Consider the following 72,089-nt stretch of genomic DNA (forward strand, 5'->3'; position numbering starts at 1 on the left):
TTTGGTGATCTTTGGAAGTTTCTGTTTGATGGTTGTTCCCCAGAGATCCATCCCCTCCTCTGATGATTTCCCCGGTAAAGTTGCTTCTACAGAGGAGTTTATCTGTGCGATGATCCTGTCCCCAGTTGGAATGGCTGATATGCTTTCCCCTGCAGAGATCTTTGTTTCCTGGTATCTCTTGCCCCTCATCAGATTGGATATTTTTCCACTGGGCCTGGCTTTCTCTCTTGAGATGTAGTACCGAATGTTTGTTCATCGTTCGTTGAACCTGGTTGTGTTAGAAATGTTTGTTCATCAGCATTCATCATACATAAACCACGCATATATGCATAATTTTAACATTCAGATATTCATGTTGCATCCTTTGCCATATATCTTTGTTTGTTATCCCCTGCTGGTTGGTAATGTTTCCCCAAAGCAGATGTTTGTGTCTGATCTCCCCATATAGAGTCAGCCCCATAAGCAGAAAGTGTTTATCCTTTCTTCCATATTCCCCACCGAGTTATATCCTCGTGGATGATGGTTGTTTCTGTTTCCCCCAACACATATATTGGGATGGAATTCCCCATTGAGTTGTATCCTCATAGGGACAAGTCTTGTTTCATCGTGCCTCTCTAGTTTGATCCTAGATCGACTTCTCGTGTCTTTTCCTGCGATTCCCTGTAGTTTAGATGAATGATTGCTCAGTAACCAGTAATTATCCATCTTTTCCACGACGGAGTCTGTGGTTTTCTACCTTTATAGAGGTAGTTGTAAACCCTATTTTTATCCCCTTTGCAGAGTTAACCTTTTTGTTTATCCTAACCGATGACGGTTACTCTTCCGTGGTTTTCTACCCAATATCTGGTAGATGTAATCCCCTCCTTGACAGTTATCTTTATCCAATATTCGGTATTGATAGTCCTTCACCCTTTTTGAGTATATCTCCCGGATCATTGCCTTTGTCAATGTATCCCCATCGAGTCATCTTTCATTCGCCTTTGTCGGTAATGATTGTTTCTCCCTCGGATTTGGTCATCTTTATATACCTGGTAGTTGGTATCTCGATGCCCTTTCCTTTCGGTCGATTTATCCTTTATTAACCCAGTAATCGGTTGCGGATAATCTTCCATGCGAGTATATTATCTACGTTCGGACGGTAATAGATAATATATCTCATGCACTCTTTGGTCGAAGTCTTTTTATTCTTCCCCAGTCGAGTAAGGTTCGTATTCTTTTTGTGGAATCGAATGCCCATCCTGTAATCGAGTTTGCTTTTCAGCCTTCTTTTGGATGATGAGTGTCTTGGAAATATTCCCCAATTCACGCCTTGGTTGGTCACCTATTATATGCCCAGTAACCGGTATCCCTGGTGTTCCTTCCCTTTCTGCTCCCTATTATGACTTTTGTCCCCTGTGGAGTCAGATTTCCTGAGTTGAAATATACCTTTTTAGGTCTTCCTCAGATGTTTTTGGATGTTTGATATCTCTCACCCTTATACCGGTCTTAGATATTCATTCTCCCTGAGCATGTTATTCTTTCACCCTCATACCGGTGTTCGGATCACATGTCTCTTTGAGCTTATTACCCAGTAACCGGTAATACCTCATCCTGGTGTTTCCTCAGAGGAGTCATGTTTGGATGTTCCCCAGCGAGATCCCTTAGTGGATTCTCCCCATCTGAGTCCGGATTTTTCATCCGAAGTATCCTTTGTGGATAATTCCGCTGTATTGGCATATTCCCCAATACATGCGCCTTTGAGTCAGCTCGGGTCCTTCCATTGATTTATTCATTTGGAATTCTGCTCGTGTCTTTCACCATGTTCTAAGTCGTGACCTGCTCACGCAATTTATCTCCTTTTCTATCCCCATTAGAGTCCCAGAGTTTATATCCCAGGGAGTGAATTACTCATATGAATTGTCGGTTTCTCTGGATTTCTTTTCTTCTTTGTGGACACATATCCTCATAGAGTATTACCTTTTGCATACGTACATTTGAATCATGAGGTCTCTTAGGGACCAAAATTCATCTCTGTTATTATTTAAGCCCATTCTACCTCGTCGAGACGAAGATTTTAACCTTTACTTCTCCGTCTAGAATGACCTTAAATAGGGGCATCTGTAAGACCCCAATTTTGACCCTAAGATCCCTCATGGCATCATAACATGGCATTTGCATAGCCTCAAGGATCATAAGCACCTTGGCTCCTTACCTTTGGGTGGGATCTCTCTTGTGAGTGGTTTGAGATCACCAAGCATGCTTGAATTGTATATCATTGCTTTTCTCATTTTATTTACTAACCAAAAGCACAAAAATATGTCACTAACATTTTTTGTTTGTAGCTTGAGCAGTCACAAGGTCAAAAGCTTCTAGGAGATCCTTTGTGCAATGATATGGTCAAGAGAAGATGAAAGCAAACATGGTAATGGTTCCCAAAGCTCTCATCCATAAAATATGCCTCCTAAGTATCTCAATTCATCATTTTGATCAAAGCAATTCAAGGGGTTTGAGTTTTGTTTCCCAAGGAAACCCTAATTCATCTGATCATCAATAATGCCTTGCTCATGAAGCAACCTCAACCCATAGTCAAATACAATCAAGGGAAGTCATTTAATTCATCATTTCATGCATATTTGAACTTATTTGAGTGTCCTCAATCATCAATTCATCAAGATATGAGTTGTTGACTTGAGAAGTTGATTAGTCAATTCATCTGACTATTTTGAAATGCACTGAGACCTAACTTTTTATGATGTTTATCAAATGGAGATGACCCCAAGAGAACAAATGTTCTTAAGGGAAATATTAACAACTTTCATGTTCATCAAAATTTCATTTTAAGCTTTGAAGGTCATCATCCATTCCAAGACATTATAGGTCATTTTGATTGAAACCCTAATTTTTGGTCAACTTCCCAAGAACATAACTCATTCATTTTTCATGGTTTTGAGGTGAGACTTAATGCATTGGAAAGCTTATTGTGTCTACTTCAAATGTTATGTTGATCAAAATTGCAAAATCTCAAAAGAAATACATGTGATAATGCAAAACATTATAGGTCACTTTGGGTTAAATGCATTGAAATGTAAAAAAGTCCAATTTCAAGTGCCCATAACTTCTTCATTAAGACTATAAATGATGTAAAATTTAAGTCGAAATTGTTCCCTTGAAAATATCTACAACTTTCATGTTGAATATTTTGTCATTTGGAGCTTGCATCATTGAGACAAAAGGGCTTGAACATTGGCCAAATTTGGAAACTTCACAAATGCATGTTTTGCACCCTACACTTCAAGCTCAAATTTCATCAATTTCCAAGGCCCAATTGGAGTTTTAATCAACATAGCATTTGTTCCTTATGCAACAAGCTTTCTAACCATTACTCATAAGGTTGCATTTGGAGTCTAGAAGCATCATTTTCGAAGACATGAAGAAATAAGTGCATTTTGTGAAATTCATTTCAAACACATTGCATGAGTTGTCAACATTTAATCTGCACGTCCATTTATCATTTGGTGATGTATAGCAATCCATTCCAATCAGAATTGGGCCCTCCATGCGCTTGTACAGGCCCATGCATTTGTCGCAACCTGCGAAAAACAACCGGCGAGAAAAGAAATGACAAAAGAGTCGCCACCGTGCGTTATTTATCCCAAAAGAGGTAAATGAGATGCTCTTTCAATGCTTCTACTTGAGAAACTTGTGAAATGAAATGAAAACCAGCCTTGCCAACTTGCCTTTGCTTGCCTTGCTCTGAAGTTTTGCAGCCACCACCCTTCAAGTTAGGGCTTTAGTGCTTATATATGTTGGATCTATCATTCTTAATGGGCTGAAATGTTTGTTTTGGTTTATGAGCAAAATGCAATGCAAAAAGTGAGGTGTATTAGAAGATCTCTTGTTTTGGCAAAGGTTAAGTGAGTGAAACAAAAGTACATGGCCAAATGAGGTAAAGAAAGAGGGTTGGTCGATTTTTGCAGCTTTATTGGTTGTCTTGGTCTGGCAAGGAAACAATCCAACAGGGTGACTTTGAGACTTTGTATCTTGATGAGCACATGACCAAATGGCAAGGCAATGCAAACAGTAGGAAGAGTTCATGGAGCTTAACATTTTTCATGTTGGACACAAGTTGAAATGAAGAGTGGAAAGAGGTGAAAAGTGGCCTTAAAGTTCAGGTTTCATCATCTGCAAAATGGTTGGGCCAGTTTGGCCTAAATGCTGCCTAGAAATTCAGTTCATGAGGCCAACTTTAGATGAGTGTATCTTTCAAACCAATGACCCAAATGAGATAGTTCCAAAAGGATGTGAAAGAGGACATGGCATGGTGCAATTGTTATGAAGAAAGTATTTTCAAAAGATGCCTTAAGTGCAAGAAATGTGGCCAAGAAGACTTGACAAATTTTGCAAATTTTGGACTTAGAAAATTTTCTAAGTGTTCTAAAATAATGTCCCACTTTGACTAGGCATAACTTTATCAATATTGATCCAAATGGAGCAAAATTTATATCTCTAGAAATCTTGGAACAAGAGGAACAACTTTCATGTTGGAGAAATTTTCAAATGGAGCTTGCATCTTGATGGAAAATGGGCTTAAAGTGGGTGCAGCAATCATGAAAACTTGCCCTAAATGGAAAGTCAACCATTTCCAAATTAGGTAACTTCTTCAATTCCTGATTAAATGATGAATACATGATCCAAACTTGATCAAATTTCACATGTAGGCTCCCTTAGGCATGGATTTTGAGATTCCACTCTCAAAATGTCAGGAGTTGACTTTTCTGTTCCCATAGTTGACTTTTCCCAAACTGTCTGATTCCTGATTCCATTTATCAATTGAAGCACCTCTGGCTCAAATAAAGAGCTTATTTTTTTTTATGTAGACCCTTGTGGACATATGGAGGGCCATGGAAAAGAGTTTCACCCAAGGAATCAGAAATAAACTGATTTTATACCAAATCCTAGTTTTAGGGAAAAATGATCAAGAACTGATTGCACTGATTGCACTGATTGCCAATGGATCTTCCTAAGATAATTGTGAATCTTCCTAGGCCAAGATGCCTCTCTAATCATGATATAGATGAGCCCCTTATACCTCCAACCAAACATTGCATGTTGCAGGTAGTCATGAAACCCTAATTTCTGATTAAATGCAGATGCACACTCTGAGAGCTCTAAATCTTCCACTGATGAACTGTAGACCACCATAAGATACCTGGACCACCTTGAGACTTGTATATTTGGAGAATGAAGTTCAATTCTCAGTCTTGCCTTGTATGGGCTCCTTCTGTTAAGGAGTGATCAATCAAACCCTGATTTCCCAAGTCACTGATGCAGTATGCAATGAGTATGACCTAGTATGATGCTAATGAAATGTATGACACAATCCCATGCTTCCAAGAAAAATGAAGGATAAATTTTGGGGTATTACAGCTGCCCCTATTCAATCAACTGGAGACCCGAAAGGAAGATAGCAACGGCTTTCGCACTTTCGAGGTATCAAGGGATTGAATATAATAAAAACTCGGAAATTTCCATTGAAGTAAAAAAATGAAGTAATAATGCCTGCCAGAATCGGCAAAGAGGTGGTCTTGAAAAAGAATCTGTCTGGTACGGTGAGAATCGGTCTGAACACCAAAAAAGAATGTTAGCCTGAATACCAAAATAAATGGTAACACAGAAATAAACATGGCCTGAACGCCGCTCATCAGTCTGAATACTGGAAGTAACTTTGATCTGAGCATCGGAAGATACTAAATTATTAAATATCGGTTTGAACACCGGGAAACTGGCCTGAACGCCACTTCGGTCTGAATACCGGAAAACTGGCTTGGATGCCACAAGTTGCATCGACCTGAACGTCGGAAACTTCTTCGATCTGAACATCAGAAAATTGGCATGAATGCCACTTCGGTCTGAATACCGGAAACTTGGCCTGAATGCCACAAGTTGCGTCGACCTGAACGTCGGAAACTTCTTCGATCTGACCATCAGAAAACTGGCCTGAATGCCACTTCGGTCTGAATACTAGAAACCTGGCCCGAATGCCACAAGTTGCGTCGACCTGAACGTCGGAAACTTCTTCGGTCTGAATACCGGAAAACTGGCTTGAATGCCACTTCGGTCTGAATACCGGAAATTTTCATGCCTGTCAGCATCGGCAGAAATAGGGAAAATGATAGTTGAGGTGGCACGTGGGCCAGCGACCCCTGCTGGGAATAATAGAAGATAAGTCATGAACGACCTTCAGTCTGAATACTGGAAACAACTTCTGGATTATCACTTGGGATACCGAGAATGTCTTATGCTTTACATGCATATGTTTGAATTTTTCAATGGCGTAATGCTCCATGAAAATAGAAATGCTACGCGATTTGGGAGGATGCAATGCAATATAATTCTACATGCAGGGATGCGCAATGCTGGGGAGAATGCCAAGCCGAGGCAAGGAAATCTGTTGGGGAAATGATCATAATCTTCTGGACCCAGGCAATGTTGTTGGAGATACATAACACTCTGAACTCTGTGGGGAAATGACCCGCCACACAGTGTTCTGGCAATAACAAAATACCGAGACTCTGATTGGGAGAGAATGGTATTGAAAGCTTGTTGCTGAGGAAAGCGACAGTGGTTCTGGCAACCACAGTCTGCGAGAGAGACGACACAGTAGGGGAGGAAAACACCGATACGGTACCGAGATTCTGCTTCAAGGAAATAAACCTTGGATCTGGCATCAAGATCATCGATCTAGCATCGAACTCTGAGGAGTAGCCGCTTCTGCTGGGAAGATACAGTCTGGCACTGTCAACTCCGCTGGGGATATACAGTCTGGCACTGTCAACTCTACTAGGGAGTGAATAGTCTGAAACACACGCTTGGGGGAGTACAGTAGTGAGAAACTGCTGGGGATTGAGGAATCCAATGCTTGGATCAGCTCTGCAGGGATAAGATACCAAATTCCAACTGTTGAAACAAATCATCCACGATCATCTGCTGGGGAACCTTAAGAAAATTCCCCGAGTGTACCTGTTCTGAATAGACGATCCAAAGCACTTAAAATTTGCAGCAATTTTAAATGTTTATTAAGCATGTACTTGTAGAGCTCTTATGTTTCATGATGCAATGTTTATCAAAATTTCGGACGTTATTTTTGCAAACAAAACAGTAAAATGAAAATGAAAACAGAAATATACTGAATAACATGATTTCATTGATTGAATGGCCTCTGAATAGGCATTTACATCAGGAAGCAATCCCTGGAAAGAGGTAATCGCGGAAATTAATCTAATGGCAATGTGAAATGGATTTCTATCGGGTTCCAATTTTGCTATGACTCGCTCGTCTTCAAGATCCTCCAGATGATCAGCTTTCTGAAAAATGTGATTGGACTGTTTCCTATCCTTCGAAAGTTTCCAGTTATCGACATGGGATGAGATTCAGAACTACGAACGCAATCATTCGCTTAATCCCTAACTTTTGCCTGGATCGCCCTTTCGGGTTTTCAATCCACCGGGATACCCATTTTTTCCTAAGTTGCCTTTTCAGATTTTCAACTTATCGGGTGTACAATCTTTTCATTTTTATCCCTAACTTTTGCCCAAACCTTTTTCATTTTCTTGGTTCGCCGAGATGCCCATTTTTTGCCTGGACTATTCCTTTTACTGTTCAACGGGTCTATTTTATGCGAAGGATTTTTTAACTGCGTCTGAGTTCACAGGGGAAGTGAAGTCTTCACCATCCATAGTTGCAAGCATTAAGGCTCCGCCATTAAAAATCTTGGTGATAATATATGGTCCATCGTAGTTAGGAGTCCACTTGCCCCTGTGATCTGTTTGAGGAGGAAGGATCCTTTTCAACACCAAATCTTCGACTTGGAAACACCGAGGACGCACTTTCTGATCAAAGGCTCTCTTCATCCGACTCTGATACAACTGCCCATGACAAATGGCTGCCATTCGCTTCTCTTTGATAAGACTCAACTCATTGAACCTTGTTCGAACCCATTCAGCTTCGTCTAGCTTGACATCCAACAGGACTCATAGAGAAGGAATCTCCACTTCAACAGGTAGGACTGCTTCCATACCATACACAAGGGAGTAAGGGGTTGCCCCGGTCGATGTACGTACTGAAGTACGGTACCCATGCAAGGCGAAGGGTAGCATCGCATGCCAATCTCTGTACGTAACGACCATCTTCTGCACAATCTTCTTTATGTTCTTGTTTGCTGCCTCAACAACGTCGTTCATCTTAGGACGATAAGGGGAAGAATTATGATGTTGAATGTTGAAGTTCTTGCACAACTCCTTCATCATTTTGTTGTTGAGATTAGAACCATTATCAGTAATGATTCTTTCGGGAATCCCATAACGACAAATGATTTCTTTCTTAATGAATCGGGCAACCACATGTCTGGTGACCTTCGCAAATGACGCTGCTTCAACCCACTTGGTGAAATAGTCGATGGCAACAAGGATGAAGCGATGCCCATTGGAAGCAGCCGACTCAATCTTTCCAATCATATCAATGCCCCACATAGAAAACGGCCACGACGAAGATATCACATTCAGAGGATTTGGCGGCACATGCACGTTATCAGCATAAATCTGGCATTTATGACACTTCCTAGCATATTTGAAACAATCAGATTCCATGGTCATCCAGTAATAACCCGCTCTCAACAATTTCTTAGCCATTGCATGTCCGCCGACGTGAGTAGCGAAGGAGCCTTCATGAACTTCCTGCATCAACATGTCCGCTTCGTGTCTGTCCACGCATCTGAGCAAGACCATGTCGAAGTTCCTATTATACAGCACGTCGTCTTTGTTCAAGAAGAAACTTCCTGCCAATCTTCTCAAAGTCTTTCTATCATTGTTGGATGCCCCTGCAGGGTACTCTTGATTCTTCAGAAAGCACTTGATGTCGTGATACCAGGGCTTGTCATTGACTACCAGTTCAGCAGCAAACACATACGCGGCCTTATCAAGGCGCATAACATCGATCCTGGAAGCATAATTCCACTGAGTCACCTTGATCATGGAGGATAGAGTACCAAGATGCAGGCTTCATACTCAGCTTCATTATTGGTGCACTCAAAAGTCTGACGAGCGGTGAAAGGCATGTGGGCACCTTTCGGAGTGGTAAGGACAACACCAATTCCACTTCCTTTGGCATTGACGGCCCCATCAAACATTAAAGTCCACTTTTCATCTAGATCAGGTCCCTCCTTAACAACTGGCTCTTCACGGTCTTTCATCTTGAGGAACATGATGTCTTCGTCTGGGAAATCAAACTTCATCGGCTCATAATCATCAATCGGCTGTTAGCAAGATAGTCTGACAGAATACTCCGCTTGATGGCTTTCTGGGATGTATACTGGATGTCGTACTCTGTCAGTACCATTTGCCAACGAGCAACCCTTCCGGTGAGAGCTGGCTTCTCAAATATATACTTGACCGGATCCATCTTGGAGATCAATAAGGTTGTGTGAGTCAGCATGTATTGTCTCAATCGCTTAGCAGCCCATGCAAGTGCGCAACACGTCTTCTCAAGCATTGAATATCTCGACTCGCAATCTGTGAAATTTTTACTCAGGTCGTAGATGGCATGCTCTTTCCTACCTGTCTCGTCGTGTTGACCGAGAACACAACCCATGGAATTATCGAGTACTGTCAAGTACATAATCAGCGGTCTCCCTGGGACTAGAGGCATAAGGATAGGAGGATTCTGCAGATACTCTTTGATCTTCTCGAAAGCCCTCTGACAATCATCGTTCCACCTGATAGCCTGATATTTTCTCAACAACTTGAAAATTGGCTCACATGTGGCTGTTAGGTGAGAGATAAACCTTGCAATGTAGTTCAACCTCCCTAAGAAAGCACGGACTTGTTTTTCTGTTCTTGGCTCAGGCATTTCTTGTATCACTTTCACTTTGCCAGGATCCACCTCAATCCCTTTTTCGCTAACAATAAAACCCAACAGCTTCCAGATCTCACCCCGAAAGTACACTTGTTCGGATTAAGCCTCAGCTTGAATTTCCTCAAACGCTCAAATAGTTTCCGCAGATTCACCAAATGTTCTTCTTTTGTCTAAGATTTGGCAATCATATCATCCACATAAACCTCGATTTCATGATGAATCATATCATGGAAAAAGTTACCATAGCTCGTTGATATGTCGCCCCAGCATTTTTCAGACCAAACGGCATCACCTTGTAGAAGAAGGTGCCCCATGGGGTTATGAAAGTTGTCTTCTCCATGTCTTCTAGTACCATCTTAATTTGATTATAGCCAGAAAAGCCATCCATGAAGGAGAATACCGAGAACTGAGCCGTGTTATCCACCAAAACGTCAATGTGAGGTAATAGGAAGTCATCTTTGGGACTAGCTCTGTTCAGATCCCGGTAGTCGACACACATCCGTACCTTTCCATCCTTCTTAGGTACGGGAACGATGTTTGCAACCCATGGCGGATAATTGGTGACTGCTAGAAATCCTGCATCCAACTTTTTTGCACCTCCTCCTTTATCTTGACAGCCATCTCTGGTCTTGTTCTTCTGAGCTTCTGCTTGACCGGAGGACAATCCTCTTTGAGAGGCAAACGGTGCACCACAATGTATGTGTCAAGCCCTGGCATGTCCTGATAAGACCAAGCGAAGACGTCAACATACTCTTGCAGCAATTCAATCAACCCCTTCTTCACATCATCTTCCAAAGCAACCCCTATCTTGATTTCTCTCTTAACGTCCTCGGTACCGAGATTAATCACTTCAATAGACTCTAGATGTGGTTGAATGACCCTTTCCTCCTGTTTTAACAGCCTGGCAAGTTCTTCAGGGAGTTCACAGTCTTCATCACCCTCTTCTTCAGCTTGAAAGATCGGATTTTCAAAATCGAAGCGAGCCATAGCAGAATCGTTATCAATAGGATCCGGTGACGTGCATCTGCATGAGTGATGGTATGTGCTTATGAGTGTGAAAAAGTGAAAACTAAACAAAATATTGCCAAAATGTATTTATTTTTTTGATTTTTGAAAACTGTAAAAATAGAAAGACAGTGAACAAAATATTTGAATGCAAAAAGACGTCCTTCATTTATGATAAACAATGCAGGTATTCACATAGATGAGCCCTACAATGAGTCATTACGCCCTGGGTGGAACGTAAGACTTGGACATGCATGAACAAACAAAGAAAATTACTCCTCCAGAAGAGTGACTTGGACAATCTCCTCAGAAGACCAATTGTTGATGACTTCACCCGGGACCCTCGGACGCACCCAGTTGTCGATGTCGCAATCACTATCTCTGTCTTCTTCGTTGATTGCAGAGATTTGGCCATACTGAATGATGCCAGCACTGGAGAAAGTAATCGGTCCCTGACGAGTCTGAGGCGTTGAAGTTGTAGAAGTCAGAGTTGGCTGATACCTAATCCCGAACTTGTCTTCTTTCATCGGTAACTCCAACAGACGTCCCCAACCGGGGGCAACACCTGAATTCACCACGGCTTGTGCCTGCTTGAAGGATGAGATAGAGGCACCTGCTTTAACCTCTTCCATCGGAGTTGCATCCTTGATCTGAACCGCCTCAAAGGCTTGACACAGGGTCTCATGAATTTCACCTTCTACCTCTACGTACTTGAATGTAGACAGGTTACTGACCAGAATGTCCTCCTCACCACAGACAGTGATAATTCTTCCATTGACTGGGAATTTGATCTTCTGATGTAAAGTTGAGGAGCCTGCCCCAGCACTGTGGATCCAAGGACGACCCAGCAGGCAGTTGTACGAGGGACTGATATCCATCACATAGAAGATGGTGTTGAAGGTTTGCGATCCAATCTAAATTGGAAATTCTACCTCTCCGAACACCGACCTCTTAGAACCATCGAAGGCTCTCACCACGAGATCAGAAGGCTTCAAGACCAAACCTTCTACTTCTAACCTTGAAAGGGCTCTCTTGGGTAGCACATTGAGAGAGGAGCCTGTATCCACCAGAACATGTGATAACACAGTGTCTTTGCATTCTATCGAAATATGCAAAGCCTTGTTATGATTGCGTCCAGCTGGTGTCAAGTCAGAATCAGTAAAGCCCAACCCGTTGCTTGCATGAACATTTGCAACAATCCCTTCTAGTTGGTTCACTGAGATCTCCTGAGGCACATATGCAGCATTTAGGACTTTCAGCAGTGCCTCCCTGTGTGCCTCCGAACACAGCAGGAGTGAGAGAATAGATATCTTGGACAGCATCTTAATCAACTGATCGACTACCTTGTAGTCGCTTTTCTTTATGATTCTCAGAAGCTAGTCCACATCCTTCGTGAAAGTAGGCTCTGAGTCAGCCTAGGGTGCAGAGGTACCCTCATTCACAGCTTGTTTGCCCTTGGCCTTCGCTGCGGCATCAGCATTATCAGCTTGGGTAACTGGTGGTGAGAACAGTCTACCACTCCTGGTGAATCGCCCGATTCCACCAACGTTGTCCACTGCGGGATCTTTTATCTCAACTTCGGATTCAGACTTCTCCTCTATTTTCAGTGGCTGCTCCACTACATGATCGTGCGTGTACACACTTCCCCCATAATGCCAAGGAATGGCCCTTTCCCTGGTGAAAGGTAAAGGACCAGGGGTCGTGATGGTCATAGTGGATGGTCGCACTGGTGGCACCGGTTGCGCTTCTGGCACATTGATTTGAGCAGTTTAGTAGAAAATCGTGATAGTGGCAACATCACAGTCATACTCAGAAATCTCATTCATTGAAAAGAAAACATCTGAAACATCGGAATCAAGTTCAATTACATCAGAATCAGCCACATTGTTTGGGATATCAGCAACAACATTGGAAAAGTTAAATACATCATCAGGAATTACACAATCAAACGGATCAACATTTGTGAATTCATCAGCAGCATCTTCAAACACCTCTTCAGCAACCCCTTCAACAAACTCTTGGACAGACAAGTCTTCAGCCTGGAGGATACCATTGTCAAGCAAGGCCTGGATACCCTGCTGCAGCTTCAAACAACCTCCACTCTTTGTAGCACAATCCAAGCAACCCTTCCCACAACCGGGGAAAACATCGGCCTTCAGCAAGTAGTCCTTAATCTCCATCAGCGGAGTCTTCAACTTCAACACATCCTTGACGGATTTGGCTTCTCCTTCCACCATATTAACATTTGCACCGCCATGCTGCGGCATGGGATTGTTGACGACATTAGGAGCCAGCGCAAAGTTGATGGCCTTTGAATCTATGAGGTCCTGAACTACGTGCTTAAAAGCTTTGCAGTTCTCAATATTATGGCCAGGTGCCCCAGAGTGGAAATTACACCTATCATTGGCATCATATCCCACTGGAAGCCTGCCAATGGGAGGAGCCAGAGTGCGTAACTGCACAAGTTGTAATTGTTGAAGGCTAGGAAGCAACTGACCGTATGACATTGGAAGAGTGTCGAAACGCCTGTCCATCGCCTTTTGCCTCTGTTGATAAGCGGGTCTGTTACCCAGTTGTTACTGTTGGTACTGAGTTTGTTAACGTTGTGGTTGTTGTTGTTGCACTAGTGCTGCAGCCGGAATGGTCACGGCTGTAACATAAGGCTGCTGATGGTAGTTTTGGAAGTTGTTCCTTCTGATACCCCTGCTCTGATATGAAGACAAAGAATTCGCATCCCCCTCTCTCCGTTTCTGCCCTACAATGAACGGCTTCTTCACCCCTAATGATGATCCACCTCCATTCTAAATCTTACATGTCTTCAAATAGTTCTCCACCCTCTCATCGGTAGAGACTACATCAGCAAAGTTGGAGGCGTTGCAACCCACCAGACGCTCCAAGTAAGATCCGGGCAGAGTGTTCATGAACATGTTGGCCATTTCCTTCTCCAACATTGGAGGTTGAACACGGGAAGCTGTCTCTCTCCAGCGTTGAGCATATTCTCTGAAGCACTCATTGCTCTTGAGAGACAGATTCTGGAGTTGAGTTCTGTCAGGCGCCATGTCTGCGTTGTACTGATACTGCTTTACAAAGACCTCAGCCAAGTCTCTCCAGCAACGGATGTGAGCTCTGTCTAGCCTCATATACCATTCCAAGGATGCCCCAGCTAGGCTGTCCTGGAAAAAATACATGAGCAGCTTCTCATCGTCGGAGTATGCAACCATCTTGCGAAAGTAGGCTTGCACATGAGTCTTTGGGCAAGAGTTGCCATTGTATTTGTCAAATATCGGAACTCTGAATTTCGGTGGCACCCTCACACCTGGGACCAGCCCCAAATCAGCAACATCTACCCCCAGAGTATTCTGTCCTTCCACCGCCTTCAATCTCTCCTCCAATCTCCTAAACATGGGGTCCATGCCATGGCCCATGCCAAAGTCCTCTTGCATCAAGGTGAATTGATCCTCCTGATCATCATGAATGGGTTGTTGATCAAGGTTGGCACGTGGGATCGGGATAGGCCCTGGTCCACTGGGTCCGTTAACTTCTCCAACTAGAGGATCAGTTACCGTCTCTGGTTGAGTAGTGGCGGGATTCCTCTGCATCATCTGTCTGAGCTCTTGCTGTCCTTGACCCACCCCCTGAACCATATCCATAAACTGAGTCATGCGGATTCTCATCTCGGCGAGTTCTGCTTGTAGGCCTTCCATTGCTCTCTGCTGATTTCTGTGGGTACCGTACCAATGAATTCCTGAGTTAGCTATCCTGCTATTTCATGTCTCATACCAGATGAACAATAAGAAGATCGAGTCGTGGATAAACTTCTGAGACCAGGATGTAACAAAAAGAAACTGTCATATAAGTGGGTTCAAAGAGAAGGGCCTTAGCCAATAGTACATCAAAAGAGGATCTCCACAACAAGCCTGTGGATCATCACAACAAAGCAACAAGTAACACAACCAGTAAGAAAAGGAACCAACATCAGGAATCAGCCTCCTATATACAACCCATAAGGACTGCTCCTCACTTCAGCCAGTAGTGCCACCGTGTCGGGATGATCTGGAGATTCTGTCAAACGCCGGATAAGCAAATTCCTCTTGTGAATAACCCCATCCAGTTTGTTGTTGTGCTCTACGTAGTAATTCCCATTATCCTCCCCAAAAACCTCTTCAAGTTTAGACTTCTTCAAACCTGTCAGCACCTTGAGTTCTTCAATTTGTTCTTGAGCCTTGTCGAGTTGATCTGTGATGTAACCATTGGTTGAACGGGCGCACAGAAGCTCATTGTTCTTCTCCTTCCGCAAAGTCTTAAATTTCTCCATCTGACCAGTCAATTGAGCCACCATCTCCTCCTCTTTTGCTTTCCGAGAAGCTGAAAATGCATCCCATCGCTCTTGCCACCCAGCTAACTTACCATGGGCATCTATTAATTGCTGCTTGACTCGTCTCAACTCAGAATTGGATGACCCTAAGGCTTTGTTTGTCTTCCTGAAGAAGTTCTCCTCCACAGCCAATTTCTTCTCTACCTCCTCTTGCAATCTGACGGCTTCCCCCTTCTGATATTCCGCCTCATGGAATAGACGCATACAGTCTTGCAATTTCACACTCAACTCCAAGTTTTCAATTTGAAGCTCCTCCATGGCATTCTTCAATTTGTCATACTCCTCTCGGCTCACCATTGTTGACTGCTCAGGAGTAGGTGGATACAAAGGTTCTTCAATAGGAAACGGCAGACCAAACTCTTCAACTCTTCCCTGAAGCCAATCTTCATACTGAGGATAAGTCCTGCAATCTCCTTTTCCAAGCACGGTCCTTCCTCTCTTGATCACCTTGAGCCAGGCCTCAGCCGCCTTACGAGACACAGTCAAATCAGATGAAGAATGGAAAAACAGAGATTCTTCCACATCTTTTTCCAAAGGCGGAGTTCTTAGAGCATATCCAAACTGTCTGACTGCTAGAGAAGGATTATAGTTGATGCCTCCTCTTCTTCCTACCAACGGTACATTCGGGATGTTCCCACAACTGTGAATAATATCTGCCCGAAGCAAGTTTTGGTCAGCCCACCAAGAAATATCTTCAGCTCTTATCCCCATCAGCCTCTTCAACCAACTCGACGAGTCCTTGAGATCAACGAACGCTCCTGACTTGGGTAGGTGAGAACTGAACCACTTATAAAACAATGGTGTACAACAATTCACCACTCCTCCTTTTCTATTCTCATTCTTGTGATGCACCGAATGAAAGAAATCTCCCAACAAGGTCGGCATTGGATTTCCCAACACGAAGAGGCGTATTGCGTCTATGTCCACAAATTTTGCAACATTAGGGAACAGGACAATCCCATACACACAAAGAGCCAACACAGCATTGAAACCCCTCTGATCACCATCTTCAAGCTTCTTCTTGGCTTCTCCCACTATGAAACTCAAACGAAAACCACTGACTCCCCCCTTCTGACACATATTAGACTTCAAGACTGATTTCCCCAAATATGTGGCTGAAGCAACCATGCTCAGATCGGGCAGAAACTCTGAGTTGTAGAATAGCAACTGCGACTGGTTAGGAACTTTGAGAAAACTGGCAATCTCCTCCAAAGCAGGGACCAAAATGTAATATGGGAATGTGAAACACCTCAAGGGAGGGTCATAGAACTACAGCAGTGTAAAGACAGCATTGTGTTGATCTTTGGAGAGAACTGTAACGAAACTGAGAATCAAACCGTAATCCTTCCGGAATCCTTCTAGAGAATCATGATCCATTAACTTCATCAGCTATTGAATAGGCTCCAAGCAGACCACAGGAAATTTGTAGGCGACATGTCTCTTTCTGCCAATATCCATCTTAGAAAAACCAGAGAACCCCGACCGGAATCAAGAAGAAGATATAAACCCCTAGAATTAGATAAACATGTGTTAAATGATATGAATGCAAAATGATGTGATGCAATGCAGTGACATGGAAATCAGGACTGCTGTATCTGCTTGAACATCTGTCAGGTTGCATTGTCTGAAGAGAAACCCACTGAAGAATATAATACGATATCAAAGCTCTGCTCTAGAAAACCGGGTTGGTTGAAGGTTAAGGTTTCCTGAATTTAGCCCGCCTCTCACTGGTAGGTTCTAAGAACAGAAGTTCATCAGCTTCATCCCTTAAGTCGAATAATACGTTTACCACTGAAGGTTTGGCATTATTACGGGATAAAAGACCTCCACTGACTCCCCTCAACAGGACATCCTAAAGCAAGTTCCCAGTCTCGGGGTCCTTGGATTGAGCAGCGAGAATGCGCCACCAGAGCTAACATAATCACGTCTCGGAGGAGAGGCCTCGACTGAGTTCTCGAGAAATGGTCACCAGAGTCGACGATTTCTAAAGGAACATCTATCGTTATGGAACACCCATAGGACAGAATATATCTAAAAGAAACCTCGTCTGGATGTGGGTCTCATGAATGACTTAACGTAGCAACATGCCACGCAAGCCTCGTGACTATCCACTCTAAAACCTGTGTGTACGCTCAAGCCTGGGTAGTAGGCTCATCTCTCATAGAATATCCCACCCCAACAAACAACCAACCCACAGAACCCACAGATACAGCAAACATATGTACATGAATGCAATAAGGTAAAGCAGGTAAATAAATAACTGTGCAAAAGAATAAACACCCAACAAACAAGAAACCTACAAAAGCTAGGAGGGACTCGCTTAGGGAAACCGGGTCCCCAGCAGAGTCGCCAACTGTCGCAACCTGCGAAAAACAACCGGCGAGAAAAAGAAATGACAGAAGAGTCGCCACCGTGCGTTATTTATCCCAAAGGAGGGAAATGAGATGCTCTTTCAATGCTTCTACTTGAGAAACTTGTGAAATGATATGAAAACCAGCCTTGCCAACTTGCCTTTGCTTGCCTTGCTCTGATGTTTTGCAGACACCACCCTTCAAGTTAGGGTTTTAGTGCTTATATATGTTGGATCTATCATTCTTAATGGGCTGAAATGATTGTTTTGGTTTATGAGCAAAATGCAATGCAAAAAGTGAGGTGTATTAGAAGATCTCTTGTTTTGGCAAAGTTTAAGTGAGTGAAACAAAAGTACATGGCCAAATGAGGTAAAGAAAGAGGGTTGGTCGATTTTTGCAGCTTTATTGGTTGTCTTGGTCTGGCAAGGAAACAATCCAACAGGGTGACTTTGAGACTTTGTATCTTGATAAGCACATGACCAAATGGCAAGGCAATGCAAACAGTAGGAAGAGTTCATGGAGCTTAACATTTTTCATGTTGGACACAAGTTGAAATGAAGAGCAGAAAAAGGTGAAAAGTGGCCTTAAAGTTCAGGTTTCATCATCTGCAAAATGGCTGGGCCAGTTTGGCCTAAATACTGCCTAGAAATTCAGTTCATGAGGCCAACTTTAGATGAGTGTATCTTTCAAACCAATGACCCAAATGAGATGGTTCCAAAAGGATGTGAAAGAGGACATGGCAAGGTGAAATTGTTATGAAGAAAGTATTTTCAAAAGATGCCTTGAAGTGCAAGAAATATGACCAAGAAGTCTTGATAAATTTTACAAATTTTGGACTTAGAAAATTTTCTAAGTGTTCTAAAATAATGTCCCACTTTGACTAGGCATAAATTTATCAATATTGATCCAAATGGAGCAAACTTTATATCTCTAGAAAGCTTGGAACAAGAGGAACAACTTTGATGTTGGAGAAATTTTCAAATGGAGCTTGCATCTTGATGGAAAATGGGCTTAAAGTGGGTGCAACAATCATGAAAACTTGCCCTAAATGGAAAGTCAACCATTTCCAAATTAGGTAACTTCTTCAATTCCTGATTAAATGATGAATCCATGATCCAACCTTGATCAAATTTCACATGTAGGCTCCCTTAGGCATGGATTTTGAGATTCCACTCTCAAAATGTCAGGAGTTGACTTTTCTGGTCCCATAGTTGACTTTTCCCAAACTGTCTGATTCCTGATTCCATTGATCAATTGAAGCACCTCTGGCTCAAATAAAGAGCTGATTTTTTGTATGTAGACCCTTGTGGACATATGTAGGGACATGGAAAAAAGTTTCACCCAAGGAATCAGAAATAAACTGATTTTATACCAAACCCTAGTTTTAGGGCAAAATGATCAAGAACTGATTGCACTTATTGTCAATGGATCTTCCTGAGATGATTGTGAATCTTCCTAGGCCAAGATGCCTCTCTAATCATGATATGGATGATCCCCTTATACTTCCAACCAAACATTTCCTGTTGCAGGTAGCCATGAAACCCTAATTTCTGATTAAATGCAGATGCACACTCTGAGAGCTCTGAATCTTCCACTGATGAACTGTAGACCACCATAAGATACCTGGACCACCTTGAGACTTGTATATTTGGAGAATTAAGTTCAATTCTTAGTCTTGCCTTGTGTGGGCTCCTTCTATTAAGGAGTGATCAATCAAACCCTGATTTCCCAAGTCATTGATGCAGTATGCAATGAGTATGACCTAGTATGATGCTAATGAAATGTAAGACACAATCCCATGCTTCCAAGAAAAATGAAGGCTAAATTTTGGGGTATTACAGCATGGAGGCCCTCTTCTCCCATGCACGCTTTGTTCATTGCATTTCAGATGGTTTTGGCTATAAATACAAGTGCTATGCTCTTCAATTCTTCAAGCTAATGGTGCCTAAATCCCTGCTGAATTGAATCCCCACCCATACCAAAGGAACAAAGTTCATTTTTCTCTAAAAATTTTAGATCTGAAATTCAATTGCATTGGTTGAATTTTAAGATCTAAAGTTCCTAGACCTTCTTCATTTGATCCATTGAAGCTTTTGTTTGCAAAAGGAACCAAAGAGAGTGACTCAATTCTTCACAATCCAAAGGTTTTGCGCAACTGAGTTTTGCTTCGAATCTCATCATGCATTGCTCCATTTGCCTTGATCTTGTGTTGTTTGAAGTCCTCTGTATAGAGGCATCATTATTGTGTTCTTAATTGTTGAAATAGAGCAAGTTCAGTTGAGCACCACCAAAGTTCCATCTCTGATTTCTCTCTTAATAGGAATCTAGAATGGAATTGAGTGGCATAGGAGTGATGTACATCACTTCACCTTTCGAATGGTGCCTCGATCGTGCATTTTGATGCATGTTTGAATCTCTGTGATTTTTTATCTTCATCGGAGCTTGCCGGAGAAGACGGTGGCGCTGGCCACCGTCTGGTCTCCAGATCCAATCGTGGTCGTCCCTTTCCATTTCCAGATGAGATCTAAGCAGTCCATTGTTATGACTTTTTTATATACAGCGTGTGGTTGCATTGACCTTGGAACACGTTGGGCACGCGCTTGTGGATCCTTAGATCTGCCAGCTCAATTAATGAGCTCAGATCCAAGGGCTCACGCTTTTTTCCATATTTTAATTCTGATATTATTTTCTGTTTTATTTTTTAATTCCATTTTATTTTTTAAAATCCATATCTCTTTTATTATTGGTCCAAAAATTATGGGACCAATTGCATTATTTCTCTTTTAATTTCTAATTTCTAAAAATGATTTTTAATATTTTTTATTTTGTCATTTGCTATTTTTTATTAATTTTCTCTTTTCTGGTTATTTTTAATTCATTTTAAATAGTTTTTGATATTCAAAAAATACAAAAATATTTTCTCAACCTCTTTGAATGATGATAGATCTATGAAAAATATTCTCATCAATTTATTAATTGATTTGAGATTTATTTGAGATTTTAGTTCAATTAGGTTATTTTTATTCATTTTTAATTGATTAAAAATAGTTTCTGACTTTTAAAAATGCTGAAAAAAAATTTCAAACTTTGTTTGACCTGGTTGAACTTGGGATAATTCACTTTGACTTTTCCAAGTTGATTTGAAGTGAATTTGAAGTTTGACCTTTTTTTAATATTTTAATTCAAGTTTTATTTTAAATATTAAAAATGCCAAAAATATTTTGTTTATTTCTTGACTTCCAATCTTCATCTTGCTTCTGTTTTCTATTGTTTGACCTTGATCTTCCCTATCTTTGGTCAACATTTGTTGATTGGTACATTCCATTTCATCTAATGCACTTTAATTCTTCATTTAAATTATTTATCTTCTTCTTCTTCACCTTCTTTTCTTTTTGATCAATGAGTTAAAGGTTGATAGTTAGCATTGATTAGGGAGGTTTAATCTTCCTTGATTCAAATCTAATTCATCTTGATCAAATGATCAAGTGAATGGCTTTGCATTAAGGATAGATTGCTTTCTAAATCATGCAAAGGACTTAAACCAATACAAGATCATTTCTCATCTTCTTCTTTTTGGCATGGCAAGTTATTGGAGTTTAATTCACTAATCAAGACCTCTAACTTGTGTTGTTTCCTACATTATTATTGACCGGCCTCAGATAGTTGTGACTTCTACATAAGTCCAATTACGGTTGCTTAACATAGTGCTAAATTTGCCTTATGGCACACTAACTACTAACATTAACCGTTAACCATTAACATTTACTTCTTGCTCTTTACATTTATGCAATTTACTATTCTTGTCCATATTATTCATTTGCTTTTCCCCTTTGCTCACTTGAGCACATGTTTATGTTAATGCAATTTGCCTTTTGCTCACTTGAGCACATAATTGTGTATATATCATTGTGCTTGTGTTTTGTTTTGATTGTTGTGGACCAATTGCAAAGAAATGGACAAATGGACTTAGACTTTAGGACTTCCCCTATGCAAATTTGGAGTCAAAGAGCAACTAGGCATTGGGCCTTTAGAGTGCTATAAAAGTCAAAGAGCAACTAGGCATTGGGCCTTTAGAATGCTATAAATGCTAAAGAAAACTTTGGGAGGACCAATTTCTAAACTCTTGCTTGTTTATTCTTGATTTGTTTGATAAAACTTTTTAATGTGTGTGTTCTTGTGCTAGGGATTCCAACATTGAGCCTAAGTGAGGAACCATTGCCATTGTTCATCCAAAGTGAAAGATACAGGATACATTGAGGAACTTTCCAAGAGCTTAATTGATTGTTGATTGCTTGAGCTTACTATTATTTTGCTTGCATATTCCAAAGGATGGGAGCTACTTGGATCATCAATATGATCTCAAGAGAGGAACTCCATGTGTGGTCTTGTTTCTTATCCCTTATCTCTTGTATGATTAGGACTTTAGCCATTCTTCTTCTTCCCTCCACTCTAACCCAAGCCAAAACTTTTGTGCAAACATTTAACACTTCTTTTCAAATATTAGAAACCTAAGCCTTATGCTTTTGATTTTCAAACTTTCTTTTCATAACACTTATTTTGAATTGAATCCTAAGTCAACTTTGACCATATTTTGTATATACTTTTTATTGGTAAATATAACTCATTCAAATACCTTTTTGTGGTTTCAATGGCCACTCTCTTAATTAAAACTTTTCATAACCTTTAGCTATTAGGTTTGAGTTATCCTTGAGGTAGATGTAATACTCACTTATATCCTTAGTGATGGGCAATGAGTCTTCCATGCTTATTATAGGGTTAACCCCTCACTAGCATGTTGAAGCTATCCTCACATGGTGGATTTGTGGTTTTAGGTTGAGTTTTCTCCCTTGGATAACAAAAGACCTTAAGTCTTTTGGACCAATCAATTCACCAACTCATTTTGAGATTTTTACTGCGAACTACGAGGTTTTGATCCTATTCTTTTTTAAGATGGTATGTAGGCAATGGGTTTATCCATCCAAACACACAATGTAAATAAACTTGTATATTCTCTTCTCATCTCTTCAATCATGTTTGCACAAATAAATTTTCACAAAATACCGATCTTACAACAAATATGAAAAGGGCTCCCTAGGAGTACCTAGGATGTTTTGGGTGCTTAAATCCTTCCCATTGCATAACCAACCCCCTTACCCAGATCTCTGACATTTTTACTAGTTTTTTATTCGATAAAACTTTTAGGTTTTTGTTCGCTTTCTAACCATTCCTTTGGATAAATAGAAGTGCGGTGGCGACTCAACTTGTATGGTTTACCTTGGATTTAGTCAATATCTTTAATGGTAACGAATACCCCGCTACACAGATTATGATTTCTGCCTTCCTCAGGAAGCTCTTCATCACAAAAACTCATATTGTTACAAGAAGTAATGTTAGCCACAATATGGTCAAATTGATCCATTATAACGTCACTCAACGTAGACTTGCTCTAACACTTTTTGCAATGCTTCTCTGTGCGCTTCAAAATTCATCAACACAGACAACACCGAAATCTTCGACGGAGTTTGGAGCAGCTGCTCCACCACATTAAACTCACTTTTTTGATTAATCGTAGTACCTCATCATCATCATTAGGCTTTAGCTTGCTGGATTCACCAGACTGACAAACTGGAGCACTAACTGGATTCACCACAGGTACATCCACCTTCTTACTGGCTGAAACATCCTCTACTTCTATTGGAATGACTGGGCCAAATACACGACCACTACGGGTCACCTTCGTAATATTAGCTATATTCACAAAATAAATTTCCGTAGGAAATGAAACCTCTTGACCATTCTCCACCATGGTGGCATTATACTGATAAGGAACAACTTTATCGAATGCATATGGGACAGGGCCCGCTAACCGTGTTACTAACGGCGATACTGATCTATTAACACTGTTGATGTTACTGCTATCAAATTATATAACTACCCGCTCAGGGGTCTTGAACACAGGCACGATCACATTTACATCATCTATATCCCTCGACTGTTGAATCTGGATTACATTCTCATCCATCAACTTTTGGATATCTCTCTTGACAATCATACACCCACGGGGGTTCACACTACAAATTGCACAACCATCATGGTCCTGCTCACAGTCGCTGATCAGACACAAGGTTCTATGTATTTCTACCAACAACCTACGGATACGTCATACATCAAAAACTTGGAGATTCCTTGGGCAACCGTCCACCATGTTGACAGTAGCATTACCATGGGCAGGTAATGGATTAGCTTTCACATTAGGCGCTCGGTCCTTAAAGAACACCATCTCACTCTTCACAAGCTTTTGTACCCTGTACTTCAATGGGTAACAGTTCTCAATATCATGGTTGGGAGCTCCTTGATGAAAGGCACAACGAAGTTCAGGCTTATACCACCATGGAAGTGGTTCGGGAATTTGAGGTGGATTTCTTTGTTGAAATACGTTCTTGAGAAGCAAAGATGGGTAGACTTCGGCATATGACATATGAATAGGTTCAAAAGAGACCTTCTTCCTCTCGAAGTTCTGTTGTTGATTATTATTGTTGTTGTTGTAGTTGGTTCTTTGTTGCGGTTGTTGTTGAAGTTGTTGTTAAATTGGCATTGATTGATTGTTGGAATTGTTTGAAAATACTGGAATTACTAATGAAACTTGATGTTGATGCTGACGCGGTTGAGGGTTTCTTTTGACATGAGGCCTCCTTTGCCTCCCCACGGTCACTGCATTGGTTTCCCCTTCCTTCTTTCTGGAAAAACACTTCCATACTTCTTACTAGACGACACCTCTTCCTGAGACAGACGTCCCTCACAGACTCCTTCATCCCCATGTTTACCATCTCGGTAAAGTCACTAGGGGCACTGACAATCATGCGCTCGTAATAGAACGAACTCAGTGTCTTCATGAAAATCTTTGTCATCTTCTTTTCTTCCAATAGAGGATTGATCTGTGCAGAAAGTTCTCTCTATTTTGAGCATATTCTTTAAATGTCTCTTTTGTCCTTCTGAGACATAGACCTCAGTTGGTCTCTATCAGGCGCCATATCCATATTATACTTGTACTGTTTAACAAAAGCTTCTCCCAAACCGTTGAACATGCGAACACTTGCACTATCTATCCCCATATACTATCTCAGAGCAGCACCAGTCAAACTGTCTTGAAAGTAGTGAATCAATAACTGATCATTATCAGTTTGAGTTGACATCTTTCTGGCATACATAACAAGGTGGCTAAGTGGACAAGTATTTCCCTTATAATTTTCAAAGTCAGGGACTTTGAATTTCATCGAGATCTTCACATTTGGTACTAGGAAAAGTTCAATAACACTTTTCCGAAGCAGGTCCTTTCCTTTCAACGTTTTCACTTCCTTTTGCAGCTCGAGGAACTGATCCTTCATTTCATCCATTTTCTCGTAAACATCTGGGCCCTCAGACGACTCAGAATGGTAGATGGTGTCCTCAACACGAGGCAAGGTATGAATAACTAGAGGTGGCACAGACATGATCGGGCTAGATGTCGGCATAGAAGCAAATGTGGGTGCAAATCCTTCAGGCATGAAATTTGGTGGCATCCCCCATGGGAATCTAGCAGGCATAGTTGGACCGGATTGAGTAGCAGCAACATGTTGGTGTAAGCCCTAGAGGCTAATACTTTTGGTACTTATATCGAATTATTTATTAATAATAAAAGGATTTTTCTTTATTATGTTTGTTTAATAAAGTCCCTAGAATAGATAGTCCATTTAATGTATCAAGTGTGACTTAATCATGAGATCCCATTAAACATAAGGACATTATTCTTAATGTATCTATAGTAGAGCTTTATTGTGAAATGGGATAACATTAAAGCATTAAGACTATTATGTATATAGAGTGATGATCACATCTCATGGATCATGGATAAGGAGTTATCAAGTCTTAAACATAAGTATGAATATTGAGAGTAATATTTATACTGGACTGACCCTTTATAATAATACTATATAGAATGTTATGCTAAGTGTCATAAGTTATTCTCATGGTGATAATGGTGTATACCACCCTTTGACCTGAAACCACTATGTACCCTAGATGTAGAGTCGATTGCCTTATTGTTGATCAAACATTGTTCGTAACTAGATGACCATAAAGACAGTTGATGGGTACTCCACGAAGCATGCTGAGGGACATGAGTGACCTAGATGGAATTTACCCATCCTGCGTAATAGGATAAATATCTACGGGCCCAATATTGAACTGGACAAGGATGACACGGTCTATGCCTTGTGTTCAATATAGACATAAGGGCAAACGAGTGATTATACATATAAGTATTATCACAAAAGGATTTGTCAGATCACATGACATTTTCGTGTCTTGGGTAGCAGTTATGTGTTGTTAGATACCGCTCACTGTTTATTATGTGAAATACGTGATTTAATATAATTGCTAATGTCACGAAAACCTACAGGGTCACACAAAAAAGGACGGATTGATGAGAGATAGAGTAACTAAGGAACACCGTATGGTACAATGCACTTAAGTGAATTGAAGAACATCGTAAGGTACGGTGTACTTAAGTAGAATACGAAATATGGTAAGGTACCACACGCTTAAGTGATTTTGGCATATCATAAGATATGGGCCAAATACACTTAAGTGGAATTTTTAGCTTGCAGCCCACACAAGTGGTTCTATAAATAGAACCCTTGTGTAGAAGCATTTGAGCAGTTGTAATTTCGTTTCTCTCTCACACACACACTCAAAGCCTTCATTCGTAGCAGCTAGCACTGAGATTGAAGGAATTCGTTCGTGTGGACTGAGTAGAGGCGTTGTCACCATTCAACATTTGTGATCGCTCCATAGATCTGCATCAAAGGTTTCAATCGCCACAAGAGGTAACGATTCTATCACTGATCATGCCCATTCGTAAGGATCACTAAAGGAGAAATTTTTAAATTCCGCTGTGTTTTGGATCGCTTTTCTCCTTCACAATAGACATGGTCGAAGTAGCAACCTTAGAAATGATAGTCCTCTGGGGAGGAGTTACGGGAGTTGGTGAAGACTGATTCTGTGCAGCAAGCACAAACTCCATCATGGCAGTCAGCCGAGCAATCTCATCCTTCAGTTCTCTGTTCTCTTGTTCCAAATTCTCCATAATTCTGGGTTGATTAGCACGAGTGTTGTATCGGTGAGTCATCTTGGCTGAAACACAGAAGACTAACTGATAAGATATCTAGCAGAAGAAAACTTGTTATGCAGATGATGCATGAAATGCAATGTTTTTGTTTATTTTTAATTTCAAGGAACATATTGTTTTATTTGCAAATATATAATAATAATAACAATTTGATTGACCATAAAAATCTCTTTTATTCATAAAATTTGGAAGGATTACACTGAGTACGATTTTAGAAACCAAAGTACAAATACAAGAGAAAAGGAAACTAATCATCCTAAGTATCCCCTAACAACGGTGTCATATGATCTGGCTGCTGGCACGTACTTCCTTCGGATGCGTCAAATCTCGGTCTCAAAAGATGTCTTCATCTGAGCCTTCTCAAGGACAAGTTGATCAATAATCTTCTTCCAAGCACCAGAAGGTTGAGGCATACTAGAGGAAGATGGACCCTCTGGCTCTCTCTGTCTCTTCACTACTCGGTCTTCAAGAAGTTCAATAAGTGCGTCTTTATCCTTTGACTCAAGCTGCAACTCCTCATGCTTTCGGCTTAAAGCATGGAACCACTCTTCCCACATATCTCTTTTTTGCTTCATCTTGGTGAGTGCGTCTTCCAACTCCTCTACATCTTGATTAGGGAGAGTTAATGGCTCAGCCACAACCAAAGGCATAGGTCTCTCATATGCATACGGCATCTTTAATTCTGAAGCTCTTTTCTTCACCCAAGTAGTATAAGCTTCCAAAGCTACATAGTTGCACAGACCAAAATCGGATCTTCCTTTCCTATGCATATTATGCCAAGCATATATCACCTTCTGCTTCAAATGTTGGGGATCTTTACCCTCTTGATAGAAAATACCTTCTAACTGAGTGTTATTAGGTTTGTCTCTCAAGGGGAACTCAAGTTGACGACGAGCCAAAGAAGGGTTGTAGTCGATTCCTCCTTGTGTACCAATGAGAGGCACATTAGAGAATGCACCACAACTGTCAATAATATCCAAGTTACCCAAGAGAGAGTCATACCAAACAATATCATCATTAGTGAGAGACATAAGTCTTTGAGACCACCGTAGACATTGCTTGTTCTCCATGAAAGCAGGCGTCTGAGGCAAGTGAGAAATAAACCACTTCTATAGAAGAGGAACACAACACACAATAGTCCCACCACATTTAGAACTCCTCAGATGCAAAGAGAAGTACATATCACCCAACAGAGTAGGCGCATGATTCCCAATCAAGAAGATTCTAATGGCGTTAACATCAACAAAATCGTCAATGTTAGGGAAAAAAGCTAAACCGTAGATGAGCAACACAAATATGGATTCACCAGCGTCCACACTACCGGCTTGAGCAAATACAATAGCTTTCCCTATGAGAAAATCATAATTCAACCCAACAAGTCCTCCTTTCTTCACCCATTGAGCCTCAATCTCAGACTTCTTCAGATGAAGAGCTTCAGCTATAAGATAAGATATGGGAATCTCCTCCAATCCACTAAAAGGCACCTTGTCAGAAACAGGTATTCCCAAGAGATGGGCATACTCCTCTAACGTAGGCATAAGCTGATAATCGGGAAAATTGAAGCAACGGTAGAGAGGATCATAAAACTGAACCAACACACTCAAGAGTCCTTCAACCACATCAATAGATAACACAGATAAAAGCTTCATGTGATGTTGGTTGAAGTCCAAGAGATCTAATACAAAGGATGATAACTTCCTTAGCTCTTTCAAATCATGACATCTAAAACTGTACTTCTTAGTGTTCCTTCGTCCATAATCCATGGTCTGAAAATATTTGCAAATAAGACCTTAGTTCCTTGAAGTTACTTTTCGTGTGATGAATGTTATGATGTGCATGAATGCATGAATGCATGAATGCAATAATCACAAATAAGGGATCATACACAAGGAAAACAAACAAAGGTCAAGGGATGAATCAAGTCATTGTCAAGATCAATCATCCATTTTGGTCGATTATGGTTTTCACCTTATCAACACCCAAGTTCCATCGATATTGGCAAGACTTTATTGGATCAACCAAGAATCAAAGGGTTTGTTGTGAGTCACGAGCATGGAATCGGGTTAAGAACCATCCCAAAGGAGTGTACTAAGGATAAAAAACTTGTAGATCATGTTCTAAAAAGTTCCCAGAGTCTTAATTCCATCTATCAGATATTATAGGTTAGGATGACTGACTCATCAACCCATAATATTCTCAAGAGAAACTCATTTGAGTGTAGTATCGCGTAACAACTGTTATCGAGTCTACACCTGAACAGTCTCCGCACTACGTCCTAAATAGGCCAAGTTGGGTTAAATGTTCTACGGTCCTCAGCTTCTCGGACCCCAAATCAGAGAAAGTAACTCCTAACCACCAATAACTTGTGTGACATCAGTGGCTCCAAAAGGGCCTCCACTGAGTAGATGGGTCTCAAGCCAACTTGTTAAGGACTACTCCACACAAGTCGAACATGACTATACCATCCTACTATCTTAATTGCACTCAAGTTCGGGTTAGAACTTACCTCACCACTTCGAGATCACCAAGCACAACAAGCAGATTATATCACACAAACAAATATACAAACATCAAATATACAATTATATACACATAAAAAAGTAGGTTAAACCCACTGAGGACTACTCCCCAACAGAGTCGCCACTTAATTTCTGTAGCGATAAATTCATGACCATTAAGCTATGAATAAACTTAACGTCAATAAAACCAGAGTCGCCACCGTGATTTTAGTGTTTCTGAAGGAAAAGGGAAAAGTACAAACAAAACCCAAAGATAAGAAGTTTTCAAATCAAAACTAATAAAATGTCAGAGATTACAGGTAAGGAAGTTGGTTACACAGAGGGAAGGTGTTAGCACCCAAAATGTCCTAGGTACTCCTAGGGAGCCCTTTTTTATGTGTGTATCTGTTTTTGGTATAAAATATGTTTGAAACAAATAGAGTGTGGGGATGAGAAAATAATTAGTTAATTATATTTTTGTGTTTGACAAGACCTTCTAACTTGTGCCTATGTACAAACATAAAAATGAGGGATCAAAACATTGAAGTTCGTGGTATCAATTTCAAAATGAGTGGATTGCTTTTAATCAAAAATTTGAGTTTAAAAGAGGCACAAAAGAGGGCCAAATGTTTGAATGAGTGTTAGTTCTTTTTGTCTTTTGAAATTTTAAGTCAATATGGTTAAGTTCATTTACAAGTTTGATTTAAGAAAACAGTTTAAAAAAAGGCAATGGCATAAGGCCAAAGTTTCTAGTTTGCAATAAAGTCTAAGTTTTAAAATCACAAGCAAAGAAAGTTTTTGAAAAGGGGGAGAGGTTTTGAAATTTAATAAATGGGAGGAGATGAAGAGGCTAACCTAAGCATAAAATTAAAATTTAAGAGTTGAAAAGATCTGACTAATGTGATGCAATCCAATAGACAAAAGTGTCATATAGAAAACCCATTTCCCCTTTGGACTTTCAATCAAACAATAATCAACATGCAATTAGCAATATGAAGAGCAAGGCCTCAAATAAAGATGGTCACATCCAAACAAGCAAATCCATATCTAACAATCTTCTTTTTTCTTCTCATGTATCAGATGAAATATTCCTTGATTAACTAAGAATAAAGCATTAGACACAAGATCAAAATAACAGTTGTATCAAGACCATGTAGCAGATGAACTCAAGTGGATCCTAATACTTGCATCAGATAAAAGCTCAAATCACAATAACTTAGTCTCAGAAATATTGGCATTGGCCAAGTCCTTTTGGTCATGGAATGCTGCCTAACTCTAAGTCCAAAAGTTCAGATCAAATCCAACAGTCCACACAAACATTTTTTAGGGCTTTTATGGTTTATTAAGTATTTTAAGGTCCTAAGACCACAAACACAAACAAAATATATACAATCATAATATAAGGCTCAAATGAGCAAAGTGAAAATGGCATAAACATAAACAAGTTAAATGATATGTAAAATGTCAAATGAAATGGTAAATGACTTGAATTTAAATTGCATAAAGTAAATGACTTGAAAAATAAAAGCAATATTAATACAAGTTAATAAAATGTTAGTTGATTAGATGTTAGTGATGTTTTGCTTTTCAATTGATTAAGTCATTCTTTGGAGAACACTCAACCCTCTATTCACAAGCATGGATCCTTGAACCAAGACATCTTCCAAAGGAAGGAAAAAAGACCAAGTTCCCATACAATACCATGAAAGGGGGGAGACTTACAATCTCACTTACTAGAATGTTATGCCTTTAGGGTCAAAATTTAGCTATATGTTAAGCAATCGTAATTGGACTTATATAGAAGTCACAACTATCTGAGGTCGGGCAATAGAAACTTAGGTGTTAATGCATGTTAGAGATTTGGTCTGATGAACCAAACTCCTAAAACATACCACACACAAAAGAAAATATTAAAAGGATGGACCTATCTCATCCATACTTGTATTGGTCATCTAACACAAAGTTATTGATGAACCAATTAGCCTTAGGATGTTGATATTTCATTGGTCAATAAAAGGGATGGGAAAGAATGGGATTGAATATGAAGAGGAAGGGGGGATGAGAGAAACAAAAATTGGTCATGGGAGGACTTTTATCAAGTTAAAATCATTCATTCATTTTGGGAGATGAAATGTGCATTTCATCAATCCCCTAAATCCAATGATTTTAACTTAATAAAAGTCAAATCAACCTTGACCAAGGCCCAAACACATAGTCAAATATCACAAATTAATAAAAATGGCTCAACATAATTTCTATACAATTAATCAATTAAAAATCAAATTAAAAATGCATTTAAATTCAATTTAATTTGGTCAAAACCTAAAACCTCTTCAAAACACCAAATAAATGGCCAAGAGATTTATCCTAGGTCAAATAAGGTCAAAGGACCTTAGACAATTTTTTTTTATAATTTTTGAAAAGTCAGAAGTATTTTTAAACAATTAAAAATATGTACAAAAGTAATTAATTCATGAAAAATATCAAAATTAATCCAAAATATAATTTTAATTCACAAAATGAAAGAGGAAAATATTTAAATATTTTTGGTGAAAGTCCCATATATTTTGGATTAAAAATGAAATTAATATGAATTAATCAAAATAAATGGATTAAATGAAAAATCAGAAAATAAGAAAAAACGAGGGCCATCAGATCTCCCTCATTAATTGAGGTGGCAAATCTGATGGCCAAGCGTGCGCGTCCCATGACACACTGCAGTCAACACGTCACACACTTGGAAATCAGAACCAAGGGCTAAGATTAAAACAATTTAAATGGATCATGTGGCTGAGAGGTGTGACAACACACCACCGGAGCTAGGGCTTCGGTCTTCTTCTCTGGTGGACCTCACCGGACTGGTCCACCATCAACCATCACCAAAATGAAAAACAAGGACATGGATTCAAAGAAAAAATGCTCATGAGCTCGAATTTGGCCTCAATTTTCTCCAATTTTAAGTATATAAAAAGATACAATTATTTGAATTTTGAGGATCATGAACCGAGTTGCTTTGATTTGACCTCAAAGCAACTCAATCTTCTTGCCTACATTGGTAGGACTTCATCCAACCAAAAATCACAAAGAATAGTGAAGAATTGAGGGAGAATCGAAGAGATGAAAATTCTGGAAAATTACCTTTGAAGGAGCTCCAAACTTGCTTGATCTTGATTCCAATTGTGTTAGGCTTTGTTTCAGAAGCTTGTAGGAAGTGATTAGGATCATGAAATGGCCTGGACTCTTGGAGTTTCAATCTCAAAACAGATGGAGATTTAAAGCTCGGTTTTTAAATGAAAACCTTCAAGATTATCCTTTAATGGTGAGGGTTTGGATTGCAGGTTCAAAGCTTGGGCATGAGGTCCTCAATTCTGATCAATGAGGGTTGTATTTATAGCCAAAGATATTCATTTCCACACACTTCCAAAAATTGCCAATTTTAGTAATTCTCTTTGCATGCTTGCATGGGCATGTGATAGGCCCATCAAGTGATGTATTTAGGTCCAAAAATGAGTGAGAGTCATGCAAAAATTATGTCATATGGCCATGCATTTGTGTGTAAAATGTGGAAGTGAAAATTATCCAAATGGTACCTCACATTGCACCCATGCGCAAGTTCTTCATTCGTTGTCCAATGAGGTGATTTTGGACTTTTTGGAAAGGTGAGATCAAGGGGAACAACTTTCATCTTGAACACTTTTTCATTTGAAGCTTGGATCGTGATGAATTTTGAGGTGGAAGTTTGGGAAATCAATCATATTTGAAAATTTTCTAAGTTCCAAGTGAAATGTTCACTTCTTCCACCACTACGCCAAATAAGGGAACATATGGCGCTTTTTTTGGCCTATAACAGCGCTTTAAAGCGCCCTCTAATCTGGCGCTGGCATAGGTAAAGACAGCGCTTTTTTTCCTGGTGAAAGTGCTCTCTAAAGTGGCTCTTTAAGCCCTTTAAGGGCCACTTTAGAGGGCGCTTTTTAAAGAAAGCGCCCTCTAAAGTGGAAACTTTTAAGGGTTTAGAGGGCGCTTTTACTAGAAAGCGCCCTCTAAAGTGGAAACTTTTAAGGGTTTAGAGGGTGCTTTTACTGGAAAGCGCCCTCTAAAGTGGAAATTTAAAGGGTTTAGAGGGCGCTTATTTTGGAAAGCGCCCTCTAAAGTGGGTGGTTATTTAAAAAAAAAATTTAAAAAGCGCTATATTTTTTTATTTATTTTAGACAACCTGTATATTGAAGCAGTACACCTAAAACTGTATAATTTGAAGCTCTTTTTCACACATTGCATTCAACAAGCCTTATATACAACAATCCATACATATACAAAAATCCACTGATATATAATCGTTTAACTTCTAAAGATTCTAAATATACAACCAATTCATAACTTAAAAAGAAATAAAACTAAGTAGCAAAAGCATCTCTGAGATGTATGTTTTTTTTGCTAGCCGCAGTCTTCTTAGCAACAACCTCTTTTTGTTCAATATCAATAGCATGAACCTAAAATATCATAAAATTAGTTAGGTGAAGTATAAGATCAAGAATTAACATTTTCTATGCATAAATATCATATAATTGTGTTTATACCTTTTTTTTATGCAACTGATTCGATTTGCTGCGTAATCCCCTTATATTTTTGGTCCCTTATCTTTTGAAGATAGAATTGATATTTGTTTAGATGGACATGTTCCATTGTCGTAGAGGGATACTTTCAAATATCCAGCATCATCATCTACGCGAATGAGGCTTGACGACAATGGAACATCTCCATCTAAACAAATATCAATTGATACTTTCAAATATCCAGCATCATCATCTACGCGAATGAGGCTTGACGACAATGGAACATCTCCATCTAAATAAATATCAATTGATACTTTCAAATATCCAGCATCATCATCTACACGAATGAGGCTTGACGACAATGGAACATCTCCATCTAAACAAATATCAATTGATACTTTCAAGTATCCCTTTCCCCTTGCACGAATGATTGACTTCATAATAGCCATTTTACCTGTAATAAAGAAAACAATTAAAATCAGATGACAAATATAAAAACAATTAAAATCATAAAAGCCATTTTACCTGTAATAAAGAAAACAATTAAAATCAATTGACCTGTACCTTTTTCACTAAGTTCTCTTTCTTTTCTTGGTTGGAATATGTTCTACATGTCTTTTAACAACACTGGCGGTTGGATTGATCCAAATACCCTCATTATGATCATTTCTAATATATGAATCATTTGATATAATATTCTCATCTTGATCATTTCTGGTAAACGATTCAATCTCAACATCAATATCACCTTGATCTCCGGTGTTTTCATCAATTACTTTGTTGGAAAAAAGAACTATAGACCATTTCGTACTTTTCGGATCATTGACATAGAACACTTGTCTAGCTTGAGAGGCTAGAATAAAAGACTCATCTTTGTATCCTACCCTATTAAGATCCACTTGCAAAAATCCTGACTTATCCATTCGAATGTCGTTATTATTTTCAACCCACTTGCAACCAAATATAGGAATCTGAAACTTCTCATAATCAAACACCCAAATGCGCTCGATAACACCAAAATACGACAGATTTGCAAATTTGGGGTTTAAGTCCTTCACACTTGATATGTGCATTGCTTCAGCTACCACGGTGACACCACTATTCTGCATAGTACTTTTATCATCTTGTTCTTTGGTATAAAATGTGTATCCATTAATCGCGTATGCGCTATAAGAAAAAACATGGAAACTTGGACCATATGCTAAGCATCTCAACCTTTCTGTTATTGAAGCGGGATCTGAATAATACTTTGAATAAATATGATCCTTAAACCAAGGTATAAAACATCGATTGTGCTCTCGTACTATCCAATTTTCATTTCTATTGGGATTTAAACCTCGGAAAACATCCTTGTGAATTTCAACATACGGCTCAACCTCATTCTCATTGTGCAGAACATACAAATGCACTTGATCCCGTTCGACCCTTGATACTGCCACGATTTTATTTCCAATTAGATTTTTTCCTTCTTTCTTTTCGACAAGCTGGGACTTGGGGAGTCCGATTGACTGAACATTAGACAAATATTCAGTATAAAACTCAATCGCTTCTTCAACAATGTATCTTTCAACCATACAACCTTCTGGTCGACTTCGGTTTTTCACGTACCCTTTTAATATTTTCATATAACGTTCAACAGGGTACATCCATCTCATATAATCTGGTCCACACAATTGTGTCTCTTTCACAAGATGAACAACTAGATGTACCATTATGTCAAAAAAAGATGGAGGAAAAAACATTTCAAGCTCACACAAAGTAATAACGATTTCTTTTTGCAACATTGGTAAGATCGCAGGATCGATCACCTTACTGCAAATTGACTTGAAGAAAGAACACAACTTAGTTATAGAGCTTCTTACTTTTTCTGGAAGAATAGAACGTATACCTATTGGGAGAAAATGTTCCATTATAACATGGCAATCATGGGTCTTTAAACTCTTTAACTTGAGGTCTTTCATAGACACAAGTCTTCTAATATCTGAAGAGTACTCTTCTGGAACTTTAACTTCACTTAGAAACTTACACAATGTTTTTTTCTCCTTTCTAGGTAGAGTATAAGCAGCAGGCGGTAGATATGTTCGTTTTCCTTTCTTCAAGGGTCCTAATTTAGTTCTTATTCCCATCGCTATCAAGTCCTTTCTTGCCTTAAGGCCATCCTTAGACTTTCCTTGTATATTGAGTAACGTGCCAATAACACTTTCAAATACATTTTTTTCAATATGCATAACATCAAGAAAATGTCTCACATACAAGGACTTCCAATACGGCAATTCAAAAAAAACTGACCTCTTCTTCCACCCACTTTTGACAAGTGTGTGGGCAAAAGGCTTGCCAAACTGAGTATCCAATTCTTTCACCTTTTCAAAAATTTGATCACCCGTCAATATAGGTGGAGCTCTGCCTTGTTCTGTCTCTCCATTGAACGCCTTTCTCCATCCACGGTAGTGATGATTTGAATTTAAGAATCTTCGATGACCGAGAAAGACATTCTTCTGACCAAACTCCAAGCGCTTCCAATCTGTTTTATCTTCACAAATAGGACACGCACATTGACCTTTTATGCTATACCCTGATAGATTTCTGTATGCTGGAAAATCATTAATTGTGCCAAACAACATCGCCCTCAAGTTGAAACTTTCTTTCCTGTATCCATCATAAACCTCCACACCGGTCTCCCACAAAATCTTTAAATCTTCGATTAAGGGCTTCAAGTACACGTCTATGTCATTCCTTGGTTGTTTAGGTCCAGAAATCAACATAGACAAAATCATGTACTTACGCTTCATACATAGCCATGGAGGTAGGTTATAAATCATAATAATCATAGGCCATGTACTGTGTGAGATACTCTGGATACCGTGTGGGTTCATTCCATCAGTAGATAATGCCAAGCGAAGGTTTCTTGATTCTTCTCCAAATTCAGGATAATCATTATCAATTTTCAACCACTGTGGTGAATCTGCCGGATGTCGATACTTTCCATCTATAATTCTTTCATATGCATGCCAGGTCAAGTGTCTTGAATCGGTTTCACTATCAAACATGCGTCTAAATCTCGGAATAACAGGAAAATACCACAAGACTTTTGTTGGAGACAACTTGTTCTTATATCGCGAGACACCGCATTTAGGACACTCATTTAACGATGCATACTCATTTCGAAACAAAACGCAATCGTTTGGACATGCATGTATCTTATCATAGCTCATGCCAATAGAGCACAACATCTTTTTGGTCTCATATGTTCGATTGGGAAAAACATTATCCTCAGGAAGCATATCTTTCAAAAGGGCTAATAACTCTGTGAAACTTTTATCCGACCATCCATTGCTCGCCTTTAAGTTGTACAAAGGTTTAATACCGCAGACAATCTTGTGAATTTAGTGCAACCATCATACAAAGGTTTCTCTGCATCACTTACCAACCTCTCAAACATTTCGGGACAATCCTTAAGATCTCCTTCAAGTGCTTCTGCAATCTCTTCAACTCGATCACAATCGTATGTATCTGCGCCACTATAGTTTGAGGCATAGGTCGTACTATCCCCCGATTCAACATTCTCGTTACTTTTCTCACCATGCAAATTCCAACATGTATAACTTCGATCAATTCCATGCCTCATTAGATGCGATGTCAACTGAACTGCGTCAACCTGTTTCCCATAACAACAACCCAAGCAAGGACATATCATTCTACTGGGGTCTTCGGCGTGCGCAACGGCAAACTTAACGAATTCTGATACCCCATTCTCGTACTCTCTCGACAATCGATTGGAAGACATCCATGTATTATCCATTACTAATTAGAATAAACAAAAAACAATTTCAGAAGAGAAACCAAAAATGGGATGAGACAAAACAATTTCGCTTTATTGAGTTAGTCTCTGTGCAGGGCATTCATGTCTCCAACAACAACCCAAAACCAAAACAATTTTGGTTTATTGAGTTAGTTTCTCAACATTTTCAGATATCTCTGACTTCAATAGCATGAGAATGTATGAACCATGCATTAAGCATTAGTGGTATGCACTAATTTGTAGCATAGTTATATATCATCATATAGTTTTTACAAAAGATAAACATTGACTAGAAAATATATATGTAGAATTGTATAATGGTCTAACTGAAAGCTAACAGAAGAATAGTCGACTCTAATTTACTCTATCAAATAACATCCATACCTAAACTTCTTAAGTTACTAGCTACGCTATGTATGCTAGAATAAATACACGCATAAGCTGCATAGTGTACCTTTGATTGGTAGAAGGTGTTTTAGATATTGCTGCCTCCTTTTTCTACATCGAGAAACAAATGGAACAGTTGGTGAAATTTAACCCATAATGCCTAGTCTCCATTGCTAGCATTGCAACACAATAATTATTGTTGAGAATACTCAATAAATGTATGAACCAAGAAAAATGAAACCAAAAATGAACAATAGCGAACGTCAGAAGAGAAACCAAGTAATATGAAGATTAGAAAAATACCTATGGTGTCAAAATCGAACAGCTAACAACGAATTAATAGAAGGAGGAAACGTCGTAGATCTAACAGAGGTGGAAGGAGAACGCCTTAGAAGTAGCGAAAATCGTAGCAGTGAGAACCCTAACGTGAAAAAGAACAAAAATAACAGAGAGTGAAATAACAAAACGCGCAGTATGTTATAATTTTAATGTTTACTAAAGGGGACCTTAGAGGGTGCTTGTGGAAAAAAAGCGCCCTCTGAAGGGGGCCTAAGAGGGCGCTTATGAAAGCGCTCTCTAAGGCTTTCCAAAAGCGCTTTATAAACTGGAAATGCACATGGACTTATAGAGCGCTTTTTTAAAAGCGCCCTCTAAGGGTAACCTTAGAGGGCGCTTTCTAAAAAGCGCCTTGTATTGTTGTCCCTCTATCTCCTCCTTATTTTTTCGCTTCACCTTAGAGGGCGCTTTATTACAAAAGCGCCCTCTAAAGTGCGCTGTCTATTCCAGTTGTTCGCTCCTTATTTTTTCGCTTCACTTTAGAGTGCGCTATTGTAATAAAGCGCCCTCTAAGGTGCGCTGTCTATTCCAGTTTTTGGCGTAGTGCACCTTGAATAACTTTTTCTATGGACTTCAAATGAAAAACGTTCCTTCATGAAAGTTGTAACTCTTTCAAACCTATTCAATTTGGTCACTAGTTTGACCTCATTTGGATTTGTAATGAAGTAGTTATGCATTTTAGAAGTTGAGGAAAATCACTTATTCAATGGTATTGGCCCAAAATGACCTATAATGTTTCCTCTTGGCACATGCATTTTCAAGTTTAATTTGAACTTCATCCAAACGTCAAAGTTGAATTAGACATCATTAATTTGATCATGGAATTTGAATGGCTTTAATCTCATAAAAATTGAGCAAGTTATGATCTTGATGAGTTGACCTCCAAACTAGGATTCAGACAAAATGACCTATAATCTTTAACCATAAAGGATGACCTTACAAGCGAAAATAGCTCTTGACTTAAACATGAAAGTTGTTTGGAATGTAATTTTGAATGACTTTTCTTTTGGAATAATTTTTATATGACAAAAATTGTAGGAGATAGGGTCTAGGGAACCCTAGTTTTGACTAGTTGACTTTCTCTGCTCAACCACCATGAACCATCTTGCTAGCTTGACATTATCTGCTCAACAACCACTATGAAGTATACCTTTAAATATTAGATCAATTGTTGAAGAAACTTGTTGAATAAGTCACACAAGATACCCAGATGAATTAGGGTTTCCAAGGCAAACAAACTTCAAACTCTTGATGATTTATTGATCAAAATGATATGTGAAGAACATAGGGATCCATATATAATGCTTAGAGCCAATGTGAACCATTTCTTGATTGAACTCCTTGCATTGACGGTCTCAAACCCTAAATATAAGCTTGATAGAGAGCATGGGTGAACACACCCACTACCTACAAAAGAGTTATACTTACATTAGAATATTTTTTATATTTTGGTTAGTAAATAATGAAAAACAAAGTATGCTACAATCAAAAATGTGCTTGGTGATCTCTCCCAATGCAAACCCAATGAATGAGGGGTAAGGAGGATGCCAAGGTGTGATCCCAATGCTAATGCATATGATGAGATAGCATGAGGGACCTTAGGGTAAAAATTTGGGGTCTTACAGACCCCAATTTTGACCCTAAGATCTCTCATGCTATCTCATCATATGCATTGGCTTTGGGATCATACCTTGGCATCCTCCTTACCCCTCATTCATTGGGTTTGAATTGGGAGAGATCACCAAGCACTTTTGATTGTATCATACTTTGTTTTTCATTATTTACTAACCAAAATGCCAAAAATATGACTATGTATAACTTTGTTTCTTTTGTAGGTAGTGTGTGCATCCACCAATGCCTCATCAAGTTCACAATTAGGGTTTGAGACCCTTAGTGCATGGTGATCAATCAAGGAATGGTTCACATTGGTTCTAGACATCATATATGGATTCCCATGATCTTCATTTATCATTTTGATCAGGAAATCATCAAGAGTTTGAAGCTTGTTTGCCTTGGAAGCTCTAATTCATTTGTGTATCTTGTGTGACTTCCTCATCAAGTTTCTTTAGCAATTAATCAAATAGTTCAAGGGATACTTCATACTACATCATCTTAAGCATATATAATTCTCCATGAGTCGAAAATATCAATAAAACTTCAAGTTTGCAAGATGGTTCAAGGTGGTTGACTAGAGAAAGTCAACTGCTCAAAACTAAGGTTCCCTAGACCCTATCTCCTACAATGTTTGTCATATGAAAATGATTCCAAGAACAAAGTTATTGCTTATGAAATTCCAAACAACTTTCAGGTTGATCTCAAGAGCTATTGTTGCTTGGAAAGTCATTTTTTATGGTGAAAGATTATAGGTCATTTTGTTTGTACCCTAGTTAGGATGTCAACTTCCAAGGACCATAACATGCTCAATTTTTATGAGATGAAAGCCATCCAAGTTTCATGATCAATTTCAAGATGTTATCTACAACTTTTATTCTTTTAGAAACTTCAAATTCAACTTTAAAAGGCATGTTCCAAGAGGAAACATTATAGGTCATTTTGGGTCATTACCATTGAACAAGCAATTTTCCTCAACTTCTAAAATGCATAACTCCTTCATTCCAAATCTAAATGAGGTCAAATTTATGACCAAATTGAAGAAGGTTGAAAAAGCTATAACTTTGATGAAGGAACATGTTCCATTGGAAACTCATAGAAAAAGTTATTCAAGGTGGAAGATGTGAACATTTGACGTGCAACCTTCCCATCACTATTAGAGGATAAACTTGAAGGTTTTTAATTGAAAATCGAGTTTCAATTTCACTTCTGTTTTGAAGTTGAAACTCCAAGAATCCAAGTCATTTAATCTCTCAATTCACCTCCTTCAATCAAGTGGAAGCAAGCCCAAGCAAATTGAGATCCAGATCGAGCTTCATCACTGCAAATAGAAGGTGATATTTTCCAAACTTTCTAACTTTGATTCTCACTCAATTCTTCACCATTCTCTTTGATTTTTGGTTGGCTGAAGTCCTACCAATGTAGGCAACACGATTGAATTGCTTTGAGGTCAAATCGAAGTAACTCAGATCATGAACCTCAAATTTCAAATCCATGTATCTTTCAATATACTTGGAATTGGAAGAAATGGAGGTCAGATTCGTGCTCATGAGAATTTTTCCTTCAAAAACATGTACTCACTTTTCATTTTTCATTTGGTTGAGGGTGGACCAGTCTGGTGAGCTCCACCGGAGAAGATGACTAGGGCTAGGGGTCAGGTGGTGCGTTGGCATGACCTGAACCATCTGATCTCACATCCACATTTTAATCCTGGCCCTTGTTTTGTTTGACTCATGTTACTACGCGTTTGACTCATGTGTTTGGTGCACTCTAGCGCGTGGCCATCAGATCTGCCACCTCAATTAATGAGGGAGATCTGATGGCCCTTGTTTTTTTGAATTTCTTTTTATTTTCTGATTTTCATTTATCCCTTTATTTTGTTTAATTCATATTAAGTTCATTTTTAATCCAAGAAATACGGGAGTTTTTTCTTTAAATATTTTTCTCTTCCATATTCTGAATTAAAAAAAATGGATTAATTTTGGTATTTTTCATGAATTACATGTTTTTGTGCATATTTTTAATTGTTTAAAAATACTTTTGACTTTTAAAAAATTGTGAAATTTTTTGCCTAATGTCCTTTGACCTTATTTGACCCAGGATAAATCCCTTGGCCATTTATTTGGTGTTTTGAAGAGGTTTTAGATTTTTCCAAATTAAATTGAATTTAAATGCATTTTTAATTTGATTTTTAATTGATTAATTATATAAAAATGTTGTTGAGCCATTTTTATGATCTTGTGTTGTTGGACTTTTTGTTTGGGCCTTGGTCAAGGTTGATTTGACTTTTGTTGGATCAAAACCATTGGATTTAGGGGATTGATGAAATGAACATTTCATCTCCCAAAATGAATGGATGGTTTTGGTTTGATGAAATTCCTCCTATGAAAAATTTGTGTTTCTATCTCGCTCTCCCTATTCATCTTCATCCCTATTATTTCCCATTCCCTCATTTGAACAATGAAATCTCTAATGTCTAAAGGCTAATTGATTCATTAATACAAGTATGACTGAGATAGGTCCCTCCCTTTTGACTTTTCTTTTAGTGTGTGGTATTTTTTAGGAGTTTGGTTCCTCATACCAAATCTCTAACATGCATTAACACCTATATTTTTATTGCCTGGCCTCAGATAGTTGTAACTTCTACATAAAGCTAAATTTGACCCTCAAGGAATAGAATTCTAGTAAGTGAGATTGTAAGTCTCCCATTCTTCATGGCATTGTGTGGAGACTTGACCTTTTTTCCTTTCATGAGAGATAGTGGCATACTTGTTGAATTATCCAAGTGTAGCCCTTCTCATGGAAGATGTCTTGGTTTAAGGATCCATACTTGTGAATGAATGGTTGAGTGTTCTCCAAAGAATGACTTAATAAATTAAAAATCACCTCTAACATCACTAACCTTTGACTAACTCTTGTTAATATTGCTTTACTTTCAAGTCATTTACTATTATGCAATTTAAATTCCAGCCCTTTATCATTCATTGCCATTTATATTTCATATAACTTGTTTATGTTTATGTCCTTTTCACCTTGCTCATTTGAGCCATATCTTGTGATTGTATATTTTGTTTGTGTGTTTTGATTTTGTTTGTGGTCCTAGGACCTTAAAATACCTAATAACAACTCTAAAAAACATCTGGTGGACTGTTGAACTTAATCTGAGCTTTTGGACTTAGGTTTAGGCAACATTCCCTGTGCTAAAAGGACTTGGCCAATGCCAACATCTTGAGACTGAGCTACTTTGAACTGTGTCTTCATCTAATACAAGACTGGAGAATTTCTTGGGTTCATATGCTACTTTTTCTCTATGCTTAATTGTTATTTTGATCTTATGTTTGATGTTTTATTCTAAGTTGATCAAGGAATATTTCATCTGATACCTGGGAAGACAATAAAGACTATTAGCTATTTAAGTGCTTGCTTGGATGTGGCTATCTTTATTTGATGCTTTGATCTTCATGATGCCTGGATATTGCTCATTGCTTATTGATTATTGCTTGATTAAAGTCCAAAGGAAAATGGGTTTCTATATGACATTCTTGTCTGTTGGATCGCATCCCATTTGTCAGATCTTTTCAACCCATAACTTTTAAATTTTTGCTTAGGGTAGTTTATTCATCTCCTCCCACTTCTTTAATTTCAAAATCTCTCCCTCTTTTCAAAAACTTTCTTTGCTTGTGATTTCAAATTTAGACATGTTTTAATTAGAAACTTTGGCCTTATGCCATTGAACTTTCAAACTTTTTTTTAAATCAAACTTGTAAATAAACTTAACCATATTGTCTTAAATTTCAAAAGACAAAAAGAACTAATAACCCCATTCAAAATTTTGGCCCTTTGTGCCTTTTCTTATTAAACTCTTATTAAAAGCAATTCACCAACTCATTTAAATTTTTTACCACAAACTATGAGATTTTGATCCCTCATTTTTATGTTGGTACGTAGGCACAAGATTGAAGGTCTTGTCAAACACAAAAACATAATCAATGAATTCTTTTCTCATCCCCACACTCTATTTTATCAAACATCATTTATACCAAAAACATATGCACACATAAAAAAGGGCTCCCTAAGCGTACCTAGGACACTTTGAGTGTTAACACCTTCCCTCTGTGTAACCAACCCCCTTACCTGTAATCTCTGGCATTTTATTAGTTTTGATTTGAAAACTTTTTATCTTTGGGTTTTGTTCGTACTTTCCCATTTTCCTTTGGAAACAATAAAAGAGCGGTGGCGACTTTGGTTTTATTGATGTCATGTTTAGCCATAGCTTAATGGTCATGAATTTATCGCTATAGAAATTAAGTGGAGACTCTGCTAGGGAGTAGTCCTCAGTGGGTTTAGCCTACTTGTTTATGTGAATATATGTTTATATTTGATTTAGGTATATTTTGTTTGTGTGATATAATATGTCTGTTGTGCTAGGTGATCTCTGTGTGGTGATTTAAGTTCTGACCTGAACTTGAGTGCAATTAAGATAGGAGGATGGTATAGTCATGTTCGACTTGTGTGGAGTAGTCCTTAACAAGTTGGCTTGAGACCCATCTACTCAGTGGAGACCCTTTTGGAGTTATGAATGTCACACAAGTTATTTGTGTTTAGGCATTACTCTCTCTGATTTGGGGTCCAAGAAGCTGAGGACCGTAGAACATTTAACCCCTCTTAGCCTATTTAGGACGTAGTGCGGAGACTACTCATGTGTAGACTTGATAACAGTTGTTACACGATGCTACACTCAGACGAGTTTCTCTTGAGAATATTATGGGTTGATGAGTCAGTCATCCTAACCTGTAATATCCGATAGATGGAATTAAGACCCTTAGTTCATACCTTGTGTGTGATCCCTTGTATGTGATTGTTGCATTCATGCATACATGCGCATCATGACATTCATCACAGAAAAGTAAATTTCAAGGAAACTAAGGTCTCATTTGCAAATATTTTCATACTATGGATTGTGGACGAAGGAACACTAAGAAGTACAGTTTCAGATGTCCTGGTTTGAAAGAGCTAAGGAAGTTGTCATCTTTTGTATCAGATCTCTTAGACTTCAAGAAATACCATGGGAAGCTTTTATTTGTGTTATCTGCTGATGTGGTTGAAGGACTAATGAGTGTTTTGGTTCAGTTCTATGACCTGTAGCACCTCAAATTTGCACCCATCATTGTACATACATTCTCATACTAGGTCATAGCATATCATGGTCCACTGCATAGCATTGCATTGTCCCATTTGCCTCAAGTGCAAGCCAATCAAGAGAATTAGGTCAAACTGGTCAGGAGATCAGTCAGTCAAGCAAGCAAGTACAAATTCCATTGAGCCAAGACCCTAGGGTTGGTCCAACATGTTCACATGACTTGGGGATCCATTTGAAGTGTTTTGGTCAAGGATTGGATGTTCAGAAGTCATCATTCAATGCACAGTCAGTCAGAAACCCTAAAAGTCAACTGTTGGTCAACTGTCCATTTAATCAGTGATTTGATGATGCAAATTGGTTTGAGAGGTCTCATTCATGTCCATATAGGCCTCATATATCATGGCAAACACCATCATGGAAGAATTTGAAGCCAGATCAGAAATTTCCAAAAATGGAAACTGGACCTGTAACTAAAACTTACCAAAAATGGAAAGTCTTGATCCTCAAACTTACATCATGATACAAGCTTCAAATGAATTTTTGCCCAACATGAAAGTTGAAGATCTTGTTCTCCCATTTCCAAAAAGTCCAAGAACTCTCAATTCCCATGTATGGTTGGCAAGTTATGATCGAATCATTTTCAGAAATTCTTGAACTTCAAAAGGCCATATCTCTCAAACCATTTGGCCAATTTGGGTGGGGTTTTTTCCTACAAGTCACATTTGACCTCATCTTTCCAAATATGTCATCCTCATGCACCAAAACATTACCAATCAAAATGGCATTTTTGAACCTACTTGAATTAATTTTAAGTAAGGTGAAAAAGTGAAGTTTTAAATTAATCATTTCCAACCATTCCTACCATCCAAACATGTTCTGAAATGTTGATTAAAACTTGTTGGAGGCCCATTCTTGTGCAGTACACATAGCCATCACCTAGTTGCTTGAAAATTGGAAGAAAAGTACACTTTCAACAACTCTATCCCATATTTTCATGAAGCTTTGATTTGTACTCTTAAACAGAGATTTTGGACATCACTTTCTGTCATTTGAAACCCCTAGTTACAACCATCTAACTCAAAAAAATCTCACTCTCTCTAAAATTCACTTTTGGCCATTTTCCAAAATTCTTCATAATCCTTCAAAGAGCACGACCTAGCTAGGGTTTTTCCACCATCCAAGCATCATTTCATGCACATTTCCACCATCATCCTTCAGCTGTAAGAAGCTTATACCCGACTGTTCTTTCCAAGCATCATCCATGGCAAAGTTTGGTTAAAGCTATTTCAAGCGTTTTTAAGGCGAACCATCTTCATCATTCATCATCTGGAGGGTTATAGGTCATCTGTTTCGAGCTTGTATCATCAAACAACAACTGTTTCTCCACTTTCTTCAAAACTTGGTAAGAATTCGAACTCAACCTTTGATGAAATTACATGATGCATCTTGTAGATCTTTTCACTGTGAGTGTCATGAACTTTAAACCGATTGAAACCGTGCCAAGATGAGGGAGAACGAAGGTTTGGAAGTTTTGTATCCATGATTAATTTCATTCGATCCATGCTTAATCTGTTGTTGTTTGATGAATTAGTTGCTGTTTGTTGATGCCTACTAATGGATATACATGATGCCATGCCTGATTTTCGTTTCTGGAATTTTTCCATTTTTTCTGGGAATCTCGCGCATGAAGATCATGAAGATCTTCATGCTGTTCATGATACTGCGTTTTTCCTGCGGATTTTCTTGCAGCCTTCATGAGCTGGCTGCGGATTTTCCTGCGGATTCTGGGTTAGGGTTTTTGCATGAAGGCGTCACTGTTCCAGCCCCCATGAGCCAATCAAATTATTTCCTTCCTTGGCCCAAAACGCGGCCGTTTGATTAAGTGGCTCGGATATTTACAAAAATGCCATTCGTGGCATGTGACACATTGAATTAAGTTATTTCTTTTCCATTTTAATTTCATTTGATCATCAAACTTTGAAAAATCATATCTCATCCATTTTAATTCCAAATCTCATGGGAATTTTTGCATTGTGTTCATATGGATCTCTACTTTTTTATCATGATTTTTCCAGAATTTTGTGATCAATGAATTTTAATTGGTATTAGGGTTTGTGACATGTGCTCATATTTTGTACCTTTTGCCAAAACATTTGTGAAATGGTGATACTTTATCCAATGGCTCCCAAATATTTTGTGCTTAAACTAGACACATTCATGGTGATTTTGGTGTAGAGTTTGTGAATTTATCTTATCTGGATTGTGAGTTATGAATTTTTGAATTAGGGTGTGACAATTTGTGTCACACCATTGATGTCCAACTTCATGATTTTCATTACCATGCTTCTTGACCTCCAATTGATCTGATTTTTTGCATGAACCTACTCTTGTATGTCTAGTTTACATGTGAATTTTCTTGGAATTATTTGTGGCATTTCCTAATTGTTTGAGATTTTCTCCTCTGCTTGGTCAAATGTTGACCTCATGTGAGACTTGTTCCCATTTCATTTGTGAAATTCTCATACTTTATTAGATGGACATGAAATTTTACATGAGATAACTAGACATCCTCATCTTTGCCATGGTTTTGATCCCATTCATTTATCATACACCATCTCTGACTTATGATTTTTCTAAGTTGATGCATGTTTGGTTGACTTCTTTGAGCATGTTCAAAATTGCTTTGACTTTCTGATTTTCATTGACTGCCTTCCACTTGTCCAAATAAGATGATATTTGACATGCTTACCATGCTGTGGGTTGTGATTGATCATGATTTATTTGGTGATTTTTGGAAATGTTTAAGATTGCTTTTGAGTTAAGTCTTGCTGTTGACTTCTATGAGCTTCTAAATGCCATGTTTTGACCTAATTTGCTCATGAAATGATGATGATGATTGATATGAATGTGAACCCAATTGGTTGTGTTTCTTGATTGTTTGAACATGATTTTGGACACTTGCCATTTGCTGTTTTGACTTTCTCATTCTCTTTTGACCCTAGGCTTGCCCTAGTGGTCCTGTTACTCACATTTGAGCTCATGTTTTCAGGTTGACCAACAAATGACCAATGAGACCAATTCTTTTTGATTGAGCTTGCTTGAATATCATGGATTAACTTGTTTGTTTTGTAGGTGGCTTGGCTCACATGCCTTGAGCCTTGTGCCTTGCACATTCATTTGCTTCTGACTGACTGTTGACTTCTGTTTCCTTTTGCTTTGTTTGAGGTTGTATACTAATGTCTGCTTGACTATCTCAGGTGCTTTTAGTTGCTTAGTTCCTTGTGAACTTTTGCTTTGCTTTGCTTGTATAAGCAATTTGCATTGAGGTATATTTCTAATCTTCATGTAGTCTGGAAGACCTGGCCTGTTACTTGGCCAGGCAACTGTCTGAAGTCCTCCTTAAGAGGCAATGTTTGTGACTGTTTACTTTTGTCCTTGTATAGAGTCAAAGTCCTCCTAAGTGAAGAGGCAATTGGTAGAACCAAGGGATAAGCAACCTATCCCCTGCTATTCAGTGTGTCTTCTGTTTTGCTCACACCACTGTGTTGATGCATTACAGATAAAAACCCAAGATCTTGTACAATTGTACAGTTGAGTCAGCTTTAAATGTGTAGAAGGGTTCCCACTTTCTGAACCCACACATTCTTGTCTTAAGCTCTCCCAGGCCAGGGATAAGAGCTGTGAAGTCTTATCTTCACTCACCTTTCATCTGCTTCACCTTAGCCCCTCAATGGCAAGGTTAAGAGCACATTCACCCAGTTCCAGAGGTTTGTTTGTTGAGGTTGATATGACCCCTCGACTAAAACCTAACCCTTGTTTGAGCCTCTTGTGTGCATATAGTGTGTGCTACCTGTGCTTGTATGTTTGTTTGACTTGCTTCCTGTGCAAGTTAGGTTTAGTTTAGACTTGCTTCCTGTGCAAGTTAGGTTTTGCTTGGCTTGCTTCCTGTGCAAGTTAAGTGTGTGTGTGGCTTGCTTCCTGTGCAAGTCATGATTAGGATAGGCTGGCTCCCTGTGCCAGTTAGCTAGAAACCTTAACTTAGGGATGATTTGCATGATAACATCTAGGCTCGAGTCGTAGTCTCCCTAGTTGTGTCTCCCTCTGTTATCTGGTTAGGCTAGTCCTTTATCCCTCTGTAGGGGAACTACATCGCCCTGATCTTCATACCAGATGAAGTATGTAGGCAGGAGATTGAGCTGATCTCTCCGGGCGCCCTTTTTCTTTTTTGTGTGTGTTGTTTGACAGTTATAGGCCCGAGTCCCCGACTCCCTATTAACTTGTTGTGTTGTTGTGTGCTTGGAAGCCGATGTAAGTCCATCGAGTGGCATTTGGGTTCCAGTGTGTGTGTGTTTTGGTTCGGATGCCGATATAAGTCCAGTGATTGGCAGTCGGGCTCCACGTTTGCCTTTGCCTGTGTTTGTTTGTGTGCGTGTCAGCCGAGCTACGAATGCTCTGATTCTTCTCTCGTCCGAGGAGATACGTATGCATAGGATGCGATATCCTAGCGAGCATGTGTCGTTTCCCCAGTCCGAACTACTTCGACTCTGATGTCTATGCCTGATAGACTAAGTAGGCCCAGGATGCGACATCCTGCCGAGTCGGTTTCAGTCAGTTTTCTTGTGTCTCTTTCAGCCAGTGTGTGTGTGTGTGTGAGCAGTGTTTAGCAACCATTTTTCCTTCCTATTGTGCGTGGATCCCGTCGAGTACGACGGATGCGTAGGGGTGCTAATACCTTCCCTTCGCATAACCGACTCCCGATCCCATTCTCTTTGGTCGCGAGACCATGTTCTTTTCCAGGTTTACTCTGAGCGTTTCCTTTCCCTCTTTTGGGATAAATAACGCACGGTGGCGGCTCTGTTGTTCTTTCTTTTCCCGCCGGTTTTTCGCGTGATGCGACAGCTGGCGACTCTGCTGGGGACCTAGAGAAGTTGACCTATGCTGGTCCGTCTTCCCTAAGCGAGTCTCTCCTAGCGCTCTCTAGGATAGGGTTTGGTTGCTTTGGCTGTTATTTATTGTGTTCATTTGTATATATGTGCATTTATCGTTTGCATTTATTGTTTGCATTAATGTTTGCATTTATTCATCTGTTCACCTGGCTGGTTGTCTGTTTCTCTCTGTTGGGGTGGGAGTTACATGAGGTAAAAGGCCCAATACCCAGGCCATGAGTGAAATCTAGGATACTTAGGAATAGAGTGATTCATGGGAAGCGGGTGGTATTGCGCCACTTAGCGGAACATTGATATCACGAGCAGTTCAGACCCTGGTGGGATATTATCGTTACATACTTCAGGTGTGTATATGATGATGTTCTGCGAAAGGTTATTTATGCTGCGTTTCTCTCGACCTTACCCTGGCCTAGATGACACCCGTGAGTGGGGAGGGAATGATCATTATTACAGGTACAGTTGGTGACTTGTTGGTGACTTGTTGGTGACTTGTGATCCTGTTGGTGACTATTGGTTCAGAATTTTGGGGTCTCAGATGACTTTGGGTTTCAGATGAATATGTGGTTCCGAGTTCAAGCCGAAGCTTTGATCCTGTGTTCCGAGAGACACAGCCAACCAGTCCGGTCCGCATCATTTGCATCATAGCATATTTATTTTTCAAAAGAAACGCAATAAAAAAAAGGATACAAAAAAAAAGAGAAAAGAAAAGAAAAAACAAAAAAAAAACTAATCCCTGCATGCATATCATTTCTCAGGTACATTCTAGAGCTTGTTCACTGATAGAGATGGCAACAGTCCCAGAGTTGAAGCGGAAGACTTGTTCCTACAGCTTTCACCGTGAACCTTTGACGTCTCTGATTGAGTTGAGCAACCTTATGACCAGTGGTAACCAGAAGGGGTTTGTTGACCAGTATGGAGATATTCTGACACTGTTGAAGATGGTAGTCGATCTGGTGCCGTTGCAGACTCTTCTACAGTTCTACGACCCAGAGCTTCATTGTTTCACCTTTCAAGATTATCAGTTGGCGCCTATTCTTGAGGAGTACTCCATTCTGCTGAGTGTCCCGGTCCGGTATCAGGTTCCTTTCTTGGATGTGCCCAAGGAAGTTGATTTCAGAGTTGTTGCCAGAGCTCTCCATTTGGGTATCAAGGAAGTCAGTGATAGTTGGAAGTCCAGTGGGGATGTTGTAGGATTGCCTTTGAAGTTTCTATTGAGGGTAGCTAGAGAAGAAGCAGAGAAGGGAAGTTGGGAAGCCTTTCATGCTCAGTTGGCCGTCATGATCTATGGAATCGTCCTGTTTCCGAGTATGCCCAATTTTGTTGACTATGCTGCAGTCAGTATTTTCATTGGAGGAAATCCAGTTCCTACTCTATTAGCTGACACTCACTATGCTGTTCACAGTAGGCATGGTAAGGGTGGGGCTATCAGGTGTTGTCTCCCACTTTTGCTCAGATGGTTCTTGTCTCTTCTGCCAGTCAGTGGACCTTTTGTGGATGCTCAGAGCACGCATAAGTGGACTCAGAGGGTTATGTCTCTTACCTCCTATGATATCAGATGGCAATCTTACCGGATGGATGTGCGTACTGTCATTATGAGCTGTGGAGGATTCCGTAATGTGCCACTCGTAGGGACTAGGGGTTGCATCAATTACAACCCGGTTCTTTCTCTTCGCCAGTTGGGGTTTGTGATGAAGGGAAGACCACTTGAGGCTGAGGTAGCTGAAAGTGTGTTTTTTGAGAAGCAGAGTGACCCGGCTAGAGTGGAGCAGATAGGGAGAGCTTGGAAGTCTATTGGTGTGAAGGATGGATCTGTCTTAGGGAAGAAGTTTGCCGTTGCTATGCCCGATTACACTGATTGGGTCAAGGAGAGAGTAGAAACTTTGTTGTTACCCTACGATAGGATGGAGCCGTTGCACGAGCAACCACCTTTGATCCTTGCTGAAAGTGTGCCTGCGGAGCACTACAAGCAAGCCTTGATGGAGAATCGCCGTTTGAGAGAGAAGGAGCAAGATACCCAGATGGAGCTGTACAAAGCCAAAGCTGATAGGTTGAATTTGGCTCATCAACTCAGAGGAGTGCGAGAAGAAGATGCTAGCAGACTGAGAAGCAAGAAGAGATCCTACGAGGAGGTGGAAAGCATGTTAGATGCAGAACACCGGGAGTGTTTGAGGCTGCAGAGAGCAGAAGTCAGCTATCAGAAGAAGATCAGAGACTTGGAGAAGCAACTCAGAGATAAAGACATCCAGTTGAAGAAGGAAGTAGACTTGAGACATGCATCAGAGAACCACCTTGGAGGAAAAGTGGTAGAGCTTAGACGACAACTAAAGGAGAAGATCACTCTTTTGCCAGAATGTTCAGAATGTGACCTGTTGATAGACCAGTGTCAGTACTTGAAGACTCTCATTCCGGGAGGCCGTTTGTCTTAGCTTGTATCTTTGATATGTATGTTGAGAATCACCTCCAGGCTTGTTGGATGGGATTCATTGTTGTACCCCGATTGTTGGATTTTCTTTGTCGACCTTGTTGTATGATCCTGTTACTCATGTAGATGAGGTTGTTGGTTTCACCTTGTACTCATCACTCTTGTGTATGTTGTTTCTATGCTTCTGTGTTATTCTTGCTGCAGGTTGCCATCTTTTGCGGATAAATCAGGCTCTTTGAATGCCTGAGGAATGAACATATCATGTGCATCATACGCATCATTAGCACCATACTCATATCATTTTGCATAACAGGTGTTCTTGGTCGTGACTTCTCACTCTTGGTTCCTGTTCAGGCAGGATAGCTGATCAACGTCCGCACCGCTACTCAACAAGACTGAATCAACAGAGAGGTATGGATCAAGTTCAAGCTGAGTTGGCTGAGATGAAGGCTAACATGGCCCAGTTTATGAATATGATGCAAGGGGTTGCGCAAGGTCAGGAAGAGCTTCGAGCCATGGTTCAGAGACAAGAGGCTGCAATTCCACCGGTCAACCATACGCCGCCAGAGGGAGGCCCGGTCAATGATAACAATGTTGTTGCTGCTGTACCCATCAACAACTATGCTGTAGGTGATGAGTTGGGGGGTATTCGAATCAACGGTCAACCTATTGCTCCAGATGCCGCTAATGCCAGAGCAGTCCGTGCCCCGGCCCGTAATCCTGCTCCGATTGTTGACAGACAAGAGGATATGTTTTCTCTGCTTAGTGGAGACAAAGACGTTCTGGGAAGGGTTGATGAGAGGGATCGTAAAGTTGATGCCCTTGCTGAGAAGATCCGGGCTATGGAATGTCAGAATTCTCTCGGTTTTGATGTTACCAATATGGGGTTGGTGGAAGGTTTAATAATCCCTTACAAGTTCAAAGCACCGTCCTTCGATAAATACAACGGTACTTCTTGCCCTCGCACCCATGTGCAGGCTTATTATCGAAAAATCTCTGCGTATACCGATGATGAAAAGATGTGGATGTATTTTTTCCAAGATAGTCTATCTGGGGCTTCTTTGGACTGGTACATGGAATTGAAGAGAGATTCTATCCGCTGTTGGAGAGATCTGGGTGAGGCCTTTTTGAGGCAATACAAACACAACATGGACATGGCACCGAGCCGGACTCAGCTGCAGAGTCTATGTCAGAAATCCAATGAGAGCTTCAAGGAGTACGCCCAGAGGTGGCGTGAACTGGCTGCTAGAGTTCAACCCCCTATGCTGGAGAGGGAGTTGACAGATATGTTTATCGGTACTCTTCAAGGTGTGTTTATGGACCGGATGGGGAGCTGCCCATTCGGTAGTTTTTCTGATGTTGTCATTTGTGGAGAGAGGACTGAAAGTTTGATTAAAACTGGGAAGATCCAAGATGCTGGTTCCTCTTCTTCTAAGAAGCCGTTTGCTGGGGCGCCTCGTCGAAGAGAGGGTGAAACTAATGCTGTTCAACACCGCAGAGATCAGAACAGAATTGAATACCGTCAAGCTGCTGCAGTAACCATTCCGGCACCTCAACCTCGTCAACAACAACAACAAAGAGTTCAACAACCGCAACAACAACAACAACAGCAACGTCCGTATCAGCCCAGACAAAGGATGCCTGATCGACGTTTTGATTCGCTACCCATGTCGTACGCCGAACTGCTGCCCGAACTACTCAGGTTGGGGATGGTTGAGTTGCGTACAATGGCTCCGCCTACAGTATTGCCTCCTGGGTACGACGCCAACGTTCGCTGTGACTTTCACTCTGGGGCACCAGGGCATCATACTGAGAAGTGTCGGGCTCTCCAGCACAAGGTCCAAGATTTGATTGATGCCAAAGCAATCAACTTCGCTCCAGTGCCTAACGTCGTAAACAACCCTATGCCTCAGCATGGTGGGCATAGAGTGAACAATATTGAGGGGAAAGAAGCTGAAGATCTGGTTGTTAATGTTGATGATGTTCAGACTTCTCTGCTAGTTGTGAAGGGCCGTCTGCTGAATGGGGGTGTCTACTCGGGCTGTGATGAGGATTGTTTGGGCTGTGCAGAATCTGAGAATGGTTGCGACCAGTTAAGGGCCGGTATCCAGGGTATGATGGATGAGGGTTGTTTGCAATTCAGTAGGGCTGTAAACGATCATGGGACAGTGTCAACTATCACCATTTACTTTAAACCGTCTGAAGGACGTGGACAAAGGGTCGTTAGTGCACCTGCAACAAATGGTACCCCAGTTACCATTTCCGTGCCTGTAACCATCAGTGCTCCAACTACTATCGTTGCGTCTGGAAGAAGGGCTGTTGAGAATAGTAGAGCCGTGCCGTGGAAGTATGACAATGCTCACCGCAGTTACAGAAGGGCTGAAAGTCAGACGAGACCAGTGAATCAAACTCCAGTGACAATTGGTTTACCGAATAGAGTTCCTGCAACTGTTGGTCCGGCTGTGGATAATGTAGGAGGTCCAGGAGGTTTTACCAGAAGCGGTCGTCTGTTCGCACCGCAGCCTTTGAGGGACAATAATGCTGAGGCTCTCGCCAAAGCAAAGGGTAAGCAAGCTGTGGTTGAGGAAGAACCTGCCCAGAAGGAAGCGCCCGAGGGGACATTTGAGAAGGACGTGGAGGAGTTTATGAAAATAATCAAGAAGAGTGACTACAAGATTGTAGATCAGTTGAACCAAACTCCGTCCAAGATTTCTATACTTTCACTGTTGTTGTGTTCTGAGGCACACCGTAATGCCTTGCTGAAGATGTTGAATCTGGCTTACGTGCCTCAGGAGATTTCTGTCAATCAACTGGAGGGTGTGATGGCCAATGTGAGCACCAGACATGCTGTAGGATTCACCAACCTGGACTTACCGCCTGAAGGGCGAAACCATAACAAAGCCTTGCACATCACCATGGAGTGCAAGGGGGCAGTGTTGTCTCACGTATTGGTAGACACCGGGTCGTCACTGAATGTGTTGCCTAAGCAGATTCTGAAGAAGATTGATGTGGAAGGATTTGTGCTTACTCCCAGTGACCTGATCGTTCGTGCTTTCGACGACTCCAAACGTTCTGTGTGTGGGGAAGTTACCTTGCCTGTGAAGATAGGTCCTGAGGTATTCGATATCATCTTCTATGTTATGTGTCATACCCCAAAAATTACCCATCATTTTTCCTTAAAAAAAAAAAAAAAAAAAAAAAAAAAAAAAAAAAAAAAAAAAAAACGAAAAAAAAAACGAAAAAAAAAAAAAAAAATTTAATTAATTAATTAATTAATTAAATAATTAAAATAAATAAATAAATAAAATATAACAAATTATTTTGGACTTGGGTCTCCCTCATTCCAAGCCCATTACCCACAAAATTAGTCTATAAATACTGAAGTTTCAGTAGAGGAAAAGGAGGGGGAGTTAGACTTGGAGTTTACACTGGGAGATTTACTGGAGAAAGAAGGAAGAGAAGCAAAATACTCTGAGGTTTCCTTGGAACAAAACCTTGAGGAAAAAGAAAGAGAGAGAACAGAGAAGGACGGATAGAAACTTTGGCATAGGAACCCTGCCAACCCGGAGAATTCAGAGTAAAGAAATCCGGAAAGCAGCCCATCCGCACCGAAGCCACCGCCGCCCAATTCCCGCCGCCTAACTCATTCCGATACCACAAGTGATCAACCCCTTCAACCTTGAATTGGCAAACAGGTTTGCGTATCTCTATTGTTTATACTTTCAATTGGCCATATTTGCATATATAATGCATCATGATTAAATGTTGATATATAATTTGCTTTCGTATGTGAATTTAAATATGCCTGAATACCCTGAATATTTGACCATGCTGTTCCTGTGATTAAATGCCATAAAAATTCAAGGTTCCTAACATGGGGCTGTTTTCAAATTCAAAATCCGTGGCCGCTCGCTAGCACATCGCTAGGCGAGCCTGGGGCGAATATTCGCCTGGCCTTCGCTAGGCGAAGCAGAGGCGAACGAGACAGTAGCTGACTTTTCTATTCTGTTTTTTTTTATGTTTTATCATAGCCATGCATTATTCATCCTATCCTATTTATTGTTGTGATATTTCTCCGGTGTAATCTTCGATTGCACCCTGATTTGGTGTTCTGACATGTCTCTTTTTTTGAGTTTCGTAAAGGTTCACATATCCCAGGAAAAGGTTATTGGCTAGGTATTCCACTTTATTTGTGGGATACCCTTGTGGAGTTTCACCCTAAATTAATTTTTAATGTATTAATTTCTAATGTATTAATTTTTAATATATTATTTTTAATAATTTTAATGTGGAGTTTCATCCTAATTATATAATTAATTGTAAAACTTTGCCTTTGAATAAGTGATCTTGGACCTCTCTTTGTTGCCTTACGATTACGATATTACGGTCATGTCCCGCGAATGTGGGGATACCCTTAGCAAAGACCCTTCGGTTAAATCATCATAAAATAAATTATAGTCCCTCGGATGTTGCCTTCGAATATACAACTTTGTCCCTCGATGACCCTCCGATGTTGCCTACGGTTAAATGATGATAGTCCCTTCGAATGCTAAGGTATCCTCATAACTGTTGCCTTCAATGACCAATCGATGACCATACGATGACCCTTTTACATCCAAAGGATAAAACTACTTATTTCTCAATAATAAGGACAGTTTTACCCTCATAAGGATAGGAAATGCCCGTAAAGACCTTGGGTCGGTATAACTCTTAATTGCTGGCTCACAACTTAAAACATTTTTTTTGCACCTCACACCTTTCAAAATGCCTTTAGAAAATCACCACTTGGTATACATTCATACTAGAATCATTACCGAGTTATATTTTTCTAAACAATTTTCAAAACTAAAACGGGATAACCACTTTGTATACATTCATACAAGAATCATTACAAAGTTAAATTCTCTTTTCAAAACAATTTTCCAAACAATTCACAAACACTTTTTTAGACAAAAATAATATAAGTGATCGAGCAATTAAGAGCCCATGGATAACCATGGATACAAAGGGTGCTAACACCTTCCCTTTGTATAATGTACCTCCCGAACCCAAAATCTAAATTAAGGTCTTTCCTGTTCTTTTCCACCTTTCCTTATTGGATAAAAGAAAAGTCGGTGGCGACTCTTGCTAACCGCGACATTGCGATTAAAACCACAAAAAGTCCAGTTCACCGTATGACAGAACTGGCGACTCTGCTGGGGAAGATTTAAAAAGAGAGGTTACCTTAAAAACAAGATCACTTATTCAATTTGTCTGATTTATTTTTAAGGGATTGCTTGGGTATGTTATGCTTGAGGGAAAGATCCTACACCCGGATCTAGTGTACCTTAGGTAAGTAGCAAGAGATCATCGCGACTGTCCGGCGTATACTGGAATGGTCAAAATGATGGCTACGGTTAATGTGGCACTTTGGATGTCCTGATGTTCCTCATGTTAGTTGAGGAAATATTTGGCATTCGCGTGGTGCCATAAAAGCATTAACCAGACCTTTAGAACCCTAATTGACTCATCCTGGCCATTAGAAAGTAGTGAGATAACTGGCTTCGGTTCCGACTGGAGTTGGTTGAGACTCGATACTACACTCTTTGAGATTGGACTTTAGGGAAGCTTCGGTCAACCACTTGGTGTTGCACTGAAGTGGACTTAAGGAAAGGTCAATGATTTGAGATCCTTCTAGAACCCGGTTACTATTCTAAGACAGGTTGAACCCACCAAACTTCAGTGGGGAGGGTACTTACCTATGGAACTCATGCAAGCCTTAAAACCTAGGAATGATTGTTGTATGACTTGCTTATGCTTGTTATTTGTTTAATATCATAATATCATAACATCATAACATCATAACATCATAACATCATAACATTATGACATTGCACTAATCACTTCGAGGACTTAGGGATTTAACTTGGCTCTATTTTGTAAGGCTATGGCTCCCAGGAAGACTATCCGGATAAATTTTGTAGTCATCTCTCCTCAACTCAAGGATTTAGTGTCAGAACTTCCTGATCAGGCTCAGTTCGTCAAAAAGCATGGTTCTCTCCTCGATTTGGTTACCACTGGTTTCAAAGAAGATATGATGAGAGTCCTATTCCAGTTCTTCGATCCTAAACATCATTGCTTCACATTCCCAGATTATCAGTTGGTGCCCACATTAGAAGAATTTTCCCAGCTGCTTGGGATACCTATTCTTGATCAAATACCTTTCAGTGGTTTAGAAAAGATTCCGAGGTCCGAAAAAGTTGCCGCAGCTTTACACATGACAAAGTCAGATATTGAAGCTAATTGGGTAACAAGAAGTGGAGTTAAGGGTTTACTTGCCAAATTTCTGATGAATAAGGCCCGAGAATTCTTAAAAGTCATGAATGTCCATGCTTTCGAGGAGATTCTAGCATTACTAATCTATGGTTTGGTGTTATTCCCTAATCCAGATCAATTCATAGATATGAATGCTATTCAGATATTTCTCGCTCGTAACCCTGTGCCTACCTTGCTCGGCGACATTCTGCATTCCCTTCACACTCGTACTATGAAGAGGCAAGGGACTCTCATGTGCTGCATACCTTTATTATCCAGGTGGTTTATTTCGCACCTTCCTCAGTCAGTCTTGAAGAATGAGCAAAGTTTGAGATGGTCTCAAAGGATAATGTCGCTCTCCCACTCAGACATCCGTTGGTGTCCTCATTTCAAAGAAAACAATATCATCATTGACCGTTGTGGAGAATTCCCTAATGTACCACTCATGGGGATAAGAGGAGGTATTACTTATAATCCTGCTTTAGCCCTACGTCAGTTTGGTTGTGCTCGAAGAGATGGTCCACATGAAATAATTATACAAGGCACGGTGTTTGACTATGATAACGATTCCCAAGGTCTCCGTCAAAGATTTGTGCGAGCTTGGGGCATGGTGAAAAGAAGTACTTTAGGACAGAAAAACTCTATTCCTATGGAACCTTATCTCAGATGGGTCCGCACAAGAGCTCGTGAACTTGTCATGCCATATCTGGCAGTCGGACCACTGATTGTTGAACCAGAAGCTGAAGGAGGTACTCCTCAGATCGTTCCTTATCCAGATATGCCTACCGATGTTGAAGAGTTAAAGAAGTCCTGGATCCAGTTGAGACAGGAAAGGGATACTTTTGAAGCCCAGTTCTGTGCTACAAGGAAGAAGGTGTTAGAGCTCACCGGCCAACTTAATAAGGAACGAAGACTCAATACATATCTTCGCCCAAAAAGAAGCCGTCCCTGGGAGACCTGAGCTTTTATTGTATTTTACTTCTTATTATAATGAATATTAATCAAATATTATTAATAAAAGTGGCTTTCTTTTTTGGTAGTTTATGCAAAATTAAATTCCAAAAGTCCTTGAAAACATTTCATACATTGCATAGCATAACATGACATTGCATAACAGGTACTCTAAAAGGATCAGTATTCTCACGGTTTTCCTTCAAACAGAAAAATGGACCTCGAACAAACTGTCAAAGATCTCCAGGCTCAGAATGCTCAACTCCAGGAGATGATCTTGAACTTATCCAAGGGCAGGAGGAACTGAAGACTCTCTTGCTCAAGAAGAAAAAGGACAAGAAATCTGTGAGGCACATTAACCCGGGAAGAAGGCAGTTTACGAAGATCAATATGACTTTAGCACAAGCACTGCAGGGTATGCTAAAAGTAAATTTAATTACCCTCAGAGATCCTCCTGCAAAACCCAACACTACTTCTCCTCGTTATAATCCCAACGCCAGGTGTGCCTATCACTCCGATAGCCCCGGGCATGATACGAATGATTGCTGGCCGCTGAAGAACAAGATTCAGGATATGATCGACGCTGGGGAATTTGAATTTGATCCTCTGGATATTCCTAATGTCATCACTGCTCCTATGCCCGATCATGACAAGACTGTTAATGCTGTAGAAGATGTGAATAGCGATTGCAACTTGGATAATTGGAAGGCTGAAGACACTATTCCAACTTCCTTTAGTCAGGAGTAATTGTTTGTTGTTTATTCAATGTATCAAATTTGGTTAAATGTTTTGTCATTCTCATAAGCATATTCATATTCAATAAATCAATGGACTTTTTGCATTCAAATATTGCGCTCTTTATCTTTCCTGTCATTTTTCAAATAAGCTATGCTTTCTTGCACACACTCACGTAACAAATTGCGTATCCACATCCACTCTGGATCCTGTTGATAATAGTTCTGCTACTGTTCATTATGACTTCGAAAATCCGATCTACCAAGCCGAAGATGGAAGTGAGGAAGATTGTGAAGTACCTGAAGAACTTGCCAGACTGTTACTGAAAGAAGAAAGGACTGTACAGCCGCATGAGGAGTCAATTGAAACTGTCGATCTGAGTACTAAAAGTAGACAAGAAGTCAGAAGCCTCTTGGGGCACTTGAATTACATTGCCCGGTTTATATCCTACTTGACTGCTACTTGCAAACCTATCTTCAAATTACTGAGGACAGTCAAGAGATGATGAATGTCAGGAAACTTTTGATAAAATCAAGAAGTGTCTCCAAGAACCTCCAATTCTGACACCACCAGTTGAAGGAAGACCTCTAATCATGTATTTGACCGTGTTAGAAAATCCAATGAGGTGTGTTGGGGCAACATGACGAGTCTGGTCAAAAGAGAGCATGCCATATACCGCCTTAGCAAAAGGTACCGACTGTGAAACAAGATACTCATAGCTCGAGAAAGCTTGCTGCGCTTTGGCTTGGGCTGCTCGCCGACTAAGACAGTACATGTTGAATCATACCACTTTATTGATTTCTAAGATGGGTTCTATCAAATATCTATTCGAGAAACTTGTTGTCTCCTGAAAGAGTTATCACTGATAATAGTGCTAATTTGAACAACAAGATGGTTACTGAACTCTGCACGCGGTTCAAAATAAAACACTCTAATTCTTCTCCGTACCGGCCAAGGATGAACGGCGCCGTGGAGGCTGCTAACAATGTCCAGAAGCTTATACAAAAGATGACAGTAATGTACAAAGACTGGCATGAGATGTTACCATTTGCTTTTCATGACTATCGCACTTCAGTACGCACTTCGACAGGGGCAGCTCCGTTCTCTTCAGTCTATGGAATGGAAGCCATCTTACCAGTGGAAGTTCAGATTCCCTCGCTAAGAATCATGAAAGAGGCGGGCTTAGATGAAGAGGAACGGATTCAGACTCGACTCGATCAGATAAATTTGATTGAAGAGACTCGCGGCTGTTTGTCATAGGCAGATATATCAGAAACGCATGACCCAGGCATTCAACGAAAGGGTCAAGCGACAAGTGTATCAAATTGGCGACTTGGTAATCAAGTGTATCGTGCTACCGCAAACTGATCCCAGAGGCAAATGGACTCCCACGTACAAAGGGCCATTTGTAGTTAAGAAGGTATTCTCTGGTGGAGCCATGATACTTGCTACAGTGGATGGCGAAGATTTCCCGCATCCCGTGAACGCGGACATAGTTAAAAAATACTACGCATGAAAAAGACCCGCTAGATCGACGTATCTAGGCAAAAGTAAGGGCATCCCGGCGAACCAAAAGGGTTCGGGCAAAAATTAGGGATATATATAAAAAAATGTACACCCGGCAAGTCGAAAACCTGAAAAGGTGGCTTGGGCAAAAAAGGGTATCCTGGTGGGCTGAAAACCTGAAAAGGCGGTCCAGGCAAAAATTAGGGATTAAAGCGTATGACTATGTCCCGTTCTCAGTCAACTTTCATCCAAGTTCGAGGGACTGACCAAGCCAATCACTTCTATCTGACAGCAGGGGATGAGATGCTTGAAGACATAATGGCAGTAGTAGACTTAAAATCAATAGGACTTTTTCTGCATAGCTTTCTCTTTGTTTTTGACAATTTCCTCTTACTAGGATTTCTGTCTCCTTGTACACAATTTGCCTGTTTATAGGCCTTCTTTCAAAAATCAATACAACCCTCTTTCAAAAAAAGATGCTTTTGTTTTTTACTTTTCTGTTTTGGTTGCGTAAATGTCCATTGATTTAATTTGAATTAATATGTGCATTTGAATATGATCAATGTTTATCAAAAATACGTACATAGAATAGCAATAGCAATTACTACAAGACTTCGGGATCGAGGATAAGGTCTAATCATGCTTCCAATGAATCCACTACCAATTCTCTTCCCCCAGCAAGCCTGTTTTTCCCCAGAAGAAGTTGGCAGTATTCCCCGGCACAGCCAGCTATTCCCCAACAGAGGTCGGCATCATCAGACAGATTGATCATCTCATCCATCCCCAGCCAGGCTCTGTTGAATATCTCTACCATCAGACAGAAATCAGAACCCCCAGCCGAGAGAGGGTCCTCAATACGAATATCTCCAATCAGTAGATGGGGATTTATTTTCCCCAGTAGAGTCCCCAAGCAGAACTTCTCATACGCATAACTCATTCATTACATCATTTCACAGCATACGCATGCATACAACATTCGCATTTATTTTCGAAAGCATAAAACATCTCATGCATCATGACATAGCATAAAGCTAACTTTTCTTTGCAGGTTAATTATCCTCCTGATATAGTCAAAGTAAAAGGCTCATTCAGGCAGACGCCTTTATCAATCACAGACAAGATTCAGATACATATTCCAGATGCAATTCATGGGAACATTCATTCTGACAAGACTTCGATATCCTCCTAGCGATGGCATCTTTAAGCCCATCCCAGACATTTATTGCAAGTACAACGTATACAGATACAGCCTAACATACGGTTCATTCTGATTCAGCTCAACATATGACTCCTTCAACTCAGATACGATCTAGCATACGATCCATTCTGACCTTCGACAACTCAGATACGATCTAGCATACGATCCATTCTGACCTTCGACAACTCAGATACGATCTAGCGTACGATCCATTCTGACCTTCTTCAACTCAGATACGATCTAACGGACGATCCATTCTGACCCTCAACAACTCAGATACGATCTAGCGTACGATCCATTCTGACCTTCTTCAACTCAAGTACAGTCTAATGCACGACCAAGTTAGACCTTCATCTGACCAGATGCTACCTTCGGACAGGTACATTTCTGGATGGTAGTCTAGTATACGGCTACTCCCTTTCTCAGATGCTACCTTCGGACAGGTACATTTCTGAATGGTAGTCTAGTATACGGCTACTCCCTTTCCCAGATGCTACCTTCGGACAGGTACATTTCTGGATGGTAGTCCAGTATACGGCTACTCCCTTTCCCAGATGCTACCTTCGGACAGGTACATTTCTGGATGGTAGTCTAGTATACGGCTACTCCCCTTTCTCAGATGCTACCTTCGGACAGGTACATTTCTGAATGGTAGTCTAGTATACGGCTACTCCCTTTCCCAGATGCTACCTTCGGACAAGTACATTTCTGGATGGTAGTCCAGTATACGGCTACTCCCTTTCCCAGATGCTACCTTCGGACAGGTACATTTCTGGATGGTAGTCTAGTATACGGCTACTCCCCTTCCCAGATGCTACCTTCGGACAGGTACATTTCTGGATGGTAGTCCAGTATACGGCTACTCCCTTTCCCAGATGCTACCTTCGGACAGGTACATTTCTGGATGGTAGTCCAGTATACGGCTACTCCCTTTCCCAGATGCTACCTTCGGACAGGTACATTTCTGGATGGTAGTCTAGTATACGGCTACTCCCTTTCTCAGATGCTACCTTCGGACAGGTACATTTCTGAATGGTAGTCTAGTATACGGCTACTCCCTTTCCCAGATGCTACCTTCGGACAGGTACATTTCTGGATGGTAGTCCAGTATACGGCTACTCCCTTTCTCAGATGCTACCTTCAGACAGGTACATTTCTGAATGGTAGTCTAGTATACGGCTACTCCCTTACTCAGATGCTACCTAGTGTACGGTACATTTCTGAAGTGTAGTCTAGTGTACGACTACTCCCTTTTACCATCAGATTCAGCCTACTGGACGGCTCATTCTGCAACTCAGATTCGATTTAGTGTACGATCCATTCTGAGCTCCAGCAACTCCAATACGGTCTAACGTACGACCCATTCGGATCCTCAACTACTCAGATGCTACCTAGTGTACGGTACATTTCTGAAGTGTAGTCTAGTGTACGACCACCCCTTTCATCATCAGATTCAGCCTAACGGACGGCTCTCTCTTCAACTCAGATACGATCTAGCGTATGGTCCATTCTGATCCTTTATCCCCAACAGCATATGACACACTCCGACTCCCCAGCGAAGTCGGCAGCCTAATGGATGACTCATTATTCGGTCTAATGTACGACCCAGTGTGGCACCCATGTCTTCAAATTGGCCTAATGTACGGCTCGATCTGAAGCTTTCGTCATCAAACCTCCCGGATGGCATCTTTAAGCCCATCTCCATCAAGACCAACTGTCGATTCTCAAGTGCAAATTTTTGGGGCATTCTAGTGTTCAATAATCTTCCACCTCCAGACCACGAATGGCATACACGCCATCCTAACTCTCTCGGTTCAAGAATATTGAACAGGGGCAGCTGTCATACCCCAAAAATTACCCATCATTTTTCCTAAAAAAAAAAAAAAAAAAAAAAAAAAAAAAAACGAAAAAATAACGAAAAAAAAAAGAAAAAAAAAATTAATTAATTAATTAATTAATTAATTAATTAATTAAAATAAATAAATAAATAAAATATAACAAATTATTTTGGACTTGGGTCTCCCTCATTCCAAGCCCATTACCCACAAAATTAGTCTATAAATACTGAAGTTTCAGTAGAGGAAAAGGAGGGGGAGTTAGACTTGGAGTTTACACTGGGAGATTTACTGGAGAAAGAAGGAAGAGAAGCAAAATACTCTGAGGTTTCCTTGGAACAAAACCTTGAGGAAAAAGAAAGAGAGAGAACAGAGAAGGACGGATAGAAACTTTGGCATAGGAACCCTGCCAACCCGGAGAATTCAGAGTAAAGAAATCCGGAAAGCAGCCCATCCGCACCGAAGCCACCGCCGCCCAATTCCCGCCGCCTAACTCATTCCGATACCACAAGTGATCAACCCCTTCAACCTTGAATTGGCAAACAGGTTTGCGTATCTCTATTGTTTATACTTTCAATTGGCCATATTTGCATATATAATGCATCATGATTAAATGTTGATATATAATTTGCTTTCGTATGTGAATTTAAATATGCCTGAATACCCTGAATGTTTGACCATGCTGATCCTGTGATTAAATGCCATAAAAATTCAAGGTTCCTAACATGGGGCTGTTTTCAAATTCAAAATCCGTGGCCGCTCGCTAGCACATCGCTAGGCGAGCCTGGGGCGAATATTCGCCTGGCCTTCGTTAGGCGAAGCAGAGGCGAACGAGACAGTAGCTGACTTTTCTATTCTGTTTTTTTTTATGTTTTATCATAGCCATGCATTATTCATCCTATCCTATTTATTGTTGTGATATTTCTCCGGTGTAATCTTCGATTGCACCCTGATTTGGTGTTCTGACATGTCTCTTTTTTTGAGTTTCGTAAAGGTTCACATATCCCAGGAAAAGGTTATTGGCTAGGTATTCCACTTTATTTGTGGGATACCCTTGTGGAGTTTCACCCTAAATTAATTTTTAATGTATTAATTTCTAATGTATTAATTTTTAATATATTATTTTTAATAATTTTAATGTGGAGTTTCATCCTAATTATATAATTAATTGTAAAACTTTGCCTTTGAATAAGTGATCTTGGACCTCTCTTTGTTGCCTTACGATTACGATATTACGGTCATGTCCCGCGAATGTGGGGATACCCTTAGCAAAGACCCTTCGGTTAAATCATCATAAAATAAATTATAGTCCCTCGGATGTTGCCTTCGAATATACAACTTTGTCCCTCGATGACCCTCCGATGTTGCCTACGGTTAAATGATGATAGTCCCTTCGAATGCTAAGGTATCCTCATAACTGTTGCCTTCAATGACCAATCGATGACCATACGATGACACTTTTACATCCAAAGGATAAAACTACTTATTTCTCAATAATAAGGACAGTTTTACCCTCATAAGGATAGGAAATGCCCGTAAAGACCTTGGGTCGGTATAACTCTTAATTGCTGGCTCACAACTTAAAACATTTTTTTTGCACCTCACACCTTTCAAAATGCCTTTAGAAAATCACCACTTGGTATACATTCATACTAGAATCATTACCGAGTTATATTTTTCTAAACAATTTTCAAAACTAAAACGGGATAACCACTTTGTATACATTCATACAAGAATCATTACAAAGTTAAATTCTCTTTTCAAAACAATTTTCCAAACAATTCACAAACACTTTTTTAGACAAAAATAATATAAGTGATCGAGCAATTAAGAGCCCATGGATAACCATGGATACAAAGGGTGCTAACACCTTCCCTTTGTATAATGTACCTCCCGAACCCAAAATCTAAATTAAGGTCTTTCCTGTTCTTTTCCACCTTTCCTTATTGGATAAAAGAAAAGTCGGTGGCGACTCTTGCTAACCGCGACATTGCGATTAAAACCACAAAAAGTCCAGTTCACCGTATGACATTATGGACATCCAGCCCGCCTATAGTTGTCTATTGGGGCGTCCATGGATTCATGCAGCAGGGGCAGTCTCGTCGACTCTCCATCAAAAGCTCAAGTATGTCTGGAACGGTCAGATTGTGACTGTGTGCGGTAAAGAAGAGATTCTGGTGAGTCATCTATCCTCGTTCAAGTATGTTGAGGTGGATGGCGAGATCCACGAAACCTTATGCCAGGCGTTTGAGACTGTGGCTCTCGAGAAAGTGGCGTACGCTGAGCAGAGGAAGCCAGGTGCTTCAATTACTTCTTACAAGCAGGCTAAGGAGGTTGTTGATTCTGGCAAAGCTGAAGGCTGGGGCAAGATGGTGGATTTGCCTGTCAAAGAAGACAAATTTGGCATTGGTTATGAGCCTCTCCTAGCAGAGCAGAATGGTCAAGCGGGTCCGAGTACTTTTACCAGCGCTGGGCTGATGAATCATGGCGACGTCTCTGCAACCGGTAGTGAAGACTGTGACAGTGATTGTGATTTGGACAACTGGGTTCGCCCGTGTGCACCAGGGGGGTCTATCAACAACTGGACGGCTGAAGAAGTGGTTCAAGTTACTCTTCTGACAGAGTAATTTTCTGTTGTTTTGTCATTTTGCATGAAAATCCTACGATCTGCCCAAGGCGTAGTGATTCATTGTAGGGCCTCATCATGTTTTAATGATTATCATTAATGAAGGACATTTTTTGAAATCAAACTTTGTGATCCCTGTCTTTCTATTTTTTGTTTTCATCCTTTTTCAAAACAATAAAAATGGCAATGTTTTTGTTTTTTGTGACTTTATTGAACTCTTTTTTCTAAAACAAAGCATTAAACATGCAGAAGCGATCTTATGGCATTCACTATGAACAGTTCTGTTATGGCTCAGTATGATTTCGACAATCCCATCTACCAAGCTGAAGAGGAGAGTGAGGAAGACTGTGAACTTCCTGCAGAATTGGTCAGATTGCTGAAGCAAGAGGAAAGGGTCATCCAACCTCATCAGGAGGAGTTGGAGGTTGTTAATTTGGGTACTGAGGACGCCAAAAGAGAAATCAAGATTGGGGCTGCTTTAGAGGACTCTGTCAAGAGGAGGCTGATTGAGATGCTGAGAGAATATGTGGAGATATTCGCCTGGTCATATCAAGATATGCCTGGGTTGGATACAGACATTGTGGTGCATCGATTACCTCTTAGAGAAGGATGTCCTTCGGTCAAGCAGAAGCTTCGTAGAACGAGTCCTGACATGGCAACTAAGATCAAGGAAGAGGTTCAGAAGCAGTGGGATGCAGGTTTTTTGGCTGTTACAAGTTATCCCCCATGGGTGGCCAACATCGTTCCTGTGCCGAAGAAGGATGGTAAAGTCAGAATGTGTGTCGATTACCGGGATTTGAATAGAGCGAGTCCGAAAGATGATTTCCCATTACCTCACATTGATGTATTGGTTGATAATACAGCTCAATCCTCGGTATTCTCTTTCATGGATGGTTTCTCTGGATATAACCAGATCAAGATGGCGCCAGAGGACATGGAAAAGACGACATTCATTACACCTTGGGGCACGTTCTGCTATAAGGTGATGCCATTTGGGCTAAAAAATGCTGGTGCTACCTATCAGAGGGCAATGACGACTCTCTTTCATGACATGATGCACAAAGAAATTGAAGTGTACGTAGATGATATGATTGCGAAGTCGCAGACAGAAGAGGAGCACTTGGTTAATTTGCAGAAGCTGTTTGATCGGTTGAGAAAGTTCAAGCTGAGGTTGAATCCGAACAAGTGTACGTTTGGGGTGAGATCAGGGAAGCTTTTAGGCTTCATTGTCAATGAGAAAGGGATTGAGGTTGATCCAGCGAAAGTCAAAGCTATTCAAGAGATGCCTGAACCAAAAACGGAAAAGCAGGTCCGTGGGTTTTTAGGGAGGTTGAACTACATTGCAAGGTTCATATCTCACCTAACTGCCACGTGTGAACCAATTTTCAAATTGCTAAGAAAGAATCAAGCGATCAAGTGGAATGATGATTGTCAGAAAGCTTTTGACAAGATAAAGGAGTATTTACAGAAACCTCCAATCCTTATACCTCCAGTTCTAGGGAGACCTCTGATAATGTACCTGTCAGTGACTGAGAACTCGATGGGGTGTGTATTGGGACAGCATGACGAGTCTGGTCGAAAAGAGCATGCCATATACTACCTTAGCAAAAAGTTTACCGACTGTGAAACAAGATATTCACTGCTCGAGAAAACTTGCTGTGCTTTGGCCTGGGCTGCTCGCCGACTGAGGCAGTATATGTTGAACCATACTACCTTATTGATTTCTAAGATGGATCCAGTAAAGTACATCTTTGAGAAACCGGCTCTCACCGGACGCGTTGCTCGTTGGCAGATGATTCTAACAGAATATGATATTCAGTACACATCACAAAAGGCCATCAAAGGTAGTATTCTGTCGGACTACCTCGCCGAGCAACCGATTGAAGATTATCAGCCTATGATGTTTGAATTCCCTGATGAAGACATCATGTATCTGAAGATGAAAGATTGTGAAGAGCCTATTGTTGAGGAAGGACCGGATCCGGATGACAAATGGACACTGATGTTTGATGGGGCTGTGAATATGAACGGTAACGGTGTTGGGGCAGTATTGATCAATCCTAAAGGTGCTCATATACCTTTTACTGCCAGATTGACGTTTGACGTCACCAACAACGAAGCTGAGTATGAGGCTTGTATCATGGGGATAGAAGAAGCCATTGATCTGAGGATCAAAACGCTTGACATTTATGGAGATTCCGCTCTAGTGGTCAATCAAGTCAATGGAGATTAGAATACGAATCAGCCGCATTTGATTCCGTATAGAGATTACACCAGAAGAATACTGACGTTCTTCAAGAAGGTGAAGTTGTATCATGTCCCCCGGGATGAGAATCAGATGGCCGATGCTTTGGCTACTTTGTTGTCTATGATCAAAGTTCATTGGTGGAATCATGTGCCACATGTTGCGGTGAATCGACTCGAGAGGCCTGCGTATGTGTTTGCAGCCGAGTCTGTTGTGGTTGATGAGAAGCCGTGGTATTATGACATCAAGAACTTCCTCAAGACTCAGGAGTATCCTGAAGGTGCGTCGAAGAATGACAAGAAAACCCTGAGGAGGCTAGCTGCAAGCTTCTATTTGAATCAGGATGATGTGCTGTATAAGAGAAACTTTGACATGGTCTTGCTCAGATGCGTGGACAGACCCGAGGCGGACATGTTAATGCAGGAGGTGCATGAAGGTTCCTTCGGTACTCATGCCGGCGGACATGCAATGGCTAAGAAATTGTTGAGAGCGGGTTATTACTGGATGACTATGGAATCCGATTGTTTCAAGTATGCTCGGAAGTGCCATAAGTGTCAAATCTATGCTGATAAGGTGCATGTACCACCAAGCCCTCTGAATGTCATGAATTCGCCTTGGCCGTTTGCCATGTGGGGCATTGATATGATTGGGAAGATTGAGCCTACTGCTTCGAACGGACATCGCTTCATTTTGGTTGCGATTGACTATTTCACCAAATGGGTGGAAGCAGCTTCCTTTGCTAACGTCACCAAACAAGTGGTTACCCGGTTCATCAAGAAAGAAATCATATGTCGTTATGGAGTTCCTGAGAGAATCATCACTGACAATGGTTCGAATCTCAATAACAAGATGATGAAAGAGCTTTGTAAAGATTTCAAGATTGAACATCACAATTCTTCTCCTTACAGACCGAAGATGAATGGTGCTGTAGAAGCGGCGAACAAGAATATCAAGAAGATTGTGCAGAAGATGGTCGTTACGTACAAAGATTGGCATGAGATGCTGCCTTTCGCTTTGCATGGGTACCGTACCTCAGTACGTACGTCGACCGGGGCAACCCCTTACTCCCTTGTGTATGGTATGGAAGCTGTCCTACCTGTTGAAGTGGAGATTCCTTCTCTGAGAGTTTTATTGGATGTCAAGCTGGACGAAGCCGAGTGGATTCGAACAAGGTTTAATGAGTTGAGCCTTATCGAGGAGAGACGGCTAGCAGCTGTATGTCATGGACAGTTGTATCAGAGAAGGATGAAGCGAGCCTTTGATCAGAAAGTGCATCCTCGAAGCTATCAGATCGGGGATCTAGTTTTGAAGAGGATCCTCCCTCCTGGTGCAGATAACAGGGGCAAGTGGTGAAGGTGAGAAAAACAAGAAAAGGGGGGTTTGAATTGTTTGAAAAATAAGCGCTTTTCCAAAAAGAAAATCACACAATGATTTTATACTGGTTCGCTTATAACACAAAGCTACTCCAGTCCACCCGGCCAAGGTGATTTCGCCTTCAACAAGGACTTAATTCACTAATCATGAAAGATTACAAACAACCCCTAAGAGAGAAGAAAATCTCTTAGTCCTCTCAAGTCTACAGACTACAAAGAGTCACTTGAGGAAATCAAATAAAAATTAGATACAAGATGTGTAATCTAGAGTGCTTCTAAGAAAGCAAATATTACAAACTTAAGAACAAATTTTTCACTTGATAAGCAAAAGCTTAGTGAAAATCTTTGAAGAACAAGGATGTTTTTCTTGAGCGTGATATAATTTCAGTATAGTTTTGGCTAGTGATTTCTTGCTTACTGAATGTTGATTTCTTCTCTATTTATATAGGAGTTGAAGTAGAGTTGAATCTGGTGGATAATGAGATGTAGTTACGCCATTCCATAAATAGCTTCTGCAGGAGACTTTTTCTTTTAGAAGTGACTACTTACCACAAGTAGTATCTTCTCTCTTGGAAGAGGAGATTAACGTCTCTTTCTAATTGAGGAAATCCATTTGCAGAACTTTAACTTGGCTTAAACGTTACTTCATCATGATTAACAATTCTGATTAGATTCTTCGTGTATCTGGAGAATCTTGCTTCTGATGTTATCTCTTGAGAGTTCAGATGGCGCTGATAACTTCCAGAGTTTACAGAAGGCATTTGTTCAGAGTCAGAGCTTCTAGACTTTACTTCATGTTCAGATGCTTCTGATACTTTGCAGTTTTGTCCAGAGTCAGAGCTTCTTGAAACG

Source organism: Lathyrus oleraceus, chromosome 7, assembly GCF_024323335.1.
Source record: "Lathyrus oleraceus cultivar Zhongwan6 chromosome 7, CAAS_Psat_ZW6_1.0, whole genome shotgun sequence".
Taxonomy (NCBI): domain Eukaryota; kingdom Viridiplantae; phylum Streptophyta; class Magnoliopsida; order Fabales; family Fabaceae; genus Lathyrus; species Lathyrus oleraceus.